The sequence below is a fragment of the Lagopus muta genome, chromosome 2, assembly GCF_023343835.1.
Source record: "Lagopus muta isolate bLagMut1 chromosome 2, bLagMut1 primary, whole genome shotgun sequence".
Classification (NCBI taxonomy): domain Eukaryota; kingdom Metazoa; phylum Chordata; class Aves; order Galliformes; family Phasianidae; genus Lagopus; species Lagopus muta.
In genome coordinates this window covers 70271575-70334323 of record NC_064434.1, presented here as the reverse complement: position 1 = coordinate 70334323, position 62749 = coordinate 70271575, and the positions used below count along the sequence as shown (strand labels likewise).

Here is a 62749-nt window from a genome sequence, read left to right as displayed (position 1 = left end):
CCCTTGTGCACATTGCCTTAGGTGATGAGAAGGCACATGCTGATGTCCTTGTCTTGAGGTGAAAACTCGGCTTCCTGAGTACAGGAACAATGTACATCACCTTATAGCAGGAGGGGAAAGGCTCTGAACACTCTTGTTAGTATGATGGAACCCACCACAGCCACCTGACCAGCAAAGTGTGTGGCAGGCTGTGGCCACCAGCCCAAGGGACTGCAGGCCAGAGAGGAAATATGGGGCCAGGGCCTTTCTTACAGCCCCATGGGGCTCTAGGGTGCGGAAATAGGAGACAGTGGTGACTGGAGGTGATCTCTTGTTATACTGTGGCAGGTAAACACCATGTGCTTGCTCCCAATATAGACAGAAGCAGTGCTTCAAGTATGTGGATTCTCTTCCTTTGTGTGCTAGCTGCAGCATGAAGGCTGTTGGAGCACTTGGGATGCTTTCTCGAGAGACTTTGGAGAAGTAATTATCAGTTACAGCTAAGTGAGCACCAAACTGAAAAAAAGCACCCCCTGCCACCCACAGCAAGGAGAGCTGATGGGCAAAGGTGACAGGAAGTTTAAAGCTATACTGCATCTATGTTTGAGTCTTCTTAGGCTTCAGTTATAGAAACAGCATTTAACAAAACAAAACAAAAACAGCACAACAAACCCCAAGCTCACAAATGGTTACTCAATCATCCTAAGCAGTCACAAAGTATTTTTGCTAGCGGAGTGGAATTGACAGAGGGAAAGAGAGCCTAAAATCTTGTTTATTCTTTTCCAGTTTACCACGTACAGATTGCCCTGCTATTACCTTCAGCAAGAGTGGCAAAAGCAACAGCAGTCCTGCACATAAATCTCCAGCTAAGCTACTCATCAATACAAAAAAAAAAAAAAAAAAAAAAAAAAAAAAAAGCAAAAGCTGTGCAAATATGCCTTGGTTCAATGCCAGCAAGGAACTGAAGTTATGATGTTTAAACCCTAAGTACCACAAAGTTGGCTGCACTCACAACTCCAGATCTCAAGATGTCCAAGCTAATAGTTTGAGATGGTTGATTTCTATTTCTGAACTATGTGCAGCTCAGGAAGGATTTGTGTAAGTTCTAAGGAACAAATTATCATCATGTGGCTTCAGCTGTGCTTTCCTGGATGCTGGACAAACAGCCACTCTCCGCATGCAGTCAGCACCAGTTTTTGACTGAGTTTCTTACGGTGTGACTCCAGTTTCAGTTTCTGCACTTACTTGTACCGTGGCTCCCTCTCCATTAACTACAGAGCAACACCGACTATTCCAAAGCTAGGTCTGGGGCTGGCCCAAGGCAGATATCAGAGGCTGTGACTGTGGATATGGTGAATGTTTGGGTGAACAATCCACCCTCTGCACACAGTGGTGGTGGAGCAGTAAGAGGAAGAACAACCTTTGGTCTCTGGTTCCTCAGATGCTTAAAAGATCAGCTGCCTTTTATCTACTTCCCCTCTACCCATCACTTACAGGAATTTGCTGGGACACATGTTGACCCCAACCTCTGGATGCATCAGTGAGAGCAGTGCTGTGCCACTGAGCAGAAATAGCAAGCACTATGGCTCTTGTCTAGGCAACTTGCTTAAGTGAGAAAGAAAAAAAGGAAGAGCATGAAGTAAAGCTTTCCAAATTAAGTTTGGAGGACTCAGGATATCCCCTGAATACCCCAAAGAATGCCACAAATCAAAGGCTTCTCTCAGCTGTAAACCAGGCACGTTACAGCCCATCCGTGTTAAACAATTTTAAGCCGTTGGAAGAAAACAAAATACACTGTATTGCTTTAATCAAATGTATAAGAAAGAACAAGGCTTGATTATTTCAGCAAGCTGCCTGACCAGCCCTGCTACACACCAAAGCTGCTGGAATTGGCACTGCATGATGTGCAGTGGGCACAGAAGCACCACTGCTAGGTGGGGACAAGAAGCGATGGTAAAGAAACAGGAATGGACACCATGATGGTGTAAGTTTTGTTCCTTGCTACTCATATAGTTTGAACCTTCCTTCCCATTCTCGAGAGCTGTAGTGACACTTGTCTACTCTCCTCTCCTTTGACAGGGATAGAGGAATTCAGGGTTCTTCCCTTCCATTAGAAAAGTGCTGCCCATGGCCTTGTTGAGTCCTGGGGAAGAGGCCAGCTGAGGTCGGTAGTGGCATGCTGGGCTCTCCTCCACAAAGCAGTTTCTCAGAGACCAGCTTCCCATAAAATTTGAGATCTACAGCAGGTAAAGGGCACAGAGAAAAGAGAGCCTGGGTCTCCCCGCTCATACATGCAAAACCTTGATAGTAATTCCAAAAACATCACAGTACTGTGAAAAAGTGAGGCAGTATTGCCTATTTAAAAGATAGTGTGAATTAGCCCATTCTTGTTTTCTTCTTGTTGTTTTCTCTCCAATTTAATCCTGAAGCACACTGACAATGTGAGCTATTACATCCACCCTGCTGAGTTCTGCTCTTGGGAACCATTGTAACCAATTATGCTTATGCAGCACCAAGCATCATAAAGCCCTGTTCTTAGTTGATGTCCCAGCTGTACATGCTAAAAGGAGTTTTGTCACCAGACTTCTTATAAATGGAGGCTCAATGACTTCACAGAAGGTTACAAACCCACAGAAAGACAAGACAATTTTACTTCAAACTGAACCGTGAAGATCTAAACCAGACAAGAAAGCAGGGCTGCTGAAAACGAAAGTCTCCCTTGTCTAACTCTCAGCTTAAATGCAGCGTGGTGCGCATTGTTGAGTTATTTCAGTCAGTCTTGGCTCCTACCCAGTACTTAAAAAAAAAAATCATATAAATCATAGCTAACGTGCAGCATGATGGGATAGTCTTTGGCTAGGGACATTCAGGCTGTTAATTTAACTGTCACATCAGTGTCCTGTAATAGTACAGTTTTAGAGGCTGGCTCACTGCAAACAACTCGACACCACTCACAAGGAAAGCCATTTCAGGATTTAGCTGTAGAACATACTGAGCCTGGAGGACTAAGTCAGAAGCAGTTAAAACAAGGTTAGCAGAATCGCTTGAAGCCCTCTCTCATTTTTCTTGGCAAACCAAGAGGATCTGTTAATAGAAATATCATTTTGGCAAAATGTCCTTAGACTCAAAAGGCATTTATCAGACAACTTATTAACAAAGGAAGCTGAATGGGGAGAAATGCAATTAATTTCTCTGTTAGGGAGGCTAAAACTTCTGAACAGTGTGCCAGCATGCTAATCAGGAGATGCAACTGTTAAAAATGGGAAGGGCAACTCTAACAGAGCTGTGAATGGGCACAGCACTTCGTTTACCAGAGCAAATACCCTTTTCCTTCATCAGCAGTGACTAAGCATGGACTTGTACCTCAGCTTTGTCTATATTTATTGTGGCCTGGACTACCTGACACCACTGTCAATAGCCTTTATTAGTTCAAAGGGCTAGTGAATAGAATGAAAACATCAATCAACAGATGTAAAAAAAACAAACAGGGAAATAAATTGAGCCACCATCTGATACTGCACAGCACCTCATGCACCATCCAGGCCACAAATCTTACACAGGCTCACAAGCAGCAGCAGTCCCTGCTATTTAACATCGGAGCACTTAACTGTGCTAGCTTAAGTGTCTTAATGTGTTCTACCGTATATTTAAAACGGAATAAAGAAGGGGTCTCTGCAAATGCACTTGAGATACACAGCTAACAAATTACTATCCAAATTCTGCCAGACTTAACCAGTATTTCTTCCTTCCACTCATACTTTCCTTCCAGTTCTGCCCTGAAATTCATGCTGTCAATCAGTTGCAGACATTTCTTACAGTCTAGATTTTTTCCTGGCTTTCTAGCTTCAAAGATTTGCATTTTGTGAGCACCAAAACAAACACTATCCACACAGTACCCCAAAGTTGATGGTTTTGAAGCACCTTGTTAGTGGTATCATTTTATTAACACCTTAGAAAGACAGTTTTGCTTCTTTTGCATATACAATTATTATCTTTCTAAGCATCTTTACCTGCATATCTCTTTTGTAGGGAAAATACTTAGAATAACCCAACTAATCAAAAGCCCAATTCCATTAGAGAAGATGTTAAAATGAAGCTTTGTTTTGGTCACTGCCCATCTCACCTGCTTTTTTTTTTTTTGGTTGCTGTTCAACCTACTTCAGGACTCCAGTCCAACTGCTTTAAAACTCAACTCAGGATACACGGCAACAAACAGCAAATGAATTCCAGTAAAGACTGATGAGCCTCATGCTTTTTAGGTATGCACGCAAGCATTGCAGCAAGCACTTTGACACTTCCCTAAGACACATTTAATAATGAGATGTTTGGACTGGAATCTACAGAATCTATCAAAAACGCTCAAAACCACTACTGAGATTTCTGCAGTTTCAAGAATAGAATGCATTTCATCTGGTGACTTTCATCATCAGTAAATCTGAAAGAAACCCTTCTAAAAGACCTGTATTGCGCAGCACATGAGCAATTTACCTGTCTCCCATGCTGTATTTTCAAAATGCCTGATCCTGGACTGGGATCCTCGAGCTACTTCATACTTGATTCACAACTAGAAGATTAGCAATGCCATTCAACTTGTGGTACACACAACTGTTCCTGGTCCTCTTTGAGCAGAGCTGCAGCACACAGTTACTCATCTCAGAAAGGTCAAACATATTTCTGATAGAAGGTTATGGTCATTTACCAATCTAAGTAGGTATGGAGAAAAGAAAGCAGTTGCGAGCTGTCCTGTCATCTCAACTCTTACTCTGTTCTGACGTTCTTGAAAGAATTCTCTCACACAGGTCCAGAAAAGCCTGAGGGAAGCCAAAAGGGAATTATCATTTAATTCTGACAATCTGTCTGGAAGACATTAGGAATGTGCCTCTGCTCTAAAGAGGAATTTCAGAACGTTAAGCCAAGAACCAAAAATGCAGTCCTACACAGTGAGACCTTCCAGTGCACAGTGTGCACCTTAAGCAGTACCTCAGTCCTTCGCTCACACTTCAGCCGGCCTACAAAATCAGTATGCTGTGCCATGACCTACTGGGTCACCTCTGTGGAAAGCAAACAGGAAGGTATCAATACAGTGAACTCCAAGCCACCAAGCCACCATATTCAAACCCCAAGTGCCAAGCAGACCCTGGCTCAAGCAGTGTAGAAGCATGCTCCTGCCATCTCCTTCCCATGCAAGTTAGAGCAAGTTTCCCAGAAAGGGACCAAACCAATTTTTTTTTTTTTTTTTTAAACTAAATGCTTTTAATAGAAAACAAAATACAAAATAACTCTTTCCAGAAAGCAGAAATATTTAATCTCTCTAAGTGACAAATTAGAACGTGCTTTTTCTGCAGATCCTTGTTTTAAATGCTGATGATTTATTTCACAAAGTGTTCATGAAACTGATATTGCAACATTTGGAGAAAAATCCAACACTGGCAAAGCTGCCTCTGCGTATGCACAATAATTTAGTAATACTATTTTTTCCTCACGTCACTTTGTGTGTATGTCTCTCTCCCCGTCCCCTTCTTCCTAGATTGCCAACTTCCTTTTACGGAAATACTTCTGTGAGGTGCAGTGGTAGACTGACATGCCTTGCTTCAATTAGGAGTCCAAACATAGCCTCTTCAGTTCCATCGTGCCCTCCTCCAGCCAAAGCAAGTCTTGTATTACCCTTTAAGCCACCGCCCTCACTGTTCTCCCATCCTCAAAACACAGTGCAACCAGATTCAGAAAGATCCCTCATCATGGAACATAAATACAAATATCACAGCTAGTACCAGGAATCAAACTCAAACAACAATGCAGAGACAGGCCTCTACTAAGGTCAGACTTCCATCCTCTTATTAAAAAGAAAGAAGGTATTTTCTGCGTAGCTAGTCCAAAATATTGCAGAAGTGCAATAAGGAGCTGTAATATTTGGGACCGCAATGAGTGTAGAAAATACATAATGTTCTTTTAATATAAGGGTCTTAAAATGCTGGTACTCTGCAATACCAAGAAAAGAAAACAAAACACACTGGGCCAGTAGTTCTCCACACGCTCAAGCCTCAGTTAGCAGTAGATAAGATGTGCCCATCAATCAACGCAGGACATTTAAGTGCAGGTCAGCAGCTTATCTGGCTGGCAGTTTCACTTGTCTGGATCACACTTTTGGTTTCCCCTTTTCCTCTCCTACAAATACAGGATTAGAACACACGTGTATTTTCATCACTCCTCCTTTTTCTTTACTCCATTTAACAGCACAGGCCTTCTTATGGGCATGAAATTTTAAAGCATTTGCATCGCTCTGAACGCGCCTTTCAAGGGGACAGAGGCAGAAAAGTGTTTCACAGTCAGTAATCTCAGCTTGTAATGGACTCTGGCATTCAACACCCCCACCCACTTCCCTAAGGAAAAGAAAAAAAATTAATGTTCCTGATTTTCTTGTGCAATTCCAGTCACTAGAAGAAGATTACAGGCCATAAACTGTACGCTCAGTACATTATTCATTTGTCCGGTATATACACCAACCAGTTCACTGGAAGACCCATCGGCAGGGGCATTGCAGTACGTGTTACGGATGTCCCAGACCCGGACAGAATTGTCCATCGAAGCTGAAGCAATTAAACTACTGTCAGGGCTAAAAGTAAGGCTGGTTATGTTGTCCGTGTGCCCCCTCAGTTCTTTGTAGAGAGTTCCTGAAGCCAAGTCCCACAGCTTTAGCCGCTGGTCTTCACCCGCCGAGGCCAGGTACTTACCATTGGGAGAAAATGCAAGTGCCAGCACGGGGCCGCGATGCCCGGTGAACAGGCGCACCGAGTTGCCTTGCTGAGTGCTCCATAAGCGCACAGTCTTGTCTGTGGAGCCTGTCGCTAAGTAGTTGGAATTGGGGTGGAACTTGACACAGTCTACATCCAGTAAATGGCCTGCATATATTCGCAGAGGGTACGTCCGATCAAACGACCAGAGTCTTGCGGTGCGATCGTGGGAGGCGCTGGCAAAGTACAGGCTGCAGGGACTGATGTCCAAATCCCAGACAGGGTAGGCATGTCCTTGGTACAACACAGTGTTTGTGAAACTTCCGAGGTCCCAGTATCTGATGGACATGTCCTCAGAACAAGACAAAAGTCCTGAGCTGTCTGAAAGGAACCTGGTGCTATACACAGGCCCACAGTGTCCTCTCAGGATTTTCATTTCTGTGCCTGCGCTGTCATCTTCTTCCTCCTGGTCAGGAAGAGGAAAAAAAAACAACAAACAGAGAAAAGCATGTTTATCTGTTCAGCACATACAGGAAAATAAGCTGGCATTGACACAGAAGAATTTATTTCAGATGTGGCACATTCTGCACAACCCCAAGACACAAATGCTGCTAGTGCATTTGGTATCAGTGCTAAAAGAGCTGCTGAGATCAGACTTATGTAAGAGGTTTCACCCCTACTTTGCATAGCCTCACGCCTGCTCTAGAAGGCAGTTAACCCAGAATCATATGAAAAATACAGAAAAAAATAAGCATTTTAGGAAAGCTTTCCAAATGCCTGTTGCTTTAAAATACTTGTTAAAAACATCTGCTAATTCCCTCTCCACTCCCTGCTAAAATTTTGGCTAGATGTTAAAACAGATCTTGGCATCTGCTCTTTTGGTGTGGTCATTCTTGGAAGTAAAACTCTCAGTAGAGAAAAAGAAGCCCAGATGTCTTAAACAAAAGGCAGGAGGCAGAAGGACAAGGCCAATGTGACAAGCTGCGTACTGGACATTCCTTCTCAGCCCCACACTTTAGCAGAGATCCAGCAGAGATCATAGTATCTATTTTTCTGCGCCAGCACCATCAGGATGCTTTACACCCCCACCTTTCAAGACCAGCAAATGCATCTTATTTAGGCCAAATAATCTATTTTGGGGTAGAAGATAAGTAATCACAAAAAGGATTGTAGTGGAAACCTTTTTATCCTGCAGTTCTCCAATCACCACAGCAGATCATCAACAATTAAAGGCTTTTACATTTTAAAAACCTCAATGGGCTGTGCTAAAGGAATTTGAGCATTTTACTCCTTCTCAACAGAGGCCATCTATGGGAGTCTGCTCAAGCAGCGCCTCGATAACCAAAGGCTACAGACTGCACAGGCTGCAACAAATTTCAACTCCAAACAGTGTCCTTGTCCAGCAAGTTGCACTCTCACCTCAGTGAGAGCACAAGAAGAGAACCACGGCTTGGGATGCATCTGCTTGAGACCATCCTTCCTTGGGATGCTCTTGCAGATGCTTTCAATCACTAGTGAATCAGTAACGCTTGCCTATGGACAAATCTGCATGTGCAATTCAACACGATGCCCCTTTGTTAGTGAGCAGCCTCATGTACTTTTATCACTGCACACCGGTTTCTGTTTCCTGCAGAACAAGCACTTCCTGCCCTGAGAGGAAACTCAGCTCCCCAGGGCTGCTGCTGACCAGCAGAAGCCAGCGCACAGCAAGCGGCTCTCAGCTCTCACAGTCACCTCTCAGGGCGCAGGACCTCAGGAACCACAGTTTGGCAGCATTTACCTACAGCCCTCAAAGCCCTTCTCAACCAACAGTTTCAAATCCCACTCACAAAAGTGAGCACGCTGTAACTCTGCTGGCTTGCTGTCTTCCTCCATCCTGGCTTTGTGCTCAGTGGTAGGTGGCAAGCAATGTTTAATAATGCTAATGCTCTTCAGAGTAGTCAGCGCCCATGGGATTTTTATGATGTGGCTCGGAGCCAACTCCATCTCTCATGGAAGGTGAGGCACAAAGAAATTACAGGCTCTAGCAGGCAAAGCTCTGTTCTTATTCAAATTGCTTTTTCTACTTCAGACAGAGCACTGCTTGCTGGAATCCACAGCATCTCTTTTAATATGGTAACGGCCTAGAATGCTGATACCTACCCTGTTTTATCCTATTTAATTATGACCGAAAGATCCCTAACAAATTTCCAACAGAAGTCTGCTCGAGTGCCCTATACTGCATTACAGTTTTGGTAAATTCTGCAAGTCCAGGTACTTAATTCTATGCTTTGAAATTCATACAGAGCTACTTCAGCTACCTGCAAGAGCATACACTTTTGCTATTACAAGCACATGCTCTTCTTCTCTTATACTAAAGCAGCAGCTGATTTGAAAATGCCTGCCTAAGAATTCAAAAGCCACACTTCTGTATGAGCACAGGTAGCAATTATTACCTTTCTCTTCTGTTTGATACTCAGTGAAACAACTGCACATTTCTGTTACAGTTCACTGAAAATGGGATACCTGTAATGCTTCTGAATCACTACATTCTTCGTTTTCCTCCCTGTAAGTTAGCCTGCTAGCCAGAGCGGGCTAAATTTACAAGCTATTTACATCTAATTTAAACAATACCCTACAGATACAGTAAAAGCTACCTTTTATTATTTGCACTCTCCATTTTCAAAAGAATAACTATCAAAATATTTACAGTAATGGGACAGAACTGGAAAACTGACACTACTGAACATTAAAAAAAAAACAAACACAAAATAACTGCTCATCAATAGTGAGTAAGAAATCATCCTGAGCTAATACAAGACACCCCAAAACTGTTTTGTTCTTTTCAGTTTGTTAATGTGTTGGCATGTTTTATTATATTGCACACCTTTCAAATGAGACACTTGTAGATAAGACTGCCCAACATTTCAGTTATTGCTTAAATCAATAAATGAGTTTGACAGGACAGTCATCTGAATTCAGAAAATGCAAATGTTTCACTGCATTTAACCTTGTGAGCAGCAAACCTTACCTAGCCTTCTGTGCAGCATAAGCATCAAGGGAATGTCTGACCCTCAAAAAACCAAGCAGAACAAAAAGCCATCCTCCGCCACCCCAGAAAGACTTTCTCTTACTCTAAGCACTATCAAGTTTCTCTGAGTATCATTCTTCTCTCTCATCCTGTCAGGATGGAAGATCTCTTATCTGCCTACAGTAGGGATCTCTAGCAGGGGAACTCAAGGAGGTAGACACCAAGGCTCTCCTTGCAGGACATTTTTACTGCTTCTTCCCACACTGCCTCCTCTGCCTGCCACCCATCAAGATGTCAGTGCCATCCCTGCTCACTGCCATCTCAAGGACCGCTGCCACTCACTGTCTTAAAAGTAGAGTCAAACAGGGTCAAGTCTTAGCCTTCACAGAATTTAAAGGCTTGTCACTCTTATGGCTATTTGGAATAAAGAGCATAATTTTCTGCTGATGATTGATGTAGCACCAGTGGTGAGCATGGCAAACAGTAAGGCCATTCGCACTGCTGCAAAATTGCATTTTGTACAGGGACTACGGAGTGGCATCTGTGAAACAACACTATAAATAAAATGGAATTTCTTTATCCCTAAATGCTGAGCCTCCCCTGTTTCCAAGAACCAAGCTGACACTGGCAAAGTGTATTTGGGCATCACACTGAGCAAAATTCACTAAAACTACAGCTAATAGAAAACTGACTTTAAAGCCTTTGTGTCAGTAAGAGACTTGGAAAAACTATTGATCTTCTGCCAAATGGCAACTTCACACATATACACACGCAAAAGGAGTTAATAAACCAGTAGTGTCACTTCAGTGCCATCCTGAAAGAGATCCACTGAAGCTATCACAGCCCCAGACCTCTATAACTTCTTAAACTGCATGACTAATGTGCTTGCAGCAGATCAGAAACTAAGCTGAAGGCTGATTATTTTGAGCACTACTTAAATACAGCAGTGCATCCCAGTCCAATTACTCTATACAGAAATCAAACAGAACAAAATGAAGAAACCCTACAAAAACCAGCCAAGTGTCACATCCTATACAGGTTACAGAACTCGATGCAGTAATGTCAGTGCACTTCAGCCTTTTCTGTTGCCAAAGTTTCCATCAGATTTATTGCTATGAACTGTTGCAGATCAGACTGCCATGACGGTCTGAAACACAGCTTCCACTCACTGAGCTACATGCTGGTGACTGCAGCCCAGCAAGGGTAGTCTCATTCAAGTTGGCTTGATATCTGTGCCTTCCACCTCAGTGGCACACATGTGGATAGTGGTCTGTTTCTACCTTTGATCCCGTGAGCATGTTTGTGAGCATCCCTTTGATCCTGTGGGCATGCACTTGCTGCTCTCTGATACAGGCATTTGTTTCCTTTGCAGTCCTTAGGCTTTCATTGGCATTCAAAGATACGGAACCAATGATCTGCTCAGGCTGATGTTTGCCCTCAACTCTGAACTCCAGATCAGGTCACTATTTGTTTTGTCAGTGATGAAATGATTCAGGGCAACGATGACTTTAATTTGTGCTGGTCTTTGACCAGTTTTTTAGACCTGTGCATAAATACTGCAGGATACACAAGATCTTAAAACAAACAATGCCATTTGTTTGTAATTAAGCTTCTGTGGCCATTTCATAATATATGTAAGAAAAAGCAAATACATGCCAACAAAAAGCTAACATATACTCCTGACAGCTTGGCAATATCCCACTTGTCTAAAGCCTGGAGTCAAAGAAGGTGATCTGCTAATTTACCAGATAAATTTTCCTCGTCACAGGTTATTTTCATTTATTTTTCCTGAAAGGCAATCCATAGCCAAATGTCCTAGGAACTTCTGCAGCTTATCATGACAACAAACCCACAGCTCCACCCTGGGTTAGTGTGACCTGCTCACTCAGCAGAAGGGCTTAACCAGAGAAGTGGTGAACACACTGCTGTGCTGTTTCACCTGGACACCTGCCTCTAGATCTCAAGCTAACTAACAAAGCAATCTTGACTCATACACCTCATCATATACCAAACTATGCACTCTTTAAAAATAAACAGAACCTTGCCACCAGGTATTTTTTTCTATGAGTAGAAAATAAAACAGCGGGGGAAAAGAAAAAAGGATGCTTCTGCTAAATGCACAACAGAAGAACAATTGAATGCTTCCCCCTCCCTGCCCCCCCTTCAAGAGGAGTGATTAAACAAAGGAGTTACAAACTGATCTCTAACCAGATACAAGATGCTACACGGGCAGTTGTGGTGAGAGGGGAGGGAGGGTGTGACTAGAAGTTAAAAGAAAAAGAAAAAAAACTGGAAGATGTTATCTAGCCTGGCATGCAAAGGCACAGATATCCCAGTCCTCATCTTTAGCACTCCAGCACAAGTGGGAATTATCTGAAGCTCCTACACTACTGACTCTTTAATGCAGACTCGCTGTATAATTTTTCAACTCCTCACCTCTTGCTAGAGTGACTCTTTACTTTTTAAGTTTTTCACTTAAACATACTTTTCACATCTGAGGCCTCAGACCAACTTTCTCTGGTTCTTTTTTTACTTTATCCTTCCCAATTCTGCCTCCCTTTCACCACTTTTCTGATTGCATTTTGAACCACTTCTAGTTTTCACTACAGTGTGTTTTTACTTTCCATATTTCCTCGTTTCATCTTCCCACCCACAGAAGAAGGCTCCGTGCTAACACAGCACAGAGTGTTCTCCAGTGACCTGTCTGTACCTGGCTGCCTCTGTACTGTGATCTCTTCAAGGACAATAAGAAGAGGGAGATCTGCACCTAGGACTCATGAACTGTGACCTGAGCACACTGTCATTACACCTCAGTGCAGCATTTTACAAGCAAAGCAAGAAAGAACAGGGATAAGAGGAGGCTCTAAGAGGAAGTGAGTCAAGGCAGACAGGCGGCAAAGAGACTCACAGTTTCCTATAACACTATTTGATACTCAATAAAGCCTGAATATATCTCAATAGAAAGGGTATAGAGGAGGGAAAAAAAAAAAAAAAGAGGTATTCAAACCTCCTCATCCAGGATATCACAAGCCAGGCGGATGCGGGACACATCAACAAGATGGGGCTCAGATTTTAACTTCTTGGAACGCAGGCTCCACAGCTTAACGCATGAATTATCAAACCCAGCAGCAAGCAGCTTGCTATTTGGTGAAATCTCTGCCGTGTTCAGCAATTGCTCTGTGTTATAGAAGGCATAGAAGCAGATGGTTGTTAAGGAAGGGGGCCCATCCTTGACACGTTTAATGCTGTCCTGCAGTAATTCCAGCGCTGCCTCATTCTGCAAGATGGAAGCTGGTACCTCGCTGGGCTCCAGCCCGTTGCTCTCATTACGCGAGGAGCTCCCGCTGGCGTAGAGCTGGTAGTCGGTCCTCTTGGAGGGCTGCACATCCAGGTGGATGTGCAAGGTCAGGACTTTGCACAGGGCGTTGTTGTTGTCACTTTGGAGGTAGCGAAGAAGGTAGTTGTAGCTGTCCTCTTGAAGGCGGATGACGTACTTGTTGTCCAGAAAAGCCCGGAGCTTCAAGTTGGACAGGATATCTTGAATAGTCATGGTAGTCTGTAACTGCTCAATGATATCCTTCTGGCTGGCATTCTGCAAGAACATGCCATGGAAGCGGCTGTAAAAACTGTCCACTGTGCTTTTGAGGCCATTCTGGACCATGTTCAGATGGAGGTAGACAAAGAGGGGATACAGAAGAGGCATCACTTCATGGCTGTGCTGAGAATCTGAATCTACAGAGAAAAGAGCAACAAACTTTGAACAATTTCTCAATCCACTTTCTAATCGGAACAAAGCAGAGCAAGGACAATTACTGCAAAAAGCCTCAAGAATAGGACTCTGTTAGTTTTTGGCATTTAAGTGGATCTTTTCAGCCACTTAAAAGGGATACAGAGCACCTACTGAAGATTTAAGTAGAGATTTCAAGTTGATGAAGAATATTATCAGAAAAAAAAGGGCAGATTTCAAAACTCCTTTTAGGAGTGGTCAGTTACTAAAATACTACCTAGCTACATGACAGTCAGATTTTTTCACTCTGTATTTCAGAAAATACATACATTGTCCATTGAGATAAACTCTAAAATTTACTTGTTACATTTAAAATAACATTTAATACAGTTTCAGTCAAAAATATTTATGTAGTTTGTGTTGGCCTGAACTTAGATGGCTTTTTTTATTTCCCCCTAGGCTTCAATAAAACTTGTACATGATGCTTTGGGTGGAACTGATTTGATTTATCCCAAGCTACAGTTGTCAGAATGTACTGCAATATTCTGGGCTCGTTCCATTTCTGTGCCAGCTCGTGTGCATGCTTTCTGTCTCTCACCCTGACAAGGCAAATCCCAGCAGTAATTCCTAGTGCATTGTGCAAACAGCTCCCGATTAGGCTATGCTATACCTTGCAGAGACTGATCTGTGCAGCAGCTTCTTGGAGCTGTGTCCCTCCCACCAGCTGCAGGGAGCTGTGAGGAGCAGAGCACTGCCACTGGGTATCATAATCCCACACAGGGCACAGCAGTGACTTACTGGAGGCCCAAATGCATGTCCCACTGTGTACCACCCTTTCTAACTTCCCCTTCAATCACTACCAGTAATATCAACCAACACTGCACACTGGGATCAAGGCTCACTGGAGAAACGTAGATATGTCACAAAGTGGGAAGAGTGGCAACCTCCATCTTCAAGGCACTATTATAAAAGACCTTATCCATTTTTTGGCTTTTTGTTGTTGTTGTTTTTTTCTTTTAAATCTCCCCACCTTTGGGACTCTAGGAGAAATATGAACCATTGCAGGAATACCTGGAATTATGGATGCCCTATGCACCCCACTATAGCATAAAAATATTTTTCCCATCATGTATTTGCAGTTTCTAAGTTCGTACAGGTAAATGAAAGGATATAAATTATCTCTTAGTAGCCTTGACAATTGAAAAAGAAATCAATTATGAACAAAACTCAAAATTCCTAGGCTAGGGGACAGAAATTAGTGCAGTAATCTACTAAGCTATCTGCCATTCATATAAAGCATTGCCATCTTCCTTTTTGTCTTGTATACATACAATGCTTTTCAGAAGATCTACAGATACAGAGGTCAAATCTATATTAACAAGATAAGTTCAACAGACAGCTAACAGACAAAGCTACTCAGCCATCAGGTAAAAAAAAAAATATATATATATTCATATATATATATATATATGTATATATTATATATATATTCAGTTGTAGTAACTGAAATCTCGTAGCTTGGAATCAAAAGATTCAGACAGAAACATGACTTGAAGTCCTAAGACTTTCTCTAGTCCACACCACGCCTCTCCCATTCCTGTACTAATTAACCACACTGTATGTCATGATCTTGAATTTCGTTATGCTGTCATTTATTTGTTGAAATGGCACAGATCCAGCTGGCTTCCTCTTCCTCGCTTCCTGATATTTACCTGTGAGAAAATTGCGTAGTCGTCCAAATTGTACTTCATATTGCTGTGGCTCCGGCAGGCAGGGAGCTGCAGACACGACGTTGGCACAACCAGATTCAGATTGGACTGTGAAGTAAAATAAAATTAGGATTTAAGGAGTTTTGCATGTGTGCCTGGAAATAAAACTTCTCATAAGATCCAAGGTAATCCAGCCACCGGGGTGACATTTTTGCTTCATACTGTCCAGGCAGGACACTGTCTTAAGCACCAAAACAAGGCATTTATTAAATTTAATCTAAAGAGTTACACAACTGAGACAGATCATGAATGAAAAACTAAACTGATTTTTTTTTAAATTTAAAAAAAGCTTAGCAACTCTTCTGCTTGCTCTCCCCCACCCCAAAGACATTTTTAAGCTTTCAGATACATTGAGTTCAGGAGAAACAGTGTAATGTTGTCACAGATCCCTTTAGAGGTTTACAAGACACTGGATGGTTTTACAACTTTGCACTCAGAAAGAGGAAAGCAATTTCTAACTTCATCCAAAACAAAGTCTTTCCATCTGCTAAAGCCAGCACCCTTCAAGACACGAGGCCTGCAGTAACCCTACCACAGAGCATCAAGGTCATCTCAGAGGGTATTAAACTGATTTTGGAATCAGCACCAGCTCTTATAAATGTGGTTCTGTTCCATCTAGAAAGGAAATGACTTATTTCTCTGGCACAAAACCCTTCCTCTTCTGCTAATGCCCTAGAATCTGCCTTGAGGCTTTGTGCAGATTTATAGACATTCGCCCATATAACCTGGGCAAATAAAAATACTGGTAATTAGAAACAAAACCTGCATTCCTAAATTTTAACTGATGTATTTAATTCTTCTGTTCTTGCAAGAGCAGGACAAGTCAAGGAGCTTTGTTTTCCTCTTTATTTTTTTTTTAAATAAACATTCATAACTGTTTTACCCTCCATAATACTTATTCTCATTATTCTCCCTTTCAACTTCTTCAACTTCTTTTGGCCTTTCCGCCTCCCAGTCCCTTTCATTCCTGTCTCTTTTCCTTCCTGTCCTTGATCGATCACTTTTTTTGTTCAGGCATTTGGCTCACGCAGAGGCACAGATAGCCTTGGAAGTCTATAAACAACATCATCACATTTTCACGTGCTCAAGAGAGAGGCCAGCCTGCAGCTCATCTCAATGCGTCTAATTAGAAAGAGATCAGCTCATGGTATGCACACAGCCTGTCACTATTCCTCCCCTCACTCTGTATCCCTGGCTCTTAGAGAAATACAGAAGATGCATTTACTGCAGGGAAAGCTGAATTCATCTTCAGCAACAGAGAGTTAAGCAGTGCTCATCTTCTTCCCTGGGGAAACACAACTAAAGACTCCAGTACCAATAGCCTATCTTCTAGCAAGTCAGTCTCAAAACAAATACAAGCTGTTAAAAGATACACATACACTGTACTTTCTACAGCCTGGTTACTTCACAGGCTCCATGTTGATAAGAATTCCAGGCTTAGAGCTTTGCATCAAAACTCAGAGCATCAGTTTATAAAGAAAACAACTTTAAAAACAAAGCAAAACATTTATGTAATGCTACTTATTGGTATTAAAGCCTAAATTAAAAAATACCTTCTACTTGGGCTCATAATTTAATATAATCAATATTAATCATGAGGAAATAAACTCACACAATTCAGAAACAAACAGCAACAGTTTTCAGTGTCACCCATGCCACTTGTGGCAAAAGCAAAGGACACCAGAAAAATAGAAATAGGGTCTTTCTTTCAAATGTAAATCTGTGGCACTGCATAAGAGTCAGCTCTGCAGAGCTTCAGTGGCCTTGTTTCAGCAGGAAGGGGCATGACTTTCCATCCAGCTTGTGCCACAAAGCACAGTGTCTGTCCTCAGCTTAATGAAGCGCTCCCTCCATGTCACCTACTTAACTTTCTTTCTGTAAGTAACAGAATTCCAAAATTAAGATGCCCTTCCTGCTTTAGAGAGGAGAAACTGATCTTCAGCTGCCTATTCTAGAGCAGGCTGACTGGATGACCATCAGGCTCTGCACTTCACTCAATAAAGATGCTAGAGCTTGATCCTACCAAGCACACAGCAAACAAGCCCTAACCTAGCAGCCAGTGACAGCGAATTCTAATCTTTTTCCTTCTCCAAACTCTTGCCCAGTTAACGCTGCTAAAAGGGATCAAGAGCTCAACAGCTCCCAAAACAAAAAAGCAGATATTCAGGTATTTTTTTCTCCCGGTGGAAGAAAAACACATTAAGAGATCTACACTATTTTCTTCTCCACTTTCCCTAGTGGCCGTAAGTGCAGCTATTGGAAACATCTGCTCCCTGCCTTCACTTCCTGTAATTGCAGCCAGTTAAGCAACCCGCCAGCAAATTCCAAGGAACCCATTCCTGTTTCAGGGACACCAACAGCACCCTTCTGGTCTCCTGTTTCTGCTAAGAAGGAACAAATGCAGGGCCGTTTCATAGCAACTGGTTCTCCTTCGATGAAAGTGCAATTAAGTACAATTTTACATTAATTCTGACAGTCTTAAGTATTGATAGGATACTGTGGACAATATTGGAGAAACCTGTTCTTCAGTTGCTTTTTCTATCCCTCAAACACTCTTCTAGTTCATTAAGAAATATGAAACAGTCAAAAGGAAGCTCTGAGCTGTATTTTAGTGCAAAAACCAGAACTGTGTAACTATAGCAAGTATGGAGAAAGGCTGAAGAGGCTCTGGAGGATGACAAAAAGAATCATCAAGGCAAAACAGAGAAACAAAACTATTTAAAACCAAAACCAGTGGACACTTCACTCTGAAAGGAGAAATCAGAATTGAAGACAGCAGTAGGCAACTCTCCCATTTCTAGAGACCAGCTAACTTACAATGCAAACAAAGGAAAGAGTTGAACAGAAAAAGTAAGGTGAGTTTTGTTAAGGACAAAACAAAATCATCTCCAGAAAAAAATATTTTATTGCTTTCTCTGAAATAAAGCTGTGCTAGCATCAGAACCTGGCCAGCTCTTATTCAGCTTACAAAACTAAAATGACTGTAGCAGAAGTATTTTGAGCTTGTTTTGTCAGGATAGATACATGCTAGGATTTTCTCTTTCAACACAGTCACTTGCAGAACTGCAGCATATTCACTGATAGCTTACTACCAGCATGCTTGACATGGAGAAATAGTAAGCAGCAGAATACACGATAGCAGACCATTTTCAGTTCTAACGAAAATTGATGATTAAGATCTGAATCATTAGCCACAAAACCCTTGCGCTGGCAAGAAGATATAAACTAGTAAGAAACTTAGTAATAATATTTGGTGGAAGATTAGTAAAGAGACAAAAAAAAAATCAATCACAAACAGTCATGCTTTACTGAGGTCTTTTTGCATGATGCCATGTGGGAATGCAAGGACTTGCAGTCCAATTCAGCTCTGTTTGTCCTTCAGATACTCTGCACCCTCCCAGTATCGATCAGTTCCAACTTCTAATCCCATTCCAACCGACCTTTCTACTCTTCTTTTCCCTAAAACATCTCATCAAAATTGACCAAAACCAATTTGCATCTCACTTCGGTTTCATTTCTTCCCCATCCTTCCAGTGCTACTTCAGAGAGTTGCAGCAAGCGTCTGCCAACTTTAAAAACAGCAAGGAAATGAAAAATACTGAGAAGGTGCAAGTCCATTTTAATAACAAAGCATTACCCAATTTCCTTCAGGCTCCTACAAGAGTCAGCCTACACATTTACCCATACATCGTTCATCTTAGGACTGTAAACACAGCAAAATAGTTGAGAGGTGGAAAGAGCCATTTTGGCATCCATCTTTACCCAGGTACAAGCACAGAGTTACACAACAACCAATGTTTTGTCATATTAAGCTGTATCACAGGTAAATCATATCCTTGCCACTCTCAGCTGGGAATACCATTACATCCTAAACAGATCAACTAAAAAAGACCCACTCTTTTACTTGTGCTTTCACCCCAAGTTCAACCTTGTATTTTTCATTACTTTTAAATGTAAATAAAGTGTTTACAACCTCCATATCACTTGCATCTTTTCAACATTTGCAGCTGCACAAATACTAGCACAGTTTATTTTAACATAAAAAAAAGATAACATTAAAAAAAGATAAAAATATAAATAGTCTGCCTGGTCACAGAAAAGACTGGGATCAGCAAATAGCATAATAGAATTCAAAAGCCTTTAAGAAAAAGGAGACAGTTTATTTCTGTGCCTCATCAACTGAAGGGTTTTCCCCCCACCCCCCAGGTGACACATAGGAGCTTTCACAATTTGAAATACAACAAGGACAGAGAGAAAAAAACAGCCTGTATCACTTCCATTTTACATGACATAGGCCTCCTGGAGCACAAAAGTACAATAGATTTTCCTACTCCTACTTAATCCCTCCTGCAGGCTCTTCTAAGTTTGGTATCAAAGTACCACTACTCACCACACTTCATGTTTTCTAAGATACAGTGCATGTATTTACCACTATCCAAGCCCAATGCTCCACGGCCCATGCATCTCAATTTTTTATGCTTCTAACTATATTTTCATTCTCTGAAATCGCTTAACTCACTCCAGCTTCATACTGGCAAATTTCCTTCGAAAGGGAAGCTCTCCATACATACAGGTGAATTCATTTAGCTTTACCAAGATCATGCGTGCTGGCAAGAAGCACTCATGGAAAATAGCAGGATTACCTGTGAGATTAGCTGCCATCTCTTCAGCAGTCTGACACAGCCTCAGCCCTTGTTTTAGGGGACCTTCTGAGTCCACATACTGACGGCGCTTGAGGTAGCAGGACACTGCCATCTGAATCTGTTCTGTGCGTACGCGTTTCATGACCTGGAAAGAAAAGAAAGATGATGGACTGCTACTGTGGAGGCATCTGCTGAGACCAACACGCACCATAGCTGTACTGCAAGTGATAGGGAACAAATGGCATTTTCACTGCTGAAGTTAAACAGCTCCATTACTGAAGCATGAAATAAAGCTTGTGGGCACCTGTCACAGTACCAAGGCATAACCTTCATGCTTTGAATCAGCTCCCTGAAGATATTTTGCTGCTTAATTCTACTGATTTCACTAGGAAATCCACAATACCATTGAGGAGTGCACACTGAAGCTGCAGTGATCAGTCAAAGTATTCGATTTTGTTAAAGTAACTCACAAAAAGGAAAAGTTTCTCCTCCTTGCTTTTTACAGTAACTTCAGTTGTGTGCTGATTCTTCTGCTTAAACAACCAACAAAATGACACCAGAAGAGCCAGGGGAATAAGGAATTAATATAAAAAGGTGGGAATTTCAGAATAGTCATGCTTTAAATAGTCTACCTGTTTCACTTATTTGGGGAATCAAAGAAGCAATAGCTTATAGCCTGAATTTACAGGTCAGGGCCAGCGTTCTGGTGCCTCAGTCAGGTACGTTTCCAGGAAAAAAAAAAAAAAAAAAAGAAAAAAAGAAAAAGCCAAAGCCTTTTACACCTGCCCCCATCCACGTAGACTTATTGCATTAGACAAATTAAAAAAAGATCCTCTGAAGTTTCCCCTAAGTAAATTTTGAAAGCCATCCTCACAAGCAACTACCTGGTTGTATCTTGAACCCAAAAGGAGACTGATGCTCACTTTCAACCTCCGGCTTTTAACAAAAGCCTCAAGAAGGGGAATGGAACAGCTCACTTCTATCTGAGTGGTTACCAGCTGCCTTTAGACAATAGCCACGGAGCAGCTAAATCTGATGAAACGCAGCTTTGCAGAGAGTCAGGCACATACGACCTTTATTCCCTCTTCCAAGAACTGTGTTCCTAACAAAATGCCAGCTCAAAAAGCAGGCCATAGCCCAGCCTTCTCAGTATCCACACACGTCTGTGCTTATCCCAGCTGTCAGAGCAATGAGCTATTTGAGAAGTCCCAAGTAGACAGAGATGCAAGGTTTAGCATAAGTCACTTCAAACACATAGTGGAACTGCAAGCCCTAATGCTAGGGAGAAAACTTAAAAGGGATTTCCATTTGCTTTCAAGGGTGAAGTAACAGCTGATGGTAGGGAAGGGGCACTGACACCTGTAAGTTTTGAAAGCATTCTCAGATCTATTAAAATCAACTACAACTTATTCCATGCCAAAAGCAAATTTCCTTTTAACCTTCAATTAAATAAATCATCTTGATTTATGCTGCTACAAATGCACCCTCAGCAAGTCCACTGATGATATGAAGCTGGGAGGAGTGGCTGACGCATCAGAATGCTGTACTGCCATTCAATGAGATCCAGATAGGCTGGAGATATGGGAAGGGAAGAACCTGATGAGGTTAAACAAGGGCAAGCGCAGGGTCTTGCACCTCAAGAGGAATAATCACACTCATCAGTATAGTTAGGGGCTGAGCTGCTGGAGATCTGCTCTGCAGGGAAGGATCTGCCGGTGGACAGCAGGTTGGCCATGAGCCAGCAGAGAGCCCCTATGGCCAAGAAGGCCAATGGGATCCTGGGATGCATTATAAAGAGTGTGGTCAGCAGGTTGAGGGAGATGATCCTCCCCCACTGCTCTGCCTGGTGAGGCTCCTCAGTTCAAGAAAGACTGGGTCTTTCTTACTTTCAAGTGACAGTGCAGCAGGACAGAAGTCTTCCCCAGGAAACCCCTTTGGGCACCAAGCTCAGGCCTCTTACTTTGCCATCATCCCTCACCCTTAGCACCAGAAAAAGCAATGCCACAAGCAGGGAAAGCTTCATAGTGAAAAATGGATTGACAATGCAAGAAAAGAAAAACAACATTCCTATAAATGTTCTTCTCCAAGCCCTAAAAAACAGGGTTTATCATAAAACAAATGTAAAAAGGGGCTGCCAAAATGCCTTGAGCTGGGTTCAAATCAAGCACATTCACAACAGGTCAATGATGCAGAACTGAAGGGCAACAAGGACACATTTGTCCCCCCTGGACCTTCACATCATGTCCTTGCCTGGCTCTCAGAGCTGAAGAGGATCTTCAGGACGTGCACACATCAACCCTATGTTGCTTCTGTGCCTGCAGGAAACCTGGAGCACTCTTTCATTAGTCTCAGCTGCCTTGCTACACCCAAACACCCCAAGAACGATAAATACTAGTGCCATTAATTATTTTGACTGATAAGCAAAATACACAAGGAAAGAGAACGATCACCTCAGGAGCCTACACAGCTACAGTGCAGCCTCTTTTGCACAGTCACCAGTGCGAGCACACAAAAGAGACACTGAGCTGCTGCTCTTTGAGGAACAAGAACACAGAAACCCAGAGAATACATCGTAGGTTCCTCTTTCTTAGAAGAGCTGGAAGTTGGCTGTGCATTGAGCACTGGGTCGGGAGAATTCACTTCCTCCCACCCAAGTGCAGGTTTAGGCAGATTCCGCAGCCCTTTAGTATCACAGCTTGGACGGAGAGAAGCTGGAGGACTACTGCTGCTCTGCCCTCCATCCTGCCCGGGGATGAGGCACCAAGGATCCAAAACACCTCCCACAAACTCTGAAGTATTCAACTCATCCAAGATTCACAAAAGTTTCAAAAGAAACAAGATAAAGGCCCACTTGGGGTAGGAAAACCGCGGCCCCAGGTGGCCGTGGGCAGGGCGCTGCAGGCAGAAAGCAGACAGCCGGGATGGGAAGCGCGCCCCCCGCGCGGGGTGCAGGTCCGGCTCCCTCCCTGCCCGCGGGCTCACACCGCCAGCCCCACAGAGCTGCTTTCACTCCCCTCCCCGCCCCCACGGCACGATCCCCAGTCCCCACACTCACCCCCGGTGCCCGCCCCTCCTCTTGTGCCGGCCCCCTGCGCTCTCCCGCCGCAGCCCCGTACGCGCCTGAGGGTCACCCCGCGGCCTCCCCGGGGCCTGCGGGGCCTCCGCCACGAGGCGGCCTCCCCACGCTCGCTCCCGCCGCCGGGCGGCGCCGCTCCGCTCCGCTCCGCTCCCGGCCCGCCCGCCCGCTCGCTCGCTCCCCCCCCCCGGCACGGCGCGGGCCGCCACTTACTGAGCATCGCAGGCGGAGGCGGCGGGAGGCGGGAGCCGGCCGGCGGGGCCGGGAGCGCTGTCAGTGCGCCCAGCCGCACTGGGCGGGGGCGCCGCCGCTGCCGCCTCCGCTGTGCGCCGCGGGCGCAGCGGCCGGGGTTGCCTGCGGGCCGGCGGCCGGCGGCGGCCTCTCCATGGCTGCCTGACACACGCCGCGGCGGGGCGGGGGCGAGCGGGGCCGGAGAGGCCCGCGCGCAGGCGCCCTCCGGCCGCCAATGGGAGCCGACCGCCCCGTGCCGCCTCCCCGCGCTCGGCGCTCGGCTAGCGGGGCCTGGAGGACCGGAAGCGGCGTGAGTCGGCCGGCCGGCGGCGTGCGGTGTGGCGAGTGCCGGGCGGAGGTTGGGGGGCTGGGGTCGCGAGGTCGCCGCTCTTATCTCCGCCGGACGTTTCGCCCGGCCGCGTTTCTTCTCCGTTCAGCCTCGAGGCCCGTGAGGTGCCCTCATGGCGGCCATCTACTCCGGGGTTCACCTGAAGCTGAAGAGCGCCAGGACCCCATGGGAGGACAAACTGAAGCTCGCTCGCTTCGCGTGGGTTTCCCACCAGTGCTTTCTCCCCAACAAGGAGCAAGTAAGCGTGGTTTGGTAGCAAACGCGGGCAGAACCAGCGTCCCCAGCGGTGATGGGGACGGAGCTGATCTTGAAGGTCTTTACAACTTCGGTGATTCTGTGGTTGTATAAGTCACTAAACCCAGAGTTCGCTGCTTAGAGTGCTCCTGAGTGGTGGTGCGGGCCTGGCTCTACGTGTCCCATGTGCAGAGACTTGTCCTCTCCTTAATTTCTTTTTCCCCTTGGGCTGAAGTTCTGGTTTCCCTGTGTGAGGGCTGCCTCGTGCTGCCCCTCCAGCGCAGAAGCTCGGTGGGAACTGCGCTTTGCACCGCCTGAGAGCAGCTTGAATTCCTTTTATTTCGATTCCTTATAAATTATGGTGTAGCCCTACACCACATTTTGAAATCAGCATTTTAAGTCAGTAGTCTTCAGCCTCTTCCAATTTGTAGATCCAAATTCCTAGGCTTCGGTTTTGATGTAGTAAATTTAAACCTGCCAGGAAGAGGATATCAAAGTTACCCCATGTATTATCTGCGTTTGCAAGTCTGTGATTTAAAAGGTTACCTTTGTTCCTTAGTGTCACCCATTAGCATTGTTGTCTCAGTTGAAGAAGCTGATGAAAGGACTTCAAAGTGTTAACTGTCCCGTGAGCACAGAGCCAGCACTGGATTTAGAATTAAATGTCCTAGGATTTAGGTGGTGCCTGAAACCTTCAAAAATAGACTTTTCTGCCCATTCAAACCCTTTCTGCTTGGACATAGAGCTCTTCTCAGGGACTGAGTGCTGTAATTGTGATTAGATACTAGTTTTGTCATATTTTCACATTTGTGATATTTTTTTTTCTCCATTTGTTAACAGGTATTACTTGATTGGGTAAGCCATACATTGGTTTCATACTACAATAAGAAACTTGAACTGGAGGATGAAGTTGTTGAGAAGCTTTGGGCATATCTAGACAATGTTATCCGTAGTAGAAGGCTACAGAATCTTTTGAAGAGTGGGAAGACGATCACTCTCAGCTTTTCAATTGCACAGGTAATGAAAATGATGGGTATTTTGTAATGTACTGAATAGCAATGCCTGTCTCCTACAATATGTGACCTTTCCTCACGGGATAGAGTGTTACATGAAATAAATAATAATTAACCTGATGTTTTTTAGGACCTCTATTAAAAACTCTTCTATTTCTGTTCTGCAATATGGTTTGTATTTGTGTGGAACTAAGACTGAAAAAGGCAGGGGATTCTAATAATAACCTCCAAGTTAATCTGCTCCTCTGTCTTTCACGTCTTCAAACTGTCTGAGTGGGAACTGAATTAAGTATTTAATTCAGATAAGTAAAGGTTTGTTTCTGTATGGTTTTCTTGTATGTTATTTAATGTTTATATTACCATTTTGCCTAGGAGTCTTAGGAGTGATTTTCCCCTAAATGAGGGGCTCCTCTGTGCAATTGGCATGAGTACTTATGCACTGCTCTGTGCTGTTCAGCGGACCCAGTCTCAGATCTTGCAGCTTTTCATGATGAATCTGAATGAGTTGTCCTTATGATTTCCCCTTCCACTGGGGGCTTAGGGCCCTCTCTCACCGCAGTAGACCAGCTTGCAGTGCTGTCATGTCCCTGTCTGTGCCTCTCTGGGAGATCTATGTATGCCTACGGGAGCTTTAACCAGCATTCCTTGGTGTCTGTCTCACCTGTGTTGTGTTTCTGGCCCAGTTCTCCCCAGTTTCTCTTCACTGGAGGAACCTTGCCTGCTAGATATGTGAATCTGGATGCAGATTATTGTGCCGTGCTGTTTGTCTCACAGCTTTCCCAAATTAATTTTTAGTTTGTTCACTGTGAATTGCATTAAACCGAATTAGTGGTGGCATCAAATCATTATTGAACTTAATCACTTTGTTATTTTAGCCTCAGATGAAAATCTATGGAGGAGACTTCAGTTACAATTTAACTAAGTTCAGAATTGAACCAGAAAGTCTAACTTATTATTTCAGCGTCCTGGTTACAAAAATGATAGAACTCGTGGACGGCTGTTGGAGACAGTCAAAGTGGCTGAAAAAATGACCTCTTCAGTTGTACATTAGTTGGAAGGAAGCATGGGAAAGCAGTCGTTACCTGCTGGAATTGAGTTGTGAAGTACAGAAAATTGTTTGAATGAGAGGGGGAGTGGAGAAAGTGTACTGATTTAACCATGTGCTGAGTGTGAAGATGTCTGACTGAAGATTGGTTAAGAACTGTAGGCCAGGATGCTATTAAAACTATTTGGAAGTGAGAAAAGCGAGCAGATATAAAGGGGAACAAAGGAGAAAATGGGGAGATCAACACAAAGTTTAAGAAAAGAAAGGGAAATGGAAGTTCAAGTTAAACTTGTTTAAGTAAACTTAAGTAAAGTTATTTGGAATTGCGTATCTCTTAAAGAAAAGAGAAGACACTGCTTTAGTTTCCAGGTATTAGTACTGGAAGCTTTGGCTTCTATTGCAATGCAATGATGATATTTAGTCATAGACATTTTTGCTTGTGGTAGACTTCTTGAACCAAAGAAAGTGTGTTATGTATGCTTTTTTGTTTGTTTGTTTGGAACATAATTTGGGGGACTTAGCAAGAAGAGAGGAAATTTTCTCTCCCCTCTCTTTCTGCAGGATTCCTATTAGGATGAAATAATGTATAGCATAGTGTATGCTGTTTCTGGTAACATCTGTACTAAATGAGGGGTTCCTGTGTTGCAAACAAAGCTCACAGTTCTGGCCAGATGAGCTTCTACTCTGAGACCTCTATGAGAGGCCCAGCAGCAACTGTTGGCAAGTCCCTGTTCCTTTTTTCTTGCTTCCAGAGCTCACAGAAGAAGTTGTTGGTTTATTATGATGAGCTTTGTCTTTGTGTACAAAATTGATTGTTTTTTCTTTTTCTTTGAACATTCAGGTCATAAATGAAAGATTATCGGAGGCCTGCTCTCAAAAAAACCAGCAAAACCTTGGCTCGGTGCTGAGTTGCTCCAGCGGCATCCTTTCTACTCCTTCACTCTCCATCATTTACACAGCAAAGAGTGAGCTCTTAGTTGACCTCCTCAGCAAGCTCTCTGAGCTGGCATGTCAGCAGCTGGCTTCGGAAGATGCTGTGGGCTCCCAGTTGTTCAGCATCCTCCACCTTACCTTTGTACAGTACCTCCTGATCCAGAGGCAGCAAACCAACCCAAACCGTGTGTTTGGGCAGGTGACAAGCCACTTGTTCCAGCCATGTCTGCTACTGAGGCACTTGCTGACCACACGGAGCTGGAAACAGTCAGATGACAACCACGTGCGTCAGTATTTGAGCAGGGAAATCCGAAATCAAGTAGAGACATTGTTGCAGGCTGGATTATTCCAGCCTGAGCTCTTCACGTCCTACAAAGAGGAGTTGCTGCCAGAACGGGAACCTCAGGAGAAGAAGAAAGGAGCTTTGAAAAATCTCTTGCTTCCAGTAAACACTGTGCAGACCAAGTTGAGGAGTGGCTTTTGTGAGCCTGCCATTCATGGACCAGTTGTGGCTAGTGCAGTGTCCCTGCTATATAAACTCTTTCTGGACTCATACTGCAAGGCAGAAAACCACCTTGTGTGTTTCCACATGCTTACCAGGCTTTTTGACTGTCTCAGGCTCTCTGGCCTACAGCAGAGTGTGGGACAGGACACGCTTTCCCCTGCAGACTGGAGCACAGAGCTCCTTGCTTTGGAACAGCTTCTGAACTTGGTGCTTAACAATGATATCTATAACATTGCCAGTGACCGCATACGGCACAAGGAGGTACAGTTCGGGTTTTACTGCAAGCTGGCGCAGATGTTGTTGAGTCACTCCCAGGCTTCCATCCCAGCTTGGTTCAGGTGCCTCAAAGTTTTACTGTCATTAAACCACCTTATAATAGAGCCCGACCTGCTTGATTTAGTGGCCTCTGCTTGGGTTGATGCAAAGGTGTCTGAGCAACGTGCAAAGAAGCCCCAGGAGGCTCTGATCAACACCATGTTTCAGACATACTCCAAGCTGCGGCAGTTCCCACGACTTTTTGAGGAGGTTCTGACAGTCATTTGCTGGCCAGCTGTCGATGAGCTGAGGCTGCCTGTCTTGTCTGCTGGATTGACAGTGAAACTTCGCGAGTGCCTCCTTGAGCTGCCACCCAACCAGATTCTGGACATTGTGTGTCTCTTAGTGGAGAAATGCCAGCTCCTTATTCCTGCAGTTGAAAGGTCTGTTGACATGGCCTTGAAACTGATGTCCCTGAGCTCAGTGCTGCACGCTTTTCTGTTCAACATGAGGAGTTTAGATGATGTCACTCCTTCCCCTGTGGTTCTTCGTATGCAGAATCTGCTGGCCAAGATGCAACAAGAGGTAATTTGTCCGCTGATAGAGCTGCTGAAGGCTCCTAGGAGAGAGGAAGAAAAGTCAGACCTTTGGCTAAGAAAGGCCAGTGACTCTGCTCTCCTCCTTGTTTACACTTGGGTTGAGGTAGACACTTTGTTTAATATTAGCTGCTGTAAATATGTGTCTCCATCAGCTGAAACTGGTGGTGCTACTACTGCCTCTGCTGCAAAGCCCTGGGACATTTCGACTTTCATTCCTGGTGTAGAGGAGCAGTGTTGGGAGAGAGTCATGGAACTTGCAAGTAGTTTTACCTCCACTAGTAAATACTGCTTAGAACTGCTTGCACTTCAGAAAATGAAGATGATTCTAATGCAGACTCAAGCTGACGTACAGGCCCTTCAGCAAGCTGCAGCTTTCATCATAGAGTCTGGGAGAGCTAGCATGAGCAGAGGAGAATCTGAACCATGGGATGGAGATATCTGCGCAATAAATGATCTCACCTACCCCACGGCACACTGTCACCTCGTCATCTCCAACCTGACTATCCTGTTGCCATATATTTCCCTGAAAAATGTACAGGACATTGCAGATGTGCTTTTGGAGACGTTAGTATTGACCAGATCACAGGAAATTGCCACAGATCAGGAGCCTTCCATCAGCATTGGAAAGATCTGTCTCAGTTTGATGCACAGTTCCTTTCTCCCTGAGATGAAGGTTCTACATTGTGCTTTTCTGACCAGCCTTATTCATCAATTCGCGAAGGTGCTGCCCTCTGCTGCTCAGGATTCGGTAGATCAGCCGCTTCTGCAGCTGTCTGCAAATGATATCTCTTGGCATGAAGAAATCCTGGGTCCTTGCAAAACGACTGATGCACTGTCAGAAAACAAACAACCAAAAGATGAGCCCAGTTTATCTTGGAAAACTCTGGAGAAGGTTGCCCAGTGTATATTACTGTTAGCAAAAAATAGTTCCCCTGTCATCCTGAAGGAAAGTCAAGTAGAAAGCTGTCTGACTTTGCTGGAAATTACTTCTCTTCTGAAATTAGACAGTCTTCTTCCCTCTGACTGTATCCGGTGTTTTTTATTGTTGCTGTCCCTGATAGCAAATACCAGGACTAGTGCCTCCTGCAGCAAGCTGTTATCACTGAAGTTTTTAAGTACCTGCTTCCATCTCCTCAGATGTCTGCAAGCTGGCAGGAATGCCAGCTCTGTTTTTAAAGTTTTTCATGCCAGTGATATTCTTGAGGCCATCTTAACGTCCCAGCTTACAGCTAGTAAATCCTTTACTGATACTTTGACTGTTCCTGTTTGGACAGAATATCTCCAGGAAGTCCAAGCCTCTTTGGAACACTTTCTTCAGATGATTGTTGAAAGAAGGCAAAGTGTGAGGCTTAACTTGGAAAAGTTTGTCTCTTTCCTCTCAAGCTGCAAGCCAGATGTTGGTGCAGTGAAAAGCAAATGCAGGAAAAACTGGAATCCCGCAGCTGAGCAATTACTGCTCTTGTCATTCACCACACTGTGTCACGTCCTCACGCTCTATCTTCAGCAGCAACCAGAAAAGAAGCTGCAGTCTACAGACATACTGTCTGCTTTGTTGGAGCCAGTAGTTCAGCAGATGGGGAAAGCTATTGAGCATGGTCTTCAGAGTAACACCCCAAACCACCATTTGCCTGTAGCGTTTATACCATCTGTCATGACTCTTCTCAAGGCAGATTTGAGCCATGCTGTCAGAAAGGGCTGGCAAAAGAATCCTGAGGAGTCCTGTGCATTTTTGGAGCAATCACGTGTTAAACTGTACCAAAAGTTTTACTCTCAGATACTGAGAGAGCTGCCCTCTGCAGGAGGTCATCTGCAGTTCCTTCAGTCTGCCTTGCGGTTTTTAGCAGTCTTCTGCTCAGTGCCAGAGCTGTATCCTGGAAAAGAAAATGCAGTCACTGTTGTTTTTGCTATCCAAAAGCTTCTCACTGGTATGAAATCTCCCTTTCTTCGCTTCCCTCACTAATTTTGCATGGCAGAAGCAAGTTTAAAGCTGCTTATGTAAAATACACAGCTGTTAAAAAATTGTGTACCTGTTTATGTGAGTTAAAGCAGCAGGCTATCCTTTTTTAAAAATGCTTAATAGAAAAATTATCAGGAAGGCCATGTTGTAGTACCTGGACCACAACAGCCGTCTGATCTGATAAGGATCCTCTGGAAATTGTAAACACCTATGGCTTATTCATCTTTTAGTTCTTTATTGCATATTGCTCCGAAAGGGAGTATAGCTTATTTTAAAATGTTGTGGAGTTGAGTGCAGGGCACTGTGAGGGCGGGGATTTCATATTAGGACTAGGAACTATCAGGAGATGTCTATCATTATAACTTTTTTGCTGACTTCTCCTCAATCTGTGCCTAGCTTTCCTAGTGTTAGATTGCTGAAGTGCTTTAACCTGAGGAGATGATTAATCACTGTAAAAAGCTTTTTTTTCTCTCATTTTTTTTTTAATGAATAGATAAGGTATTACATAAATTGAAATATAGATTCCTGTTAAGGAAGACTTTTTTGTCATTGACACAAATCCAGTGGATACTTGTGGAACTGAGAAGCAAGCCTTCACAGTAGTCTAAAATGTAAACTCAGGACTGTCTATGTAGTAATAATTGAGCAAGTGAAGAGTATGACTGGTGATCAGCAGAGATCTGAACTTTCTCAGCTTAACGCCCTTGACTTATGATGGCTTTTTGCCCAACACTTGTAGTACAGCCTGACAGCTTGTGTAGCCCATTTTCTTGGCTTCTGCACAAGCTTTATTGTAGCATTTCCATGTTTCTGAGAGCTTTTTATCCGTATGGTGACTGCTCTGTAAACTCTAGGGTAGTGAATACTTGAGAACAGCAATTCATTGCAATAATGGTGGTGGTGGGGATAAAGGGAATACTTGGGGCCCATTAAAAATGGGTTGAAAAAGTACCCACATTGCTGTTTGAAGTTTTGATTCACCTTGTTTCTCCCTGTGGAAGTCCCTGTCTTAGAAACTGAAACTTGCTTGTTCAATGTGCAGGTCCTGCGATCACAATTCAGGTGGTTCAAAGTATAGAGGTGGAGCTGACAGAGGTGGTTGTACAGCTACTGGGAAACTGCTCTGCTGAAGAATTTTATGCCATAATGAGGCTTTTGCTGCAGGGACTTGAAATGAGGAACACTTGGCAACAGAAGGCTAAAGTAAGGAATGAGCTCAGTTTATTGTCAAGTTCTTTCTTCAGTTTTCTATAACTTGAAAAAATGTGTTAACTGGATGGCATCTGCTTAAATATTTTTTCCTCTTTCTGCTTTATGGTTTGGTCAAATTAATTTGTGTGGTTAAAGAGTTTGGTAACTGTGTTGAGGTATGTTATGGACGTAAACTGAGAGAGGTGGAAACTTACTGGAAAAACTTTCTGACCATTTTCATAGAACTATAGAATACTTTGGATTGGAAGGGTCTTTAAAGATCTTCTAGTTCCAACCCACTTCATGGGCAGGGCTGCCACCCACCAGCTCAGGCTGCCCAAAGCCCCATCTAACCTGGCCTTGAATGCCTCTAGGGATGGGGCATCCACAGCTTCTCTGGGCGTCCTGTTCTAGTACTTCACATTTCCCCCCTGTCATCTTACCTAAATCTCTCCTCTTTTAGTTTAAAACCATTCCCCTTGTCCTGTCATTATCCGTCCATGTAAAAAGTTGGTGTTTCTCCTGTTTATAAGCTCCCCTGAAGTACTGGAAGATTGCAATGTGGTCTCCCCAGAGCCTTCTTTTCTCTAAACTGAACAAGCTCAGCTTTCTCAACCTTTCTACATAGGAGGGGTGTTCCAGCCCTCTGATAATCTTCATGGCCCTTCTTTGGACCTTCCTACAGCTCATATCTTTTTTGTATCTGGGGCCCTGTACTCCTGATGGGGCCTCATGAGGGCAGAGTAGAAAGGGATAAAGCCCTCCCTCTCTCTTCTGGCCACTCTGGATGCAGCCCAGGATACTGTTGCCTTTCTGGGCTGCACACTGTTGGCTTATGACAAACTTGCCATCCACCAAGTTCTTCTCTGCAGGGCTGCTGTCTATGAATTCTTCTCCCAGTCTGTACACATATCTGGGATTGCTTCAACCCAAGTGCAGTACCTTGCACTTCACCCTGTTGAATCTCATTAGATTCACATAGGCCCGCTTCTCAGGTTTGTCCAGGTCCCTCTGGATGGCATCCCTTAGTTCTGTTGTGTCAACTGCACCACTCAGCTTTGTGTCGAGAGTACACTCAATCCCACTGTCTCTGTCATTGATAAAGAACACTTGTGTGTTGAAGAACACTTGTCCCAAGATGGACTCATGGAGGGCACCACTTGTGACTGGCCTCCAGCTAGACATAGAGCTGTTGACCACAAGCTTCTGGCTGCAACAATCCAATCTTTATCAACTGAGTAGTACAGCCTTCAAATCTATATCTCTACAATTTAGAGAGAAGGTGCGGGATGACGTCAAAGGCAGATGATATCAGGTGCCCTTCCTTTGTCTGCTACTACCATAATTTCATTAAAGGAGACTACTAGATTGATCAGGTATAATCTCCCTTTGTGAAGCTATGCTGGCTGTCTTGGATCACCTCTTCATCTTGTGTATGCCATTATCTCTCTTCTAGGAGGATCTGCTCCATGATTTTCCCAGACACAGATGTGAGGTTCACCAGCCAGTAGTTTCCTGGGTCTTCTTTTCTCCCTTTCTTAAAAATGGGAGTGATATTTCCTTTTTTCCAGTCACTGGGGACTTCACCTGGCAACCATGACTCCCAAATATGATGGAGAGTGACTTGGTGTCCTTATCAGCCAACTCCTTCAGGACTTTGGGATGCATGTCATCCAGACTCATATGGACTTGTTCACGTTCAGCCTCAACAGGTGGTCTTGAACTTGCTCTTTGCTTACATTAGAAAGGATTTTTCTCCTCCAGCTGCTGCCTAGAAGTTGAGGGACACAAGAAACTTGGGTAGCCTGACTGCCAGGAGTGACTGAGGCAAAGAACTCGTTGAGTCCCTCAGCCTTCTCCATGTCTGTTGTAACAAATTCTCCCTTGTCATTTATCAGAGACGGTATGCTCTCCTTGGACTGACTCTTCTGATCAGTGTACCTGTAGAATCCCTACTTGTTATTTTCTTCCTTGCTAAGTGTGGTTCCACTTTAACGACTCAGTAGCCTTAATTCCATGTATTGTCAACAGAAATCACGTCTGTGATGCTGAAGATTTCTGCCATGCTGAATCTTTTCTTTTACTTGCTGATTAGAGGTCTTCTAGAACAGGCATTTAGCAGTCCGTGAGGTTAACTACTGCTTGTCTGTGACTCTCCTTAACAGGTTTAAAGACATTATTTTTTAAAATGATAGTAGTTTTAAATAAAACAAAGGCTGCACTCATGCCTTTGGTATTTGTCTCTAAAATGACTTTTACTTTGTAATAGTAATATTACTACTCAAAAAATACTACTCGGTAGCTTTTTACTGTGCCTTTCTCCACAAAAGCTTAAGCAGCAGTGGTAACACATGGAATACTTCAGGCTAAAAAGCCAGCTGCACTCTCCATAGAAAACTCAGTGATTTGAGATGAAGACTTGAATTAAACTTAGGAGTTATCTGATTGTCTTTTTTCTCAGAAGTAGACATGAATATGCCACTTCAATTCTTGATGGCTGTTTGAAAGTACATCTGGAATTCCTGTTATATGCATGTGAGTCTACCCACCTGAGTGCATATAAACACTGGAATACATATGTAAGTGCTCCAAGGTTGATATACAGTGATAAGACAGTTTTGGTTTGTAGTATGTTTCTTTATTTGGTTTGTCAAAACCAGATTTCTTTTTTTACACAAACAAAAGTCTTGCTGTGAAATGCAGCATTCTTAGTATATCTTAGTATACCAGTGTCCCTATACTCCTCTGGCTTCCTTCTGCTATGTAGTGGCTGCTAAGAAAGACTTTCCTTTCTTAAAAATCACTTCAACCTTTTTGTACAGTAAGTTGATTCTAAATGTAGTAGGCTGTACATTTGGGCTTGTGCTGCTCAGCACACTGAATTTCATTGAGCTGGTAATTATTTTGCTATTTCCAGAGGGCTGTGCTGGTGGAAGGACTTTCATGTGTCAAGGCTCTGGTGATGCTCAAAACTGTCACAGCCCTTGAAAGAGTTCTTTTGTGCTTGAAAGGAACCAGTGCACCTTGTACCATGACTGATTGTCAATCTGCTTTCTGCAGGAAGTATTGTCAGCTATTACGCTAATCAAATTGTTGCTGAGCTGCCCATTAAGTGGAGACAAAGAGAAAGCTTTCTGGTTTGCCAGCCCACAGATAATCACAGCTTTAGCCGTAAGTATCTATTTATTGTAACTTCATTACCTATCCCTTTTATTTGTTGGAGTCCGTAGTAATTGCATCTGTAACATGCACAAAGGAATACTGGAACAAAAAAGTATTCGTACCACATTTGCTGGTACTGTCTTGTGTAAATCTTTTCTCACTGCTGTCTGGTAAACCTCCTCCTGTGTGTAAGTCATCCACTTCTTATTTTTAATAATTTTCCTGGGACTGCAGTGTGTAATCTGGAGCTTGGAAGATGCTTGTTAGGCTGCAGAGAGAGACTCTGGATCTCCTGTCCTCCTCCTTCCTGTATAAAGGAGGAGGAAACCATCAGCTGTATGTCACAGAAAAAGCTAACAGCAGCAAAACAAACGGACAAAAGAATGAATATGCTTATATTAAAAAATTCACTGATTTTAGAATAGGAAACTTAACTGACAGTAATAAAATTCAGGCTTTATGTCCTTGACTGTGCAGCATCCAAACCTAGTTATATAGGTATTTTTTCTTCTATGTAGATTATGTGTCTCTATCTGGACCACTATTTGTCAGATGCTGGCTCTACAGTGCTGGGAAACAGAACTTGCAATTTCTGCTCTTCCTCTGCATGCTTGCAGAAGAGAGAACTGGATCAATGCACTCATGTGAGGAAGTGTAAAGAAATGCTGGCTACTGTAGTGTAGAGTAGTCCACTTTATCAGGAGGCTGGGAAATAGTTACAATTCCACATTATAGCAGTGCTCACCTGAAAAACATCACATGCATCCTCTGTTCAGGATGCAGTTACAGCAAAATTGCTGAAAATGAAGGAGTCTCTCTGCAATCTAGCTTGCACCAGTCTAGTTCTAATGACTCAAGTCAAAGTACTGTGGTTCTCTGTTTTTTGAATGCTTATGAAAGGTGGTTGACACATTCTTTCTCTGTTTCTTGTGTAGCTGCAAACCAAAGAGGCCTGTCAGGACCAGTCATTGACTTCCAACATAGTCGTACCTATTCTAAAGACTGCAGCAGCTCTGCTAAGGCAAGGAGAAAGGGTTCTCTTGAATCCGCACCATGTGGCGTTGGCATTCAGCATCCTCCTAACAGTCCCTCTGGATCATCTGAAGATAGAGGACTATGGGAATGTCTTTCTGGGAGTCCATGAAGTGCTGTTTTCTATTGTGCAGTGTCACCCAAAGGTATATCTCTGAGGTGGTGGGAGAAGGAAGGAAAAAGCAGAAAGAACTAAGACAGAAGCTGATGATCAGAAACTTTTAAGAGTTGTCTTGGTATTATTTGTCCTGCTTGAGTGAAAGTGCTTTGTACCACTTTTCATGTAAGAACCTCAAAATCACATCACTTCAATTACTACTGTGCTGTCTTATGCTTGCTTTGTGAGCTGTCAGCAGCAGATTGCTTTTCCAGCAAGGTAATGTGCCTTTGCTAAAAGCCTGTGGTAAAAGCTGCCTATCCAGACTCTTTTCAGTGTTCCTGAACCCTGCATTCTCTGATTATGACTACACAGCTTCTCCACCAGCAAGTGCAAATTCCCTACGCATGGGAGTACAAATTCAAATGTTGCTTTACGGGAGATGGAGTAACTCTAATATGATGTTTGCTCATTATTTATATTTGAATATGCTCATGAGTGTAGACCTGCTCTAGGATTCTCATCTGCTGGAGTCTACTGATGAAGAATGTGAAGATAGTCTTTGCTCCTGATATCTGTATAAGCCACATAGTTTCCTTCTCAGGAGTTAATTTCCCTATTACTATGGAATGCTATACATATCTGTCCTTGCCACACGCTTTACCACATAATCACAGGTGTTTTTGCTTCATGTCTTTGCAGGTGATGTTGAAAGCTGCACCATCGTTTCTGAACAGTTTTCATCGTCTGGTTGCTTCTGTCATGGTTGAAGGACGTCAGAGAGGGGACAAAGGTGTCATATCTCTTCTACTTTCATACTGTATATGTACACTATAATTGTGTATATGCTGCGAGAGGAAATGCAGGACAGGGCAGTCTGGCAACAGATGAAAAGTCCTCTAAACCTACTCATGGCATTGAAACCATTAGCCCTGTCTGTCCTGTATGTAAATTTGAGGATTAGTTTTATAGTGTACTGCACATGTAAAGATAAATGGAGCTCCTGTGAAGCTGCATCCAGGCAGCTTTGGGGGAATAAGGTGTTCCTCGCTGTGTGGCAGGTGATCAGCGTGAAGTAAGACTTGCTTTACCCAATTTCTGCTCTTCCTAGTAAGTGATACAAACACTTCATAGGAAGGGGGCTGTGAACTCAGCTGATACATACTAGCACACCTGAATAAGAGTCCTGAACTGGTCCTGCTGAATGTAGCTTCTTGAGGCTGAAACTGTTTACTAAGGACCTGAATATTCAGCAGTTTATGTTAAGCGTGCAGCCAAGACATTCAAGTTACTGGGGCTGAGTATCTTAAAATTAAATAAAATATAGACACTTTACTGGAAGTTGTTGAAGAATTCACATTGACCATAAAGCATGAGCGTCAAAGTAACTTAGTGAAGGATGTTCACAGTCCTGTGTTTTTGTGCTGGCCAGAACACGAATACCCTGTCATTAATCATGGTAATGCTTTGAAGCAAATTGACTTGATGGCTGGCAACTTACCATGTCACAGCTCTCTACTGATGTCCTATAAGTTGTTCCATGTTCGGTTTTATCTCAGCTGATGTGTGTTGCCCACAACTATTTGTGTCTGTATGTTAATACTCATATATATGCATGATGTCTAGATTTCCCTTCTTCCTTGTTTGTACTGGTTCTTCTCATTCACTGCCTACTGAAAGAGTGAACTCTCAGGTGATCTCTCCAGTCTCACTTTAATATCTCCAGTGCTGTGGCTTCTGCTCTTATATTTCACCTAATAAATGTCATCAGAGAGCTTTCTTACTGTGCTATTTCTAAGAGATGTCTTCTGATTTTCTACCAGGTAGAGAATATCGCTTCCTAATCTCCTTATTTTCCCTGGTGTTTGCTGGGTTTGAATCATGGCAGGGACGATAGCTGCTGCTTTCAACTCTTCAGCATATCTGACAGATACCTCTTATATTGCAGTGTGTGTGGAGTTAGAATTAGTGTGCTCTTACAAATCTGCCATTGTAAGAGATGTATGTGGCGTGTTGTGAGGGTGTGGGGGGACCTCTGAGCTGTGGCTTTTCAAAAAAAGATAAAATGAATAAGCTGGCATTGGCTTTGTGCGTGAGTTTTTTTTTTTAAAGGCATTTTTTACACTTGAATAACAGATTGCAACTTGCTTTCTTTTTTAGGCAACACAGATGAATTTGAAGTTATACTGAAATGTGCACACCTTGTGGAACGGATGTATAGTCACATCGCTGCAAAAACAGAGGAATTCACTTTGTTTTCTGCTTTCATTGTGGCTCAGTATGTGACAGAACTGCAGAAGGTAACATGTTCTGTTTTGAAAGTGCCATGGTATTGGCATATGCCTTGTATGGATACAGTTCTGATCCAGACTTATTTTGAGCAAGAGTTCCTGAGAATCTTTCTTACCCAACTCCTAACAACTTTATAAAAGGGTGGGGTCTAGCTTCTCACAAGACCTACATTCAGATTGCTATTCTCTCCAACGTAATGAATTTAGATTTCACCAGGATTTGAATGCTCTGTGCATTGTCAGTACCTGCTAATTATTTGTGGCTCTAGTCTGGACATGGACAAAAATACAGAGATTAATTTTATTACATTTTTTTCTGTGGTAAGAAGACTATCTGATGCTATGACCACTTCAGGACTCATAAAAAAAACAAAGCATATTACTAAGGGCATATCCAAATGCCATTTGAACACTGACAGGCATGGGGCATCAACCATTTTGTTAGGAAAGCTGTTCCAGTGTTTTACCCCCCTCCCCCCACCATGATAGGAACTTTTTCCTAGTAGCTGAACCTCCTCTAAAACCTGATACCTCATCTGAACCTCACATTCTTTTGAAAGCCAGTTTTGCCATAAAAAAATTTATGGTCAGAGGACCTGCATGAGAGATGCCGTTTTTGTGCACAGTCCCTCAACGGGGAGCTTATGAACAGGAAGGCAACCAACTTTTTATGTGGGCAGGTAGTCGTAGGAGAAGGGAGAATGGCTTTAAATAAAAGGGGAGTTTTAGATTAGATGTTGGCGTAAATTTTTCACTTAGAGGGTGCTGAGGCACGGGCACAGGCTGCCCAGAGAAGCTGTGGATGCCCCATTCCTGGAGGCATTCAAGGTTAGATTGTATTGGGTCCTGGACAGCCTGATCTATTAGAAGATTTGGGGGGACTGAAACCAGATGATCTTTAAATTCCCTTCCAACCTAAGCCACTCTGTGAAAAAACTAGGGATGAATTAAGACTAGTTCTGTTCTATTGAACTAGCTCTGAGCTTCACTGAATTTTGTTCACCACTGGATGTAGAGCCTTTACTCAGAGTGAAGCCTGGCTTGAACTATCAAATGACCTTTCAGGTTAGAAACTTGAGTACAGTCTTGTGAGACTTCTAGGAAAGTTTTGTGTAAATCCTTTCGCTGATGAATGAGAAGTGGTGGATGATAGTTGAAGCTGCAGATTGGAATATATGCATGGAACCTATGGATGTGGAAAAGTGAATTTGTGTAGTGAACTACAGGAAGCTGTGACAAAGGAGTCTTTTCAGTCTCTGACAGAACAAGTAGGTGATGATTTGTTTCACCATTAAACTGGTGAGAATTGATGGATATCAGAGGAAATGGAGGACTCAGCATGCTAGTCTTGAAGAAATGCATAGATATATTTTATGTTGCTCTGCAGAGGGAGGGAAAAAAATACTTTAACTGTTTATCTCATCAAAGTCTATTTGAGTGGCTTTTAGCCTATGTCTGAAGACCTTGAGTGGTCTATGAAAGGTAAATGAGAAAAACATATTAAATTTAAGTTCTTATGTGGGTATCTGCACACTGACTTGAACCCTTTTAAAAATGTGCAAGCTAAAACTTACAATAGCTACTGGCCCAAACACTTTTTCCCAATATAGTTGTGTAGTAGTTCCCTCAGTGCTTCCTTTATACCAGGAAATAAATACCCTAGTGAATTGTTTTGCTATAACCTAAAATGTTTCCTTGCTAGAGTGGTTGGCATCAATAGCCACTTACACACCATTGACCATGCTTTTCCCTTTTTGTGTATAAACTCTTGCTTGAGTCAGCAACAGTGAAAAGCCTCTTCATGCTCTTAATGTCTCACATCAGGTGCTCTGTAATGCTTGACAAATTGCTTGTGCTAACTATATAGACCATAAAACACTTACAAGCGTAATTAACTGCCAGTTAGTAGTGGCATCTGTTTAAATCTTTGCTTCTGCTTCCCACAGCGTCATTGGAGGGTGTTTATAGGAAACTGCACTGCAAAGCAAGAATGGTCCAAATAAGCCATGGGTACAGCCTAATGATGTGAAGGATGTAAACTCTGGGGTACCTGCTTGTCCCAAGAAGCATGTCTCATCTACAGTGCCAGTATCTGTGGGTTTCCCTGTCCTCCTCAGCTCTAGGAAGGAAAAGATAAATCCAATGCATTCACTGGGAGCTGCAGTGCACAACTATTCTGTTATTTCTCTTTATCACACACTGAAGTAACATCCTTTACAAACCTCCTAGTAGATCAGCTGTCAAAATTTTGGATGTGCAAACTCTTCAGGGTCATAGATCAAAAGAAAGACATATGTGCTTTAATGCCCACTGTATGTTTTTTCCCAGCTATGTTGGCAGCTCTAATAAAATGTATTAGCTGTTTTGTGTTTAGGGCAGAAAGAGCAGGATCCTGTCACAGTGATTAGGAGTGCACTTCATTAGTGGAAAGTTTATTAGTTGCCTCAGGAAGAAAGAAGTCTGAATTTTAATGACAGCCTTTATGTAATTTTCATTAGGCCTGGAGTGCAGAGGCTTAGGTCTGGAGGCATAAAGCTAATTTTAGGATTCAGCAAAGATAAGATACAATTCTGTGGCAAAAATAATGTGGTTATACCAGAGGCCAGCACTGCAGAAGGCAGCGAGGCATTTAGCAAGTGATTTGTGAGCAACAGGACAAATTCCAGTTTGCCTGAAGCACCAGAGGGCTCTGGAGTTGTCCTCTTTGTAGTGCGTTGTTCTACTGGCTGTGGCGTTAAGCAGAAGGAACGTCAAAAGCAGGGCACTGAATCCTTGCATGTATTCCCACTTCTCCCTTCAGCTTCCTGCATGATGAGGTACTTGATTTCCAATATTAGATCAAGGAAATTCATGTGTCGCGAGCTTTTGGAAGACTCCTTTTATTAAAGCTTATATCTTGAAATCCTCAGATACAAATTGCTAGAGTATATCCAGTTGGTAAGTTATGGCTACCCAACATGAATCATAGAGTAGCCTAAAGTTGGTGCTTGTTTGATACTGGAATATACTAGCATACAGCCAATAAGATGTACGGAACCTATTGAAATATGTAATCCAGAGCAAATATTTTAGGGTTTTCTCATTACACTTTTTCTGCTGAGGAGTTTTCATATGATTCCAGAGGTGATCGATGTCTTTGCCGCTGCAGCAATGCATATAGTAGCAGTCGTATGCATTTTACTGCAAAGGGTATGCTTGTTCTGCAAAACATATTTGCAAAAATCAGGAAAATAGTGAATAAGATGACCCTTCAGATTGTATTTAATGGACTATTCCAGATGGTCAGATGCATTGAATAAGATGTTGTCAGCACTTAATGTACACCCACAGTGGGAGGGGTGTTTTCTTGCCTTTTTGTCCTTAAGTCTAATGCGTTTTTTTCCTCTTGTAGGTAACTTTGCACCCGGCTGTGAAGAAACATCTCACAGAGGGGATATATCACATCCTTGACCTTTGCATTGATCAGGACATCAAATTCTTAAATGCGTCGCTGCCAGCAGGTGTAAGGGAGGTCTTTAAGGATCTGTACAATGATTACAACCACTACCACAAAGCAAAAAAACAGGGGGAGGAAAAGTTCACTGCATGATAAATTCTGTCCAGTGCCACATAATCAGTTATGAAATGATCTTGCAATGTGCAGAAAATCCTGTTTTTTGTGACCAACCTTTGTAAGGGGGCATGAGGAGGGAAAATAGCCCCACTCTGTGCATGAGTGGCAGAACTGCTGCACCTGTGCAGGCCCCATGTGAACCTGCTGGGAGAATGCTGCAGACTGGCTGCAGATCTCAGGTTTCAGGCTTTGACACATCATGCAACTTTTCTGTGGAAGCAATAGTCTGGTGTAAAAGCCCGCGAGGGCTATAATTCACAAATACCGTAAGCAGAATTAAAGCAGTTAGAATACATATTTTTTATATGCTGTTACTTTACATTTTTGTACTGAAGAACTTTGTGAATGCTATATAGCTGTTGAAATACTGTGGAAATACATGTTTTCAAAATTCTTTACTGTATCTTCTTACTTGGTTGGTTTTGCGTTGAGTCCAGCCCTGAGCAGCCTTGTCTGACCTACTGAGATTCCTTCCCATTAGAATCACCTTGTGATCCTCTTGATAATCAGAAACACTGACAACTTAGGGCTTTGGTCAGTTTACTATCATAAAGCAGTTAACAGTTATCTGAGCTGTGGTGGCCCTCACTGTGCATTATTATCTTGTGACAAACTCTACATTTCAAGACCTATCTGAGACCTCTTTGGTCTAAGCTGAGCCCTGTTGCTTTGCTTTCACTCAATGATAAAAGCAGGCCCTTATTGCAACTCAGCTGACACTAATAAGCTGTCGTAAATTAATCATAATTGAGCTTGTAGGAAGATTTATCAAATAAATTTCATTAGCCAAACTACAGAATTTTATTACGTTGAAAATGGTGCAGACTAAAATCTGAACTTTTTCATAAAACAGGCTTCACATATGTATACAGCAAGAACTCATTACTCAGAACTTATAATCTCCCTTAGATTATAGGGTGGACAGGGGAGGAATGGAATGTACTTGGCTGGGCTGGGAATGTTCTTCATAGCAGCTCCTCTGGTGCTGGGCTTCGCATTTTTGTTTAGAAGTGCTGGTAACGTGCTGCTATTTTGGATGTTACTGAATGGTGCTTGCAAGCATTCAAGGCTTTCTCTCCAGGCTTCTTACTGGGAATGCAAGGAACACTATCTCTGGTCCAGAGGATGACATTTAGCTGGCACAGGAGGGTCTGTGTGGCAAAAATGGAGAACGTGAGCAGGGCTGAGGGGCAGCTGAAGGAGTTGGAAGGGCGGTTACTGCTGCATTAAACTCCTGGGGCTGTGGGACAGTAAAGTGGTTTCAGAAGGGAAATGTGTTTGAGCTGGGCTGAGCTGAACGGGCTCTGAGGGAGGAGGGCTGCTAGTAAAAAGGGGGTGGTTATGGACAGTGGGAGAGGATCTGGAAAGAGTGGTGAAAAAAAGGAGAACTGTGTTTCAAGCGGGGGAGGAAGGAAGTGAGGTAGCAGCTCTGGTTTGCAAGTGTCAGGGCTCCCTTGATGTAGCCATATGGTTGCAAGCCACGCATGCAACTTAAAAGCTCCTGAGTGCAGACCACAGAGTAAATAACATCTTACTCATCACTGTACAGGAGGTAAACTACTTGGTATCAGTTTTATTTCAGCAATATTAACTCTTCAATTATTCTAAATTCTATCTTGGCTTGGAAATGAAAATGTGTAACTGCCTTATGTGGGCACTGGTGACGAAAATAGCAGTCTTGCTATCAAAAGGACACAGGGCTTGAATGAATGCAAAATGGAAACCCTGCCACAATTAAACCTTTATTTCAAGTGTGCTATGTGATCACAGCTTATCCCACAGTCTTCTTCCTTCTCCAGCCTGACCATCAAAATTCTCAAACACAAAGCAGTATTGCAGTGTAGGAGTTACAAAGGGGTTAAAAATAAGACAGTATTTCATTTGCCAATCCCATCTCTTTGTCCAAGAGCTGCTCTGGGTTTTTTAGCTGGCATAAATTAAATAATTGGCATAGGACCACGTGCTGAGAAAGCAGGCTTTGTTGCACAGTACGCTCCCGTTGGGGTGCAGTGTTCCTCTTTTGTCACACGATGGAGCCATCCTGCAGAGATACAAAGATACCACAGGAAATCCTATAGTTTCAAAGTCATCTTTCTTCTAGACTGCTAGCTCTGAGCACCAGGCAGCTGGAGGACTTACAAGAAGCAAACTAAAGGACTGGATAGCATCCTTCCTTCCAGCCAAGCATTAATTGCATGGTCTTTGCAGTTACCGTGGACAGATTTCTAACTGTTGATGCAGTGCATCTTTTCCGAGGGCTTCTCTCAGTGCTGCTTTGCTAACAGGAATCCTTCCTGTAGGCAGGCTGGTACATCAGGTCCCAGTGGCTGTGCCTTGGTTGTGGTGGTGGTCATTTTGGCCTGGGCTTGTCATTTGTACTTGAGCATGGCTCTGCTATGCCAAAACTAACTCAAATGTGAAATAAGAGACACAACGGACAAGAAAAACAGCTATGACTGTCAAAGATTATGCTGGTTTTATATATCCCATATTTTTGTGTAGCTGCTGTGAAAATCAGCAGATTTTTCTGCTTATCAGAGGGTAGTGCTTGATGCTTAATTTATCTTGCTATATAGGATGGAAATGACAAAAAATGGTGCAGGAGGGCAGAAATTATTCTGCTGGTTCAGAAAAAAATGACTTCTTTCTTACCTTTCGAGAGGAGACAATGTCCTGAGCACTTTTCCTTTGAGTTTGAAACGGATCAGTAACTTTGATTTATTTATCTTCTTAACATGACTCTGTGGTTTGGCAAACAGAGGGCTCCTCCCAAAGCTTCCTTTTTGGCTAAAACGTAATAGTGCAAGTAAAGGACTACTTTGAGCGATTCTCACTCATTATTATTGAACCATTGGATGCCTGCAGTGATAATTGCTATACTGGGGCTGTACAGTCTTTTGTGTTGGACTGACTTATAAGGGCTCTTGCCTTGAGGTACAGTAATTGCTTTTTTGCTTGAAATAGATTCTAACCATTCAGATGGAGAACTGCATTTTTGTGTTAAGCAATATTTGCAACCATGGCATTTTAAAAAAAAATTATTTTCAGCAAAACAACTGCTTGATTTTCTTTTTTCAATAATAAACATGTGTGCCATTGTATTGCTTATTGCCTGTTTTACCACTGCAGGATAATTAGTGATTTGTTCTGCAAATGGTTAACACTTCTGAAAAGAAAGATGCTTGTGTTAATGTATCTACACTGTAAGATTCATCAGCTGTGAATGGAAGTGAAACCTGACTTGCTAAGGAAACACTGATTTTATATTCACTTTTTTAAAGTACGGAGGATGAGGAGTGCTGGCAGTTTTAAAGCCTGGAAAATTTGTGAAAGAGAGCATGTCCTTGTGACCGTTTCAGAGCTTTTAGTCTAGGAGAGCCCTCAAGCAAACCCTTCAACAGTTCTTCATGAGAATTTGGAAGAATAAATTAAGCACCCCAGGTGCTTAAACTTCCATCCCTTTATTCTTGAAGAAGGATGCTGACTTTGTCTACCTATTTCTAAAGACAGTAAGGAGAGAAGATGTCAAAATACACATTGTCTTTTGTAGGTAACTTCTAATCCAAGGGTGAAGGCAAGGGGTACAAGCTTGCAACAGTTTGTCAGCAGTGGCTGCCTCATCCTTGTTTGGTATAGCTTTTATGTCAGAAAAGCCTTATTCTGACACATAAGTCTGGCATTTTTAAGTTTGGTGGAGATAAACTTCTGCCCCAAAGCAGTTGGTGTTGGTTTGATTGCTTCCTGTTGAAGTTAGGCTCACAACTGTTTCCAAGAGGGAATATTTCGTGAATCTGTTGCCTGCAGCTGGATGTCTCATGGCAGATGCCAGAGTCTGGGCCAGCAGAGAAATCTTTGTAATGCCTTTTCAACTCTTTCCCACTGCCAGAGGACAGGAATCTTTCAACTGATAGCTGTGGAGTAGATTTGGAAAGCAAGCAATGAATAAAAGAAGGGAGAAGTCAAGGATGTGTCCCTTGTTAGTTCATTAAGCAACTGAGTTTTCTGTCAGGTTCAGGAACCCCTTGCTTTATTCCTGTAGCCCTCTTGTGGAGTTGGTTCTTCAGGCTTTCAGAGAGCTATGTTGCAACTTTGCAGAAAGAGGGACATAACTGAGCATCACTGTCCTGAGGATTGAGGGTCATTGGACGGCTGCTTTTGTGGGGAAGAAGGGAAGTGGAGACTTGGAGTGCAGTTACATTATTCCAAGGTTCTTTGTTGTTGAGATAACCTTTTGAATAATCTGATTTGGGGTAGAAATCAGCAGTTCAGAAGAATGAAAGAAGCTCCTGGTAGCTGAAAGCAGAGCAGCTTAGAAAACCAGGCTGCTTCTGGTTGTCAGTGCATCTTAAATTTCCTCTGCTTTTGCCTAGAATCCTCTTTTGATTGCAGGCACCTTGTTGTGTGCTGCAGTGTGAACTGTGAGTGGGCACTCGCTGTCCTTACACACGACCAGGTGTGAGAGACAGTGGGTGGGAGAAGAAACAGTACTGCAGCGAGAAGTGACTAGTTTATGTTTAGTTTTTCATGCCAGTTTTACAGAAGCATGTGGGAGTTCCCTTCAGTAACCCCAGGGAGCAGTGTTGCTGGGTTTAGCTTTTGTTAATTCCCCAAGAAACAAAGTGAAGAGTAAATGCCCACGGTACAAAGCAATCAGATTTTCATGTTGTGATACAAACAGACAAATCCATAAAAACAAATTTGATCAATTATGCTTTTGGTGAATTACATGGCCTGCACAAACAAGGCCTCAGCTATATCAGATTGTGCATTAACTGGGGGGGGGGGGCTGAAGGATGATTTATTATTCTTCATCCACTCAGTAACTGTCAGTTCATAATCCCCACAGGGGAAGTAACCATCCATGCTTATCACTTGAGAAAAGACACTTGAGCAAATGACTACTGATGTTAACCTTGTAAAGTTGAACACAGGCTGTCTGTCCAAACACAAGTGACCGCTGGTTGTTCCTGTCAACGGCTCACAGTGATGCAATGGATTCCCAGCACTCACTGCTCAGGGCTTTCATCTGGATTTACTCTTGGATCTGCTGCAGGTCACCTTGGTGCCTAGGCCATGATTTCTTTGGCCCTTGCACAGTTACAAGTTTTCCCCTGGAAGGACTTGTGAGGTTCACAGGATGTGTGGTGCTCTGTGGGTAGCTGGCTAAACTAAGGGTTTTGGTTTTCAGAGCTAGAGAGGTAAGCAATAGAGCATCATTGCATTTATTCACAAAATCCTAAGTGATTGTTGGAAAACATGTAGACTGACAGCATAATTCCCGTCCCTTTTGTCCTCCCACTAGACGTGCATGAGACTTGCTGTTCTTTTAATGTGCATTTTAATGTGCATGTTACTTTCTTTTCTAAGACTTGTCAAGACTGCTCAGTATTTTCAGGAGACAGCTATGCAAATGTGTGCTTCTAGTACCTGATTTCTTCAAACTGACAATTTAAATTATGCTCATTATTGTTTTCATAACCCAAGTCCATAACAGGGAGAGCTGAGAGTGTGTGCCTCTTGGTAGCGCATCCAAAGGAAATGTGTGTCTAAGAAACCTGTTATTAGCACCTCATATTTTGTTGTGCAGTGACATCTAGGAGACTTTCTAAGCTACTTATTTTCCCTTGCTGTAAAGACAGACTTCGTACTGCTGCAAGGGGCACATGTGTTCTTCAGATCTCAACATGTGCTGCATTGTCTGGGTGAGGAGAAAACTGGGGAGGAGAGATACCTTCATTCCTGAACCATGGAAACTTCACCAGCTGGAAATCTTTGACCCAAGAGTTCTTTTTGTGCAATAGCCTGGGATTATCATCTGCTATTCTATTGCCTTCACTTTTGCCCTAAACTGCTACTATTGTAAGAACATCACCAGATCTTTCACAGCTCCTTTATTAGCAAGGGCTCCTGTTTGAGGGGAGACAAAGCATACTAAGAGCTAGGCAAAATCTGTTAGTGTGAATGGCATGAGATGGTGGTGTTAAACTTTCTTCCAACCTTGAAGTTTCAATCTGTTCTTTCAAGGTAAGTACAGTGGTACAGCTAGGCCATATATTATACACACAGTGTGGACAACTTGCATTAAGTGGTACCTCTTAGCATTCTTCTGTTCCTGTTTTTGGAGAAGACTATGTAGCAATGTTGTCTTAACACAGAAGCAGTTCCTGGAAGATGAAGGCCCAGGCGCTGAGAAGCAGTTGTGCATCTTTTTTCCTGCCACACTGTGGTAGTGGTAATGTTTAGAATTAACTTCTGCACACAATTTCTAGGGACTTCTGAGGGCAGAAGTATGCCCTTAGAGCTCATGGCACTTCTCATCTTCAAAGTGCATTATAATCATTAATACATTTATTAGGCATTCTCCGCTTCCTTCCTGCTAACAAGGTTTATTAAGCTGAATGTATTTATCTTTGCGCAGCTTCTGCAAGCAATTGAATGAATAATTTTCCTAATAGTCTTAATAGCAAAGACTTGAAAGGGAATAGGGATGATGAGAAGAACAAGGTACAGAGGTAAATAAAGCTGCAGTATGAAAAGAGGAGCAATTTCATTCTAGGTGCAGTTCCACCTACCCCTGCAACTCCCACCTGGCATCTGTGCAGCCTTTGTTGCTTCTGTATCCCCTAACCTACATGTCACTGCATCTCAACCCTACATTTATGCTAGCACAGGCAATTGCAAAAAAGGAGGTCGTGGTTGGCTGAGACCTGCAGCAGGAAAGGGGAATGTAAAAATAGCTTGCAATTGCAAGGTGAAGAAAAGCCTATTTGAAAGCTTGAATTTACATACACTTACAATGTCTTAGGTGTTTTTATAGGAACCGGTGTAATCCAGCACATCATTTCACAGTGGATGCGTTGCAGGACTCAGGAGGTGGAGAAAAGCCATGAAAGATTCTGGCAGGAAGGCTCGGGTGTTAAAAACTTTAAAATAATCTAAACCAAATGTACTCCTGCTTCCCTCTTTCATCTTTATCTCCCAAATGCTGTCTGTTGTGCCCTCCAAGTGCACACAAGTACACAGTATATGGATGTAACCTGCTGATTTAGTGGGTTGAGTGCTATGCTCTCAGTTCACCAATCTGCATATGGGGCAGTTCTCTGCTGCTTGCTAAATGATTTCACCTCTATCTTCTTCCTGTCCTGTTTATTTAGATTCATGACTTTGGAAACAGGAGGGACTACTAGATCATTGAACCAGACCTCCTTTGTATCACATTACAGATATTGAGCTTAATATAGTTGCTGCTGGAGGAAGCCCAATAACCTGTGGGTGCCTGCAGCATATCTTCCACAAAGCCAAATTTTTGACATTAAGGTCTTCAAGTCGGGAGATGCGTTCTGTCTGTTTTTTGAGTGGAGCTTCTCAGGGGTGCTATTAAACATCAACACCCAGAACAGCAACAAGGGTGATAACAATAATGTTAATTAAGAATTCTATTAATATTTTATTGGTTGAGTTCACAGAGACTTTTAAACTGTGAATCCAGCTACTATACATATGAGCTGTAGTCTTAGAATTATAAACTGAATTGCTTAGTAAAGGAGACTGGGGGGAAAAAAGAAAAAACAACAAAAAAAACCCCCAAACCAACACACACAAACATAGCTAGGAGCTATATTCCACCAAATGCAAATCTAAGTAAGGTGCAAATATCTATCGAGCTCCATAAGGCAATAAAGGAATGAAATGCTACAGCAGGTGTCATCCAGGATAAATGCCATCAGTCTGAAATGTAGATTTTATTAAACTACACAGATGATCTACACAGCTTTATATATTTTAATTCCTAATTTAAGGTCAAGTAGACCGCATGTGCTTCTCTGACAGAAAGTGGCTTGCCAAATAGAGAAATTATGGGGTTGGTTTTTATTTTTTTTATTTTTATTTTTTTTAAGAATTCATTCAACTAATGTGAATTTGACACTTTGAGAGCTTTACCTGAACTTCATCAGACCAAGAGGCTGTTTGTCATTGTTCTCTTTTGGTAAACTAGTCTGAAATCTTGAAGAAAGAAAATACTGGCTTAAAATAGAAGTACTTGTGTCAGGATGGGAATGGAAGGATCCTTCTTTACCACCTGCCTGGTTGTAACAGGAGCTCATCTCTTCCCTTATGCACTTCTGGCTGTGTAGTTTGCTAGTGAAAGGAATTGAGAAGACAAAGCTAGTACACGGAGAAGTAACCTGAGTTTATCTGCTACAATAGGAGCAGCCCCTGCTGATGCTGCTGGCAGCAGCTTCTTACAGCCCTCTGATAGAGGAGCATCAATTGCTTTCACAGGAGCACTTTTTCCTCTGAAGCCCCAGGAGGCTGCTCCAGGTGTGGCTCAGCCCTGTGTGGAACCTTCTGCTCTGCTCACTGGCATGGCTGTGCTGCAGGTGGAGGCATTCAGCACCAGCAGCTCTCAGATGCCTTCTAACAGGTGCAAGAGCTCCAAAATCAGCCCTTAATCCTGGTCACCTTGTTGCTACAGCTGGGGCTGTACTCTTCCCTTTGGCCTTTATTACTGTAGCTCCATCACCAGGTGCAGCCATCACAGTTCCCTTGATTAGAGCTGGCCCAAGAGCGGCTAGAAGCACTGCAGTCACACCTTTGGTGGCAGAGCAGGTTTATGTTGGCTTTAATACCTTGCCTTGGAATAAGAATGGATTCTCTTGCAGCAGTGCCATGGGAAGATTAAGTTTATGGTTATATAGCTTGTTATGTAGTTTTCTCTCTGTAACAAGAACTGAGCTTTCAGCTCAATGAATGAGAAGGAGATGAGCCACTGAGGCCTCCTTATGTAATACTGTGCTTTTTGGGATCCAAGTAGGGTGAGAGGCTGTCCTTTCAAGACCATCTTAAAATGGAACATACAGAGATCCAAATGCAGGTACGTTTCGAGAGTTGCTTCAAAGCCAGTAGAAAGTGCTCAAGTGGAAAGCATACAGAGAGACAGCAGGAATAGATATTCCCAAGGCAGCTTGGTTCAAAGCAAGGTCTGCTCTGATTTTCTATTTATACGACTTGAAGAATGTGTTTATTTTGTTATTATGAGATGGCTGGAATGGGAGTTGCACTGAGGAATGGGACAGATTAAAACAAATGAGCATTTCAGTAGTAGCCCCTTCTTGCTTTTTCTCTTAGAGCCAATGTAGAACACAGGTGAACAGTATCACAGAGACTAATTCCTTGCAGCTGTTAAATGTTAGCTAGGGTTGTGGCTTCCAGAGCCTTGAAAAGTGGGTCTTGAAAACTACATAACATGCATTACAAAGTGGGTGGTTCCATTTCCCTTGCCTTGAATTCCCTCGAAACATATTGCTCATAACCATCAAGATGTTTAGCACTGGACATGAGCTGTACTCAACTGCGGGCTGTTAGTAACAGCAGTACAAGCTGGGATATGTTGAGTGTGGGCATCTTGTACTGTACCAGTACATAAGGTAATGCCTTCTACTGCTCTTCAATTGAAATATGAGATGGCTTCGTGCTCAGCTTTTGTGGATATCTTGGTTTGTGAGCCTTCATCTTGTCTTGCTTCTTTTTTTCAGTGCTGGGCTTGACCATCTCTGACAGGCCGCTTATCTTATATGCTGAGCACTGTTTCCTAGTGTCTGCAGTATTTCACCTTTTATGCATTTCTTCTGTTTGCATAGTGATTATGGAAATAATTTTTTGCCTGCAGTACAGCATTTCTTGGGCTCCAGAAATGCAGGCTACTTCATTTGCTAAAGCAAAGCTATAGCTCAGCACTTAGTGTGAGATATTCCCTGGTCAGGCTTGGTAACTGTGTTGTTAACTTTCAGGCTTCTGAGATGTTAAACCAAGTGGTTAATGGGGCACGTCACACTGCTTGAGGGGAAGGCAGGCTGTATAAATGACTGCTCAGCAGCTCAACCTTCTCTAAATGCACTATCTTTTTCAACTGCATTTCCAATACACGCCTTCACATTCTCTGATTCCTCTAACAGTTTCTAGGGGTCTCCAGCAACAGCGTGGAAAGCTGAAGCCTTGTTGCTTTCAGTCTGCTGGCTGCTTTTCTGTCATGTACCAGCTGTCTGAAGCCACGTTGCTTCTCTTGCCTTGGGTTGGGTTTTCCTGCTAAGAAGTGAACAAATGTGCTAATTCATGTTTTGGAGGCCATGGAAAGATTTTCAGCATCTGCAAGAACCCTGCCCAATCCTTAAGGGGAAGAATAATGGACCCCAATGGTTTGATGCCATATGGTTTTGTCTGATTTGTGTCTTTAATCATTTTCTTTTGGCAAGGGACTATCCAGCTCTGTGTGCTCTCCCTACAGGAACTGACTTGTGCAAATGGAGTTTTCCCCCAGCGTGCTGGGAGAGCACATCTCTGTGTGTAAGCAAGCTTATTAGCTAATGTACAGATGATGAAGATCCTAACTGTAGGGAAAACACATATGTGGCTACTTTAAATGAAGCTCACTTAATGCGTCAGCCAGCTGCAGGTTCATCTATCCTAAATCAGATATTTATCTGCCTCATTGCTCACAAACTGCATAGCTGGTGACCTGGATGCTGGTGCTTCAGAGTTACCTGGTGGCTGGTAGTGGATAGGACTGATCAGATACCACAAAGATAACCTCAATATAGAAATACATGCTGTGGACTAACTATCAGGTCTGTGCAGATCATGGGTGTTGGTGAAACATCATAACCTTCAACGATGTCATGCCTAGGCTTGAACCTGGGATTTGTGAATCTAAAAGCACAAACTGTTACAAACTGGGGGCTCAGACAGGCAAGTGCGTTGTGACCAAATACAAGGTAAAGTGTATTTGCTTAAGCCTCAGTGAAAATGGTTTAAGCAAATATGTTAGATCTCGCTTCTGTGATAGGCTAAGCGTGTGTACAGTCAGCCACTGCAGCTCAGCAGATACACAGTGTCTTTTGAGCTATAGCAACTCAAGTGTCTGAACTGAAAGCTGAGGGGCCCGTCTTCATTACTGCAAAACTGCCTCCATGCTATTTATGATCCAGCCACAGAGTGAGTGTTACATAGGGTGTCAGCAGGTTGTGTGCAGGAAACCAAGCTGATCATAAAGAATCATATTCTCATAGAATGGCTTGGGTTGGAAAGGGCCTCAAAGACCATCTAGTTCTAGCCCCTTGCCGGCCGTAGTAGAGCCCTGCATGGGTGCAGGGATGGGTGTGTTTAAGGACCTTGTGGGATGAGTGCCTCTGGTGTGTCAAGTGTTTTTGCACAATGACTAGTGACCCACCTGTGCTGTCAAAAAGATTTTTCTTTCTCTGTTCTGTTTGTTTTCCTCTGTTGTAGGATTAGGTGCATCAAACAATGGAGCATTCTCAGTGTCCTCAGGAAGTTATTTCCTACCTTTGAAGATTAATGTCATGGAAAATTTTCTTTGATCTCCAGCCTGCCTTTCATTGGATCAACTCTATCTTCTTATTCCCAGGACTGTGGCAGGAGATGTAGGGTTTCTTGCATCAAGATTTGGAGGAACAATATCACTACTGCCCAGCTTGGGGTGGTTGTGGATGGCTAGGCTTTGAAACAGCACTGCCTTTCCCCTGAGAACTGAAAGCCTCCTGTGTGTAGCTGTATTGCCTGCTGACCAACCGACTGATCCCTGGTTTTGGAATGTTCCTGTTGCATGTGATATCTGTGTAGCTACACCCCTAAAAGTTTATCTGTGTGCTGTTGCACATCACCACGCTGTGCTGTGGCTAAATCCCCTGGCATAGCAGGGCGTTAGCTGACAAGCAGGTGAAAGGCAGAGAACAAATGGGGAGCACAGGGGGTGTTTGTTAGGCTCCTGGGGCTGAAGAAATGTGGATCTGTGTTTGGAAGCAGAGACGATTTGCGTTTAATTTCTCTGGGCTGCAGTACTGGTAACAGTAGTGGATGTTCATCTGCAGCATGAAACTGCTGTGTGGCCAGGGCTGAATGGCCTCTTTGTTCTGGGTTGCAGCAACACTGCAGGGTAGCACCCCAGCGCTGCAACACAGCTTTGCCACAAGCATGGGGGGGAAAATGCATGCTATAAAGCCTCTTTATGTCTCCTCCAACCCAGGGGATGTGCATGGTGACTCTGGGGAGCCTCACCATCCTTGAGTGACTCTGCTGGGGCCTACAGTCAGTGCCCATGATAATGGGAGTCGCCTGTGCTCTGTGATGTGAAGGGAAGAAGCTGGCTACTGCTCAGAGGAAATTGTGGAGAGGGTCAGGCAGAGTGAGCCAGCCTGGTGAGAGGTAAGTTTTGCACCTAGCTGGGACTCTATTTAACAGGTTGAGCAGCCTGAGCTATTATACATGAGGTCTGTTCCCTTCATGAGGCATTCATGCGGCAGTAAAGAGGGGTGAGAGGGAGGGAGGAGGAGTGGGAAGGATTGGTGCAGAGCCCCATGAAAGGAAGGCACTTGAACTCAGCCAGGGGTTACGTGGTGGCTCATGTTCCTCTCTGAGTTTGGCTGGGGCAGGCTCAGTGCTGAGCCCAATATTGGGTCAGATCTGCTCTCTTGCCCCTTAGGGAAAGGTGAGCTCCTTCTGCCTTGCCTATCCTGTTGTACTGTGCTTACCCTGCCAGCCACATTAGAAGTAGTGTTAATTGCTCTCTGTGCTCCTAAGCTGCTTTCTGTGGCTTTCTGGAAGCTGATTATGGAACAGAAAGTAAAGTGGGGATTTGGGGGATCCTGGTGGGCTAGTGGGGGGGCAAAAAAAAAAAAAAAAAAAAAAAAAAGGAAAAAAAGGAAATTCCTTGGAGGGGAGAAAAGAGGGATTTGCACAGCTGATGGCAAGCCTCTGCAAACAGACAGGGAGTGAGGCGGCAGATGGACTCACGATTGCTGGGCTGATGCCAATGCATCAGATTGATTTTAAAGATGAAGCACCCACTGCCTGGGAAAGAAAGCCAGAGTAGGAGCACTTCCTGGCAGCTGTTCAAACACCGACTGCTTTACAGTTCACTTTCAGTGCACCAGGTGCACTGGGGGCTTGGGATGTGAAATATGACCACTGGGGACTACAGACCAATAAAGAGATTATTTTTTTTTGTATGGGAGATTGCATGGAAAATAATGTTCATTTTTCTCAGGAAAACCAGAAACTTGCAGTGCACAATTAAAGTACCAGAAGAGAACGAAGGGCCACTGAGTTGAGGTCTTGTCCCCTCGCAGGGTTAGTGCTGAACATTTCAAGCAAAGATGCAGACTTCCTTGTGGTTTGATTTCAGAGGCAGTTTTTTACTGGATCTTGGCTATAGACCTTGCTGTATATGAGCTTATGTTCTAAGATACAATGTTAACACTGTCATGGATGCCTGCTACAGTGTCTTTGAGCTGTACTCACAGGGCTGAGTATCCTGGCAATGGGTTTGGATACATCCCCTGACAAATACCTCTTTATCCCATCTCATCCATTTTCTTCTACAGAAACAACATGGGCTGAAGTAGTTTATTATTCCCTCCTGCATTTTTCTCAAATTGAAATGAAAAATCCTCCATTGATGAAATAGGACTACTGAATAATAAAACACATGAAGTCCATGTTCAGTAAAATAAGCATTTTCACAGCAGTTCATTCTACCACATTCTATATATGTATATGTAATATGGCCTGATGGTCCACCTAATTTATGAAGGCTATTCCATCTTAATTTCCCATTATGTACAATTTGGTTCTCGATTAAGTATGCCATGCACTGTTTTTATGGTACCTTCAGCACAGAGACACCAGCTCAGGCCCTGAACTGCTGCCAGCTCCCACATCTTGAGTTGCCCCTTGAGCATAAGCTTACGTAAAAGTTAATCAGTTTTTGGGCTGATTGTACAACATGTGCAGTTATGATTAGAGTCTATATTTAAGACTTGGCTGCCAAAAAGATTTCAGCAGTGGCAGGCTTGGAAGTCTTTCATCAAAAAGCTCACGCAAACAAGGGGTGGGCCAGGAGTGCCACGCAATTTTTGCTCTGCTGTGAGGAAATGTCACCCTCCAGTCAAGGTGCTCGTGTTTGCCACTACCACCCCCTTCATTTTCGGATTTCTGATTCAATCGGGCCCAGAGTGAAAAAACAAATATGATGCAGTAGGCTTGGGGAAACACAGCAAAAAGCCAGCAGAGGTGTGATATCGAGGAAGTCAAGGGTGGAGGTGGGAAAAACTGAAGAAGGAGCTGTTGGCTCCCATCACTGAGGAGTTCCCATGTCCCCATGTGTGCTGACCTGGCTGTTTGCGGGCAGGGAGGGCTGGAGGAGCAAATGCCCAGATGTCACTCAGCATTCAGACTGAGCTCTGTCTCTGTGTTCGAGCAGGGCCTTGCGACTTCTGAATAGCAGTGGCATTGCTGAAGCCAGAGAACCTGACCGGAGAGGATTTTCAGTCAGATTGTCAGCTTGCAGTTGACTAAGAGTCTTATCTGCTTTCTTTGCTGTGACAACTGTCAGTGCAGGGCTGGGTGGCACAGCCTTTCCCTGCTGGGGTGCTTGCTCAGATGGGAGTGATGTGAGCAGTCTGACTGCGCTGCCAGCTGCTTGGCCGCTTGGTGCCTGGTGGAAAATAGATGTGGCGATCCACAGAAAGCCAGCAGGAATTTGACTCAGGGACCATAGGCCCAGATGAATGTCACTTAAGCATTCACTGAATGACAGTGTATCCAGAGGTACCCAGCCCAATGGGAGATCCCTTTTCTGCCTCCCCAAAATAGCATTCCATTAACTGCAGCTTTGTCTTGATCTGCTTTACTAAAAGACTGTAATTAAAATGTTAAAGCAAAAGTTCCTTCCTCCTGTCCCTCAGAGAGAGGCTGTGCAGCCCTTATCAGGCTGAGCTGTTCTACCCGAAACACACAGTCTTTCCCTTGGGCTCAAACCCCATCTTACTGTTACTGAATGTGGTGTTATCTCCTTGTTCTGCAGACCAGCTGTGGATGGTCCTTGTACCAAACACAGTACCTCAGCCTTGTCCTGTTTGGTTCCAGACATGGATTTGGCATGATTCCTCTCCAAGTTTACTCTGAACTCAGTTTCTGACTCCAGTTGGGAAGATATGGAATCTGGAGGCAGGTTTTTGTCCTCTGGCAGCAGTATTTATGCTTCATCCCAGGCACCTGGGCCACCAGGATGCAAAGTCTGTGCTGTGTAATTCAGGCAACCTGAAGCAACCTGAAGGGCCATGCATGCTGGAATGCATGTGACGTGAATGTAGTCCCCTGTTGTATCTCACCAGTTCCATACCACTGCCTTCAGCTAGGGGCAACATCAGTGTAGGACTGTGAGGGCATGGTGGTTTGAGTTCAGTCCTGGGTTTGCTTCAGCAAACTAATTTGAAGAGTTTCTAGAAGCAGGAACATCATGGTAACTGATGAGAAATGTGTCAGGTAAGAAGTGACAGGTGACTGATAGCCAGGCATGTTAAAGATACGGTATTTACTTCCAGAGAGAGGTACTGGGGCAAAATATTTCATGATTCAAGGAAAAGAAATGTAAACATATAATCATTTTGTTTTATTTTCTCCTCTCCTGGTCACTGAGGATGCTTGATTTAAAATGTTACCTACCTGATTAGAGAGCAGAAATATTTTCTGGTCTGATTCTGAGGTGTAACACCAAAGTAAACCTGGAGTCATGCCCCAGTGCTTTCTGTGAAGTTTCTTTGCCTTTACACCAATGTTGTGGATCAGCTTCTGGCTCACCAGAGCAATCAAGGCTAATCGACGTGGCTGGAATCAGAAATTTCAAATGCTTCCACTGAATGGTTCATGAGCAATCTACTGGCTAGAAATTATTTCCAGAAAGTATCCAGCAGTTAATTTCAAATCCCGTATACATTTGAGATGTTCATAAGCTACTTGCAGACAATTTGCAAACAGAAAAAGAGGCTAAAATTCATCAAAATAAATGATCAGGCATGAATTATTCATTTGGCTCCCATCAATCATACCAAACGTCTCCCTTGCTGTTAGTCTCTGCAAAGAGATCAGGGATTGAATTTAGCTTAGAGACAGAAGTATGCTTTCACCCCTAGAGGTGCCTCTTCAAAGCAGACTAGTGGCATGTAGGTGATGAGAATAAGAAAGCTTCCACAGCACAGACCGTTCCTGCTCTGCTGATAAACAGCAGATTTTAGCCAGAAAGGCTGTCAGGCAGGCTGCTTCCACAAGGAACATTGTTACAGCAACAAAACAAAACAAAAAGCACAGAAGGAATCAACCCAAAAACCAAGCCCCAAACTTGAAAAAGTAGAAGAGAGATTTTGGGGTGTTTGTGAATGTGCTGTATCTGGATGTTTGTTCTGAGCTGGACAGGTTTCTTTCAGCCCATCCTCACAGTGGGGTGTGGGTAGCTCTACGTCTGAAGGTAGAATGGAAGAGCACAGGTGAAGTGAAGCCTGGGTTACTGAGAAATCCAAGAAGGGATCAGACTGCAGAGTGCATCAGGCACCAATATCACATCTCTTTCTTGTGTGAGCGATTGGGCTGTAGTCATGGGCATGCTGCAGTGACAAGCAGAAGGTGGGCAGCTGAAGGTGGCTGAGTGGTGGCCATACAGCATCAGCAGGGAGGCACTGCAGAAGAAAGCTCTGCAGCTTGGTCAGTGGAGGGAAAACCATTTCCAGACAGCATTTATGGGAGCAAAGGTGGCTAATTAGAGGGAAAGGAACTGATTCTCTGCTGTTTACTCAGGTTGACACCAGAGAAATACAGCTGACACCAGCTGCATTTTGATAGATGATGGTGGCATTAGCACACATAGAAGCACTAAGAATAAATAAGATGTCTAATATTTAAAAAAAAGCTGGATTTGATTCAAAGGCAATACGAATAGCACTGTGTGTCCTCAACAATTAGAAGGTCCTCATACGAGGACCTCATAAGCTGGCTTTAGTTGCATATGCACGTATTATCCCTGATTTTTGGATAAAGGCATTGCTGTGGCTGCATGTGCTGTGACAAGTCAGACCCAGCTCTTCAAAGCCTCAGCCCATTGCCCGAGGTGCTAGGTTATGGCTTTTAAAATTCAGTAAATGGAAATAAATAGAGTGTGATGGAATTTAGGGAACAAAAATGCCATGTAGCTGAAAGACAGGCAACTAATAGCAAAACTAATCAGACTGTGTATTGAAGTAATCTCTTTGCAGTTCCACTGACATCTTGTTTCTCTTGCAGTCTGGTTCTGCAGAGAAATGATGCTGATATTTCTTGTGCAAGCCAAGCCCTGGCCTGATTGCTGTTCTCTCCTGCAGCCACCTCTGTGCCCTGTGCACCTAAGAAGTCCCAAGAACTTCCCTTTCCCGTCACTTTCCTCCTCTCAAGATCTCTGTTCCAAAAGGCTTCCACAAAGGTATGGGGCAGCTCTTCCCTAAGCTAAACTGACTCTTTCTTAGTCCCCTCCCCACATTTGCACATTTCTGCCAAAAATGGTGCTGAGAGATGGTTAGTGATGCCCTAGGGGAATCTATTACTGAGGCTGACTCATCCTAAAAGGGGCCATGGGGACAGACTGGAGCTGCTGAGTTGACACCTCCATTACACATGGCACATGAGAAAGGCTTCTGTGGGTCTCCAGAGCTATACATTTTTAGGAAAGGAGTGGGAACTGGGCAGGGTGGCTTTTTTTCTGGCTGGAGGAGTGGCCCCACACCTCACTCAATGCTGGAGCCCAACTGGGCAGGGCAAGAGCTGAGGGCTGGCAGCAGTGCTCTTGTGTTGCATCTGGTGGGAAGGGCTGGGAACACGGGAGGCTTAGTAACGCCAAATTACTTTGCTATTAGTGACACAAGCTCTGTTACCTCAGTTACCTCCTGTTTCATTTTGAATACGTTTTCTTGCAGACAGCAGTTTTGCAGTCTCACTTACATTGCCATAGAAACAATCTTTTGCATTCCTCTATTTGTTGTGCATTTTTGTTAAAGGCTCTTTCTTCTTTACTTATCTGCTCCATCTTTTCATTTGCCACCGCTCTCTTCATTATGTTGTTCCAATTCCCTCACCTTCTATCTTAATGTGCTGCAGTTAAATATTTTCTCCATAAAGATACTCAGCTCACAGCCCCTACCTGCCTAGCTGTAAAAACACAGTGGTGATAAATCACGTAGATAAGGAAATTTGGCTAAGTTAGTGCTTGTGTGAGAGTGAGTATGCATGTGTATGCACACCCACAAGTGGCAGGATGTAGAAAGAAGAGGGAAGTGGGAAGGAGCCTTGTAATCTGGCATCAGGCTGTTTACCCTTGGTAGTAATGACATCAATTTAATTTCAGTTTTGTGACTAGAGAATGGGGCTGCCCATCAGATAAGGGCTGTGGGACTCCAAGGGATTCCTCACCTGGTTCACTTACACTGGAAAGGAGCACAGCATACATTGTCTGTGCTCCACATAATTATAAGAAGACAAACATCTTCTTGGGCATGCTGATTAAACAGAGAGATTTGATGGTGAATCACTCTCCCTGGTGGATTGCATTCAATTGTTTTAGAAAAGGAAGAGAAGGGAAAAGGACGATGTTTATAGCATTTTTGATTGCAGAGGGTGACTTTTGTTAACACCTGGATTGTATTTTATTTCTCTCCTCCTCTGCTCTAGTTGGCAGGAAGTACCCCAGAAGATATAAAAAGCCATTCACAAGAAAAGAAAACAGCAAATACATTCAGTAACTGATCACATGTAAACAAATATGGCTCTTCCGCCCCCCCCTTACTCATGGGTAGCTGGCTGCTCTACTGCCAGCGGCACAGGCACCCAGATTACCTTGCACTGCAAGGGAGAGAGAGCAGCTCAGCACTGGGTGTGTTGGGACAGTGAAACCACATTAAGTGGACAGAACATTCAGGAGTCCTGTGTCTTGCTTGCCTTTGTGGCAAAGCAAACAGGGCAGGAGAAGAAGAATAAGCAGCTGTAACAAGGTTTGGATTCACTTTCAGGAAGCCACACAGACAAGTTCTCTTCCTTCCTTTCCTTGCCTTAGCGGATCTTTTAGGTGCAGCAACGACAGGGGTGGATGGAGATAAAAAGGGGTGAACAGGATAGGACTTAGCTTAGTTATTCCCACCCATCAAAGTCTTCTCTCAAGAGGAGTGTGCTCAGGGAAGCTTGGTTCTTGCTTTATACAGATACACTGAGCTTCTCTTTGTTTTATTTTTATTTTTGCTTGTGTTTCCCCTTGAAGAAGCTATGCACCAAAATCTGTTTATAGTACATAATTATTAAGACCAAATGTAACAGTAATAGCACATGACGGTCTTCTCTTTTCTGAATCAATTTGTACCATGCATGAATCTTATTCCTGTCAGATGAAGTGAAGTGTGACACCGTCTATCCATCTATCAGGACAAATTGAGCTCTACATACATTTACTCCCAAGGCAGCTTACTACACTTAAGATTTATCCCTGTGGCAGAGTTTCTCTGTTTTTGAGGGCCAAGTATAAGAACTGTGGGGTCAGTAGGTCTTTTCAAATTGAGAGAGCTGCACTGGCTGCTTTAGTGTTATCTTATTTGGCTTCCCTCCAACGTTGCCTGATCTTTCACTTTTTTTTCTCTCTTTAATTTTATTTACAGGGACCTTTATTTACAAGGCCATCCATGTCTGGATGTCATTTGCACAAACTCAGAGTTGACCCACAGAGATGATTCAGACACTACTAGCTCATGGCAGCAATTAGTACTGCTGGGCTGCTTGTGTGGCAAGGCAGGGTTTGTGAGGATAAACACGCACACAGATTTTCAGCCTGATAATGATGCAATAGATATTCATTGTTAAAAGTGAGTTACGGTACTGGAAAACCAAGAGAAGCCTGGGAATTTCACTGTGCTTGAAATGTGCACCAGCACAGGAGCAGAGCCCCTTTGCCCTCCCAGAAGAGCAGGGCCAGCCATGTTGTGCTGCTTCATGTGGTGAAATTTAAGTATTTCCCCAGCAGAACCCAGCATTTCTGAGGATATGTCAAAAGCCTGACCTCCAGGGTATGAATTCCTCTCTTGTACAGTTTTATTTGAAGTGGCAGGTACCATAATCTGACCCTTAGGTGTTGGTTCTTTTGTGTGTCTGTTTCCCTATTAGAGAGGCTCATGGTGCTTGTTCCAGCATCCCAAATCCTTAAAACTCTGTAGCTTCTCAGCTGTGGCTACTGATACTTTTCCTAAGTTATTTTTCTCACCTGTCTTCTCTGGGGACTTAATTACACAAGAAATAGCTATAGGAAGGGTCCAGAAATGATGCGGAGCGAGCAATGCTTCCATGCAGCAGTGCTGCCTTGACTTCAGTGCTCTTTGGTGCTCAGACTGTATAGGGGAGCATCCTGGCCAGCTCTGACCTCCATTTCCATCTGCACTGACCCTCCATGAGCACAATAGCCTCGTCTAGAGGTTTATTGACATGGTGAACCATGTTCCACTTCTGCTCTGCACATCCTTTATTGGCATGGTGAACCATGGCCTGCTCCTGCTCTATGCATCCTTCATGGTGTGGCAGCAGTGAAAGGGCCCTACAGTGAGACCCGTCACACCCAGTAAGATGATTAATGCCGCATACTGGAGAAGACATGCAGTAGATTTCTAGATGAACATAGAATCACTTGAGTTGAAAGTGACCCTTAAAGGTCATCTAGTCCAACTCTCCTGCAATGAATAGTGTCATCTACAGCTAAATCATATTGCTCAGAGTCCCATTCAGCCTGACCTTGAGTGTCTCTGGGGATGGGAATAACCTACCTGTACAGTGGCAACATTTGTTGCTATTTTTATTATTATTATTATTATTATTATTATTATTATTATTATTATTATTACTATTATTGTGAAAGAGGTTCCATTGCTCAGACTGAAGACAGAGTGGCTCCTTGACACAGCAGTGCTGCCTTGGCCAACAGTACTGCCCTTGAAGGATCCAGCCCTGTGGCCAGAGACTTCTGATGGAACCTCTTGGAGGCAGCAGCTGTGGCCTGGGTTTGTAGCTGGGTAATAAAATAGAGAAGACAGCAGAGCCACTAAGTACTGTGGTGCATAGAAGTACGGGCTCACTCTCTTACACTCATTTAAAATGTTCTGCCACCACCCAAACTCAGCAGTGAGCCATGGTAAATCACCCTTTTATATCCTGACGCTTCAGTTAAAATGTTTCATTAAGCAGCTCCAGTTGAATGTCTGGAAAAGTTTACACCTCCCACAAATTCTCCTCTGCTAATGGAAAAGTCATGTAAACAAGTATCGCTTTATTATAGCCATTGTTCCAGTAATGACACTTTCCAAGTGGGAAAGGCTTAAATCAAAACAATTTAGTCCTTGTTTTAACGTAGCTGCTCTTCTGGCCAGTTTTACTGATGAGGAAAAAAACAAACCTCCATGAAAAT

At 43.4% G+C, this 62749-nt stretch overlaps 2 protein-coding genes across 3 annotated transcripts; one reads left to right on the top strand and one right to left on the bottom strand.

Moving 5' to 3' along the window:
* Window positions 1-5259: 5259 nt before the first annotated feature.
* On the bottom strand, window positions 5260-23265 carry TAF5L (TATA-box binding protein associated factor 5 like). Of its 2 annotated transcripts, none has more exons than XM_048936387.1 (5): window positions 23149-23265; window positions 19860-20004; window positions 15160-15264; window positions 12728-13452; window positions 5260-7176 (listed from the first exon to the last, which is right to left on the bottom strand). In XM_048936387.1, exons 2-5 carry the CDS (start codon window positions 19999-20001, stop codon window positions 6379-6381), a joined length of 1770 nt encoding a protein of 589 aa, XP_048792344.1. In that variant the 5' UTR covers window positions 20002-20004; window positions 23149-23265; the 3' UTR covers window positions 5260-6378. The 2 variants fall into 2 exon arrangements, with proteins under 2 accessions (XP_048792344.1, XP_048792345.1); XM_048936388.1 differs by lacking the exon at window positions 23149-23265 and adding an exon at window positions 22915-23024.
* Window positions 23266-23437: 172 nt separating this feature from the next.
* Window positions 23438-42847, top strand: URB2 (URB2 ribosome biogenesis homolog). Its single transcript, XM_048935023.1, has 9 exons — window positions 23438-23753; window positions 24590-24766; window positions 26649-30024; window positions 31099-31259; window positions 34308-34418; window positions 35345-35587; window positions 36241-36331; window positions 37699-37838; window positions 41221-42847. Exons 1-9 carry the CDS (start codon window positions 23628-23630, stop codon window positions 41416-41418), a joined length of 4623 nt encoding a protein of 1540 aa, XP_048790980.1. The 5' UTR covers window positions 23438-23627; the 3' UTR covers window positions 41419-42847.
* The last annotated feature ends 19902 nt before the right edge of the window (window positions 42848-62749 follow it).

Excerpts from the sequence above, each read along its gene's own strand:
- TAF5L (XM_048936387.1), bottom strand. The coding sequence starts at position 20,001 with ATGAAACGCGTACGCACAGAACAGATTCAGATGGCAGTGTCCTGCTAC. Across the intron at positions 13,453-15,159 it reads ACTACGCAATTTTCTCACAG|ATTCAGATTCTCAGCACAGC; the intron begins GTAAATATCAGG and ends TTTTCTCTGTAG. Across the intron at positions 7,177-12,727 it reads GTGATATCCTGGATGAGGAG|GAGGAAGAAGATGACAGCGC; the intron begins GTTTGAATACCT and ends CTTCCTGACCAG.
- URB2 (XM_048935023.1), top strand. The coding sequence starts at position 23,628 with ATGGCGGCCATCTACTCCGGGGTTCACCTGAAGCTGAAGAGCGCCAGG. Across the intron at positions 34,419-35,344 it reads AGATAATCACAGCTTTAGCC|CTGCAAACCAAAGAGGCCTG; the intron begins GTAAGTATCTAT and ends TTTCTTGTGTAG. Across the intron at positions 35,588-36,240 it reads TTGTGCAGTGTCACCCAAAG|GTGATGTTGAAAGCTGCACC; the intron begins GTATATCTCTGA and ends ATGTCTTTGCAG.